The 72,089-nt window shown below is 45.8% G+C and overlaps 1 protein-coding gene across 1 annotated transcript; it reads left to right on the plus strand.

The window, feature by feature from the left end:
* Positions 1–19,369: 19,369 nt before the first annotated feature.
* ICOS (inducible T cell costimulator) lies at positions 19,370–47,931 on the plus strand. The gene is made up of 6 exons (XM_084818408.1): positions 19,370–19,533; positions 26,955–27,008; positions 27,950–28,288; positions 40,810–40,937; positions 42,361–42,452; positions 46,915–47,931. The coding sequence occupies exons 1-5, from the start codon at positions 19,446–19,448 to the stop codon at positions 42,433–42,435; spliced, it is 684 nt and encodes a 227-aa protein (XP_084674534.1). The 5' UTR covers positions 19,370–19,445; the 3' UTR covers positions 42,436–42,452; positions 46,915–47,931.
* The last annotated feature ends 24,158 nt before the right edge of the window (positions 47,932–72,089 follow it).

A 72,089-nucleotide genomic window follows, 5' to 3' on the forward strand; every position in this document is an offset into this window, starting at 1 on the left:
CATGAACACTACAGGCTACATTCTGCTCACTGAACCACATGACAGGCGCTTTCAAGGCTTTTTTTCCCTTCCTTTCCATTTATGTTTGAGCTTAATGGCAAGCATTATATTGGAATCAAGAGAAGCTGTAGAAACCCCCCACCCCTTGATTCTGATACCTTTATATAGTTCTATGGAATCTGCATTAATAGATGTATAGCTTCCAAATCCCGGGAAGTACTAGTTCCCCTCTACTCAGCACTGGTTAGGCCTCATCTGGAGGACTGTGTCCAGTTCTGGGCACCACACTTAAAGAAGGATGCAGACAAACTGGAGAGGGTTCAGAGGAGGGCAACAAAGATAATCAGGGGACTGGAAACAAAGCCCTATGAAGAGAGACTGAAAGAACTGGGCATGTTTAGCCTTGAGAAGAGAAGACTGAGGGGAGATAGGATAGTGCTCTTCAAGTACTTGAAAGGTTGTCACAGAGAGGAAGGCCAGGATCTCTTCTCGATCATCCCAAAGTGCAGGACACGGAATAATGGGCTCAAGTTACAGGAAGCCAGATTCCGGCTGAACATCAGGACAAACTTCCTGACTGTTAGAGCAATACGACAATGGAACCAATTACCTGGGGAGGTGGTGGGCTCTCCCACACTGGAGGCGTTCAAGACGAGGCTGGACAGCCATCTGTCAGGGATGCTCTGACTTGGATTCCTGCATTGAGCAGGGGGTTGTACTCGATGGCCTTGTAGGCCCCTTCCAACCCTACTATTCTATGATTCTATGATTCTGTAATTCAACAAGGAAGATCTAATCAGTGATGAATCTCCCCACTGCCCCGCCCCAGTTGATTATTTCACATGCACCCTTCAAACAAGGGCCTGCTGTGAAGCTTTGAGCACTAGGAAACTGTTTATTGAGAAATTGCCTACTGTGACACTGTGCTATTTTACATAGGTACAGCTGAGCCCATTTCTAGCCAGCATGGAGGTAACTGAGTCCCCCAAAGGGCAATGCAGATCAATGTGGCTTGGCCAAGTGACATGGCAAGGAAGCTTCCTCCCCAGCTCTCATCATGTTGGCCCAGCTCAGTTCAGACCAATGTTGCTTTCTAAGAGATATGCACATCAGTACTATTTTGCTTGATAACCCTCCGATTTAGAAAAAAACATTAAGCTGAGTAGCTCATTGTGTAAAAAGCATTAGTTCTGAAAAAAACACCCCACAGTAATGGTGTATTTATACCCCTCATCGTCACTGTAATGGAAATCAATTAACATGATGTTCCCATCGAGACAGATAGCTAGCTAGCTAGGCACAACGAAAATGCATTATTTATTAACTTATCACATTTGTATGATAAGTTAACCTCCTCCAATATTAGTTGCCCTTCTTCTAAGGAGCTCAAAATCTTCTTCCTTGGAGCAGAGACAAAGGGCACAATCCTATGCATGTTTAGACAGGAAAAAAGGCTTTGTAGGCCTTTTCTCTGTCTAAACATGCATAGGATTGCACCCTAAACTACTCACAGTTTTTCACGCATATTTTTGGCAATGCTAAAAAAACAAAACAAAGCAAGAACCCTCCCCTTTTCAGCAATTATTTTTGGCACTATTTGCAGAAAGGTTTGTTTTGGCATTTATCGTACCCTCACTCTCAATTGCCCTTATTTGGGCTCATGTCAATCCAATTGGCTAAATAGCATTGTGACATCTTTGGTTCACGGTATAATAACCACTAATTGGGTGGGATCTCCCATGTGACTAATCCCAATTCAGTGAGATTTCCCATGTGACTAATCCAGAAGTGAGGATTTAGCAGTAGGCAAGGGGAAAAATTGGTGAAGATATTGTGACAGCTAGGGAAAACAATGGTTCGAAACAGGATGGTGGGGGTGGTGAATATTGACAGAATAAACGCATATTGGGTAGGGGTAGCCATGGGTATGGCTAGTTTCTTTGCTGAAGTTTGGAAAATATTTGGCACATAAATTTGGAAAATGTGAGAGCACTCTCATTCTAGATCAGGGGAAGGCAACATGGTGCCATCCAGATGTTTTGGAGTACAACTTCCAGAATCTCTGACCACTGGCCATGCTGACGGGGCTTCTGGGAGTTGTAGTCCAAACCATCTGGAGGGCACCTACCCCTGATTTGGACTGACCAAGCTAGACCACCTTCCAAACAAAACAAATAATTTAATATCGAAACCACCATTTCAGAATTTTACATGGAATAAATTTAGCCAAACTGCCTGAGATGTATCGTATGCTTGCATCTTTGACGCAGAGGAACCATACTGCCAATGGTCACATCTCGGTATCTATTCTGTACACATAGCGTAGATAGGACCTCCCCCATGCCAACTTACTCATGTGTTAAGATAATTAAGGTCCTTTTCTCAGTGCTTTTGGTAACAGAAATACATTATTTCTAATAATATATTAGAATATGAAGGAGACAGCCTTTTCTATGGATGTGCCCTGATTTTAGAATATCCTGCAGAGGGAGATTTGCCTGGCACCAACAATGTATCATTTCAGGCGCCAAGATAAAATATGTTTATTTCCCTAGGCATTTTAATCGGGGGGGGGGGGTGATCAGTTGCTATTTTATCCCTTTTCAGTTTTGTGGATTGATGCCTGGTTGTGTTTTATTGTTAATGTGTTATTTTATATTTGTACCCACTGGTGCCTAGAATCTACATTTTGTGGATGAAGGCTGGCCTAGAAATATGTAAATAAATAAATACAAATAAATAAATAAAATACACCAGTGGTGTTAATGCTGGAATATTCCAGCCTATACTTTCTGGATCATGACCTCCTATCCTTCCCCCTCTCTTGTTTGCGTTTGCTTTGTATGATTCCACAGTCATGTTAGTGCATGATACAATAATACATGTATTGTGTGAGAATTTTAAAAGATCACTAAATATCTCGGGGAATAACAGCTAAACATACACCAGTCATTCTGGAGTAACCCAATGCCTGGGGACATGAGAAAAACCAAACGTACATTAGGTATAGAAACAAGGAAAGAGGCAACAATGTAAAGTTGTGTAACCTATGTTACCCTGTTGTGTAACCCATGTGAATTATAATAACTTCTATGTCCCTTTTATGGTTTCTTATTTATCTTGAGCATCTGAACAGAACTCGTCCGTTAGGTCCTATGCCCAAATAAGTTTTTTGTGGTTTTTTTTTTGCATTAGTCCATCCTACCTGTTATAATAAATTGTTTATTTTTATTTTTAAAAACTTTTAAACTGGTTTTGTTTATATAGTTTTTATTAGAGGCATTCACCCTTTGCTTAGCAGGCCCATCCAATTTCAAAAATGCAGATCAACAGCACCCCAATGTGGCAGATGCTAGGGACTGCATGGGGAAGGAAGAAAACAAAAGGTCTGCTACCCCATGAAAGTAATTCTGGTTGCACTTTTTGTACAGCTATGTGCCTCCTCTATATTTAATGGGTTTGCTTTGGAATTGTAATAATTTGTCTTAATTTATATCAAGAAAATGAATTAATCTGCAAATTGGAAGAGCATATTCACATTTCTTGTTTTGATGCACTGGAATACACACACACACACACACACACACACAAATGCTGCTTTACATTGACATCCTCTGGAAAAAATATCTGATGCTTTTTAAAGAACTGCATATCTGTTGATGTCCAGAGCAGTGTAATGCAACCAGTGAAAATATTTTCCCTTTGCCCTTGCTGGGCAATTCTGGAGATGCTTTCTGAGGAGATTCTATTTTAATCCGGATTTTCATGAATTCGGGTTTGCGCCTCCAGTAGCACATGTAGCCCGTAAAGCGGTGTATACATTTTTTAAAAACCCGCTTTCATGGGGCAAATGGCATCTGAGACTGTATTACTTGTGGGTTGGGTGGGTGGAGTCCCACGAGTAGAGCTGAACCATCATCAGCTGCATAGGTGCACGGCAGCGAACGAGCAGTGGCTTGCTCCCCACCCTACTCCCGTGCTCAGTAAAATGGAAGAGAATGAGTTATGTCTGAGCAGACATGTGTAGCCAACACCTCTCCTCATGTTCACCTTTTCTCGGCAAGAATAAGGGTCATCTGGGGGTGACCAGCTTTAAAATAGTTACAATCCTGCGCACCTTTGCTGTTCCATAAGAGCGGATATTTAAAACAGCAGGCTTCCTCTTCGCCCATCTCCCCACTCACTGTGAAGTGTAATGGAATACAATGACTTATTTTTGAGTAGAGATGTTTAGCCAACACTTCTCCTTGTGTCCACCCTTTCATGATGCAACTTTCCCTTCCACCCATCAGCACTGCTCCTCCCAGCCCACGCCAAAGCCAGCTGAGGTCACACGGAGTCCCAAACCTTGTGGAAGCTGCCGTGATGGGAAAATCTGGTGCAAAATGACTTTGCGTAAAAGCGGATTTTCAGGCAGAAAAATCTGCACTCGATGCAGAGTGAGGGTAACGTCATCTGTCACGATTGTCTATGAGGCACAGCAGAACCAAAGTAAATTCCCCATGTAGATGGGGCCTGAAAATTTTTGTCATGGGAAAAATGCCACTGGCAGATGGGATCAGTATGGGATGGTATGAGAGTCAATAAACTGAAGGTCAGTCCCAATAAGATGGAAGTACTGTTGGTGCTTTGTCTGCCTGTGGAGGTGGCGTTAACAATGTGTTGTGAATGGGATTGCACTCCCCCTGAAGGATCAGGTCCTCAGTTTGGGCAATGCTCATACATCCAGCTTTGTCACTAGAGGTCCAAGAGACATCAGTGGCACAGAGCACCTTTCACCAGCTGAGGCTAGTTGTGCCAGACATGGTTCCTTTGAGACAGCCTGACAATAGTTATACATTCTTGGCTAAAGTATTCGCCCTTGTGGTTTCAGTAAATTTCAGGGGCAGGGGACTCCCCCCCCCCTCAAAAAATATGAGATTAATCTTTGGGGAATGGGCAAATTTGAAGAATATTCAATTTACCTTAAATATGAGGTGGCTAAGGTTTTCCCATTTCTAAGTAACCAAAAAAAAAAAAGGTGCCAGGAACTGCTCCAGCTATGTTCCTAAGCAGACGGGCCCTGGAAATGGCGCTACACTGCTTGAAAAAGACCTCGTACTTATGGGAAGTAAAAAAAAAACTACTTGCCTCCTAAAAACAGCTGAATATCCCCCCACTCTTGTGGGGGATGGGTGATCCCGCAAATGTATGTGTGTGTGCATGCACATGAGGCTCAGCACTGACACATGCAATGGCAACAACTAGGTTAGACTACTGCAATGCGTTGTGCCTTTGGAGACTGCTTGAGAACTGCAATTAAATCCAGAATGTAGCTGCTAAGTTAATAACTGGGTCCATTCACTGGGAAAGCATCTTGCTAGTGTTTAAAGTGGGGTTGTGCAGGAACCCCCCAATCTGACTCGGAACCTGCTTTGTGGCTTTGGAGGTGGGCCCGATTCAGTTCGGGCTGATTTGGGGCGACCCCGACCCCAAAGTGGGATTCAGATGCTGAACCCCGCTTTGGGTCCCCCCAACACACCTGAGCACCCCCCCAGCTCCTTCCCTTATCACTGCCTCCTCCTCCTCCGTTGCTGCCACCTTCTCGCCACCGCCGCCACCACTGCCAGCTCCTGAAGCCTCGATGCGTGCTGACTCTTATTGCGGGGAGTCACCATTTTCAAAATGGCAGCCTCCTGGAAGTTCCTGGAAGTTGCCATATTAAAAATGGCGACTCCCCACAATAAGAGTCAGCGTGTGTCCAGACCTCAGGAGCAGGCAGTGGCGATGATGGTGGCGGCGGTGGAGAAGGCAGCAGCGATGATGGCGGTGGAGGCAGTGGCAACGGAGACTGTGGCAACGGAGGCAGAGGTGGGAAGCTCAGGTAAGGACCTGGAAGCGCTGGCATGGCTGGGCTGGGGGTGTCAAAGCTCCGAATCTCACCAAACGCTTTGGAGAGCCCCTGACCTGCTCTGGGGCGCTTCGTGTCCCCTCCACTTCGCCTCAGAAGGGGCTCAAAGTGACTCGAAGCATCCTGCTTTGACTCAGGGTTCAGGCCTCAGGCCAAAGCAGTGCACAGCCCTAGTTTGAAGAGCTGAACTGGTTTCCAGCATGTCTCTGCTTGTAATTCAATATGCTGGTGCTTGCCTTGAAGGCCCCGCATGGCTCAGGACATCTGCTTCCATGTGAATGGGCACTGACATCATTCTCAGAGCCCCTTCCCTGGGTGTTCCCTCCATCTGAGATGAGGCATGTGGAGGTGACTAGAGAGATGGCCTTCTCAGTTGTACCTCAGTTCTGGATTTCTATTGCCAGGGAGGCTCGCCTGGCACCAGTGTTAATGTCTTTTTGGTGCTAGGTCAGGGGTGCAAAAAGCCTCCCCCCGGACCCCCAGCATTTGCCACCTGTGGACAGAAAGGGCAGGAGAGGAAAAAAGCTGCTCTAGGAACAGGCTCTATGGTTCTTGCCATCGAAGCCTCATTCCTAGTATATCGCTTCAGCGTCTTAGGAGCAGTGCTTGAAGGTTTCTGCCAGCTTCCTAGGATGTTTTCCATGGGGCAGGGGAAGGGGGCTTCAACGCCTTGATGCTGTGACATGGAACAGATCCTGTTGCTGCAGGACCAAAAGCTGTTGCTGCTGGCGTGAGTGGTGTGTGTATGTGTGAAAACGAATGAGCGGTACAGGTGTATGTGTGTGCAAGCACATGTGCGGCCCCCAGCAGACAACCGATGTGGCCCTCGGGACCAAAACCTTTCTGCATCCCTGTGCTGGGTGAAGACCCATTTCATTTTCCCAGGCCTTTTAACATATGAGGAAAATTTAATAACATAAAGTGAGGTATTTTTATGCTGCTGAATTTTAATTCTGCTCATTTATTTATTTATCCCATTTCTGTACTGCCCAATAGCCAAAGCCCTCTGATGGTTATTGTTTTATTTGGTTTCTTTTTCACTTAACAGAGCAATCCCATCCTGGGGCAGGGAAGGTTCTGTGGCAAAGACACTGCCACATCCATGACCCTGCCAGCTTACTGCAGCCATGGCAGGAGTGTGTGTGTGTGTGTGGGGGGGGAGATTTTTTTTTCGTATTCCCTCCCATTGACTGCAGTGGGTGGGAAATAACTAGCAGGGGTACTTTTGAGCCAATTTTGTGGCCATGTCAGGCGAACAAGGGGGCTTTGGATCTTGCAGAGCTATGGTCACCTCCAATGTACCCCATTTTGCCTCCACCCTCCACTTCTGTCAGTGGACATCTATGTCAGCAGAGCTCTCCGCAGTTGTACCAGGGGGCTTCCAGTAGTCCATGTAACGTCCTGCCACCAGACCTCCCTCTCCGCCAGCAGAATGGCAAAGTACTTCCTATATCCCCTTAGCCAGCCTCCCAGTGAAGATAGATTTGCTCCATTAATTTCTTTTTTTTTATGTGACCTTTGGAAATAACTATTGAAGGGACACAAACCCACCAAAATAAATATGTTCTGATCCCCAAATGGTTAATGTTCCCAGAGAGATCTTAATTGTTGTGTTTATCTTTTATTTCCTTTAGCAATCTTAATTGAAAATCTTCCTAGGATACTTTACTAAGGTGCATTAACTGTACAATGTAGTACAGCCCTAATATAGGAATTGGTTGTATGATGATACATTTCACATCTTTCCATGCTATAACTACTGTGCTGGGCAATGATTAAACCTCCTGAGGATGACTCACACGAAGGTTCTACTGTAGACATTTCCAGAATACAATGTCGTTTGCTTCTTGATCTATCCAAAAATACTAAGCACCGTGTCTTGGTATCTGATGAGCCTTATTCACACGTTACTCATGTGAATAGGATATGCTTGGTGAAAGGGGCAGAGGTGGGGCTGTGCATTCAGCCTTGCCCCAAGAGTTACATGGTTCCTTCTGCCAAACTGTGTTCGCCACAACTTCTGAAAAGGGCAGCCTCCTGTATTCGTGGGGCCCCCTCTCGTGTTGTAGAACCACAATTTAGATTTAGATTAGGCAGGGTTCTAGATCACACAAGGAGCCTCTGCAAGTATCGGAGGCTGTCTGCTTCAGACATTATGTTGAGCACAGAGGGGCAGGAGGAGGAGCGTGACCTTGGGGGTGAGACTAAATGCACAGCCCTGCCTCCTCCCCTTTCACTACGCTTACCCTATTCACAAGAATAACACATGAATAGGGCCATAGTCTCTGCTCAATCAAGCACGTGCAACTAAAGTGAGTGTGCAGCCTCTAAAAGCTGCCAGAGAAGAACCTTCTCCTTCTCCTTCTCCTCCTCCTCCAGAACTACTTTGGGAAAAAAGCAAAACTGTTCATGCTCTAAGCCTCTAGAGGGCACCAGAAAGCAAGATAGTGGGTAGAGATTCTCCTGAGAGGAACTGAGTGCAAATGTAGAGATTAGGAGCCACCTGTTAACTTCCTTTATCTATTTGTATACATCGTATTGTGGTTAAGAGAGCGATGAAACGGGAGATATTCTCCACAGTGTCACCTTCGTCTTCTTGTCAGATCAAGCTCTGACTGTGACATGCTATGAGTGACATTATTGCACTCTGCAACTTCCTGCCAAGATGGGCACAGCTACTGGTGGTATGGTGCGACTGACACACTACCTAGCCCACACTTCTGTTGGTAAAACCTGTAAAGATTCTGCGATGCCTTGGCTGAGAAGACGAACCTTGGCAACTCAAACAGGAATAGGTGGAGACCGTTAGGGGCTCCCCCCACCCCTGCAAATGAATTCTTCTCTGGCTTGGATGTCGGTCTGGGCTGGGGAAGAATTGAATCCCCCTCTCCCATCATTCTGTGCCTCCTACTGCTTTCCCCTCCCACAGATTCATCTGTGTTTTTCCAGTCCTGCTTCCTCCACCCACCTTCTTACTTTGCAGCAGCTAAGTAAGCTGGTATCAGTGGCCCCTCTCCCCAGCCCCAGGCATTTGGTGCTGCTAGAGCAGCAGCTGGGATGCCGGGCATCCTGGTGTGGTCTACTGGAGGTACCTTTAACTACACCAGGGCAGTGTCAGAGGAAGAACCAGGCTGCTCCATTACAGACCCCTTAGAGGGACATTCAGCACTCTACACTTGGCAAGAAAATGCAGAGTATTGTGACGTCAGGACGTGGCTAAGTCGCACTAGATATTGTGGAGACGGAACTAAACATTTGGCTGCCATTTTAGGTGGCAGCTGCATGTTAGCAATGTATAGGACGAGAGTGTGGAACATGTGGAGTGTTGGACTGCACCTCCCATCAGCCCCAGCCAGCATAGCCAATGGTGAGGGCTGATAGGAGCTGCAGTCCAACAACATCTGGAGAGCCACGCGTTCCCCATCCCTTTAGGGTGTAGGGCTCTTTTCTCCAAAACCGTCTCCCAACAGTCCAAACTATGGCAAACCAGTAGCTTGTTCCTTACCACACAGAAGGCAATGAAACAGCCGTGCCCCCCCCCCAGTGTCCCGCTTTAAAATATTTGTAGCACTGCACAATGAACAGAATGATTGTGTCCTTACCATTTTTGAATTACAGCCACTAATTTATCCAAGGAGCTCAGGCTGGGAAACATGCCCGCACCCCACATTTTTATCTTTCCAACAAACCAGCACGGTAGGTGAGAAAGAGAGAGAGAGCTCATCCAGTGAGTTCCATGGCTCCAGCTCTCTATATTTATTTCATTTATATCCCACCTTTCCTCTAAGGAGCTGAAAGTGGCATTCATAGCCCCCCTTTCCTCACAACAACCCTGTGAGGTAGACTAGGCTGAGAGATTGTGGCTGGCCTAAGTTACCCAGTGAGCTGAATGGAGATTTGAATCCAGGTCTCTCCACTCCAAGTCCAGGCCCAACATTGCAGTAGCCAAAACGCCACACTGGCAACACATGAATCTCTTTTTACTATGGTTGTCAGCCAAGCGAAGCCTCAGGATATGTTTCACTTTGGGACCCCATCTCATCTAGGCCAGAAATGTGTTTTTAGGAACAGTGGCTGTAAAACAAGCAGAAAGCATTATTTTTAGATTTATGAGAAAGAGTTATTTTCAAAGTTGCCTGAGCGAAGGAGCATAGGGCCAAGCAATTCCCTCAGAGGAAAATACCTGATGTGATAGTTTCTTCGGAGAAGCATTTCATCTGGGGCTGTGCCAGGGTGAAATCCTGATTGCTTCCATTAGCCTTGAGATGGGCGAACATTACTGGGTGAGCTCCATGGGGTTGGAAGAGAAATTAGACCCATTTACCCCCCCCCCTGCCCCCAGGGCTGCAGGGAGGAAACAAGCTGCCGTAATGAAGAGCTCCCATTTCAGGTTTTAATAGCTGACTGATTGCAAATAGCACGTGTGTGTGTGTGTGTGTGTGTGTGTGTGTGAGAGAGAGAGAGAGAGAATAGGAAAGGGAAGGTGGGGGCAACTGAAAGCCATCTTGTAAACCAAAAACACAGCAGGAGTATTTCTTCCCAGTCTCAAACATATTGGAGAATCACCTCTATAAATTTGGCCCCAGAGAGAGTGACCCAGGCAGGGTATGTATTGGCATTGGGCCCTATGCAGCAGAGCATGCAGACAGCTGGACTCCAAGACATAGCTGGACTGAGTTGAATGTAAGCCCACTGAAAAAGTCAGTTTAGGGTGGCTATTTATGGACTGCTGAAAAAGAAGAAATGCATCTCTGAAAAAAGAGGATGTTGATTTCCACAAAATGTGCATAGGCTAACTTAGATCTACAGATGTAAATTTTATTTATTTATTTGTTGGATTTGTATACTGTCCAAGTGGCAAATGCCCTCAAGGCAGTTTACAACCACAAAATACAAATAAAGTCCATTTCATCATAGAGCTGGAGACAGTGACCAGGTGACCTGAGTGCTTGCCTGTTTAGTCTGCTACCCAGGTGCTAACTGAGAATGGGAAACTTCAAGCCCCTGCTGCTCTCCCTTCTGAGGGTCCTTTCTCTTCAGACTGGCATTGGACAGGACAGCCTTTCCAACAGAGGACCCCTTCAAATAGAGGAGTATCCTCCGGCAGCTCTTTAAATGGAGGACAACCCTCTATAAAAGAGGGCACATGGCCACCCTAGGTCACTCCAAGTAGAAAAGGGTGGAGGCAGGTAGAAGGGCAGGGAAATGGATGGGAAAGTTGGTAGAGTGGAAAGGTAGCAGGTAAGCTGATAGACAGAGGGCTTCTCCACATGGGGCTTTTATCCTGCGATTGAGATTGGTTACTCACGGAAGCCTGCAGGTCCTTTACGTGACATCGTCAGCATCCAGGGCATCTACCCCACGCTAAGTGACCTTCATTCCATTTTTTAAAAGATCAGAGATAATGAACTATCAAATAACAGTAGCGTTGTTCCCCCGTGAAAAGAGGAAATCCCACAATAAGAGAAGCTAGACCACAGTGCCATCTAGTGGCTATATAGTGAAACATATAGAACAATGCAGATAAGGGGGAAGGGGGGGAGGAAAGAGCATGTAAAGGGAGACTGTCATGATCCTGCATTTAAAATGGAAGCAGAAAGCCCTGGTAAAGTTGTGGGATTTTAGCCTGCTGTAGAAATGCTCAGAGGCATTTGGAGCAAGATTAGGGGGAGATGTACAAGCAAGGTCAGACCCTGGCTGCTGTCCAGGCAAAGACCAACAGCAGACATGGAAGCGTTTATAGCCAGGCCAGTCAGGAGAAACCCATGGGCTACTGTGGGGAGGGGAGAGCCATGGTTGGGATCTGGGAGCATAATACTGCTCCCAGATCCCCTTTTTTCTCCACACTGTGGCCTTACCAAGGAAACATCCTGTTAGAGTACCAGCCAATCCTGTCACGACGGAAGCAAAGATGACAAGCCATGAGAACATGTCTTGGCCTAAAAAAGCCCACAGGGCAAAGTGTAGTCTTGTAGGAACAAGCGGGAGGCAGCAAACAATGGTAGGGGAAGGCAGGGGTTGTGCTAGAAATGGCCAAGACAAGGCCAGCAGGACCTGGACATCTCACAGCCTGACAAGTTGTTCTGGTACTCTCCAGACAACTCCCTAGCAAGGTTTGCTTGGTGACTGCTTTGTTGACTTTTCGGTGCCTGGCAAAGACCTTTTTCTTCTCCCAGGCCTTTTAAAAGAATGTTTAAATGCTCGTTTTATTTTTGGTGCTCTGTCTTAAAATTGTTTTTCCACACGTTTTAGCTGCTTGGATATTTACCTTTTAATATTATTTTAAATTATTGTAACTTAAAAAAAACTTTTAATGTGTTTTATCATTTGTTTTATTGTATCTTCATTATGTATGTTGCCCTGAGAGCTTTGACTATATGGCATCTTATAAATTGAATAAGAGAGCAGAGCAATCCTATGGTCTCTGGGAGAGAGTCCCAGGGACCATAGGATGGCTTGTAAACCCCCTCCAAGGTTGGAGACAGTGCCCAACCTTGGAAGGGGGAGATGGAGATCTGACTCCAGAGCCATCCCGCTCACAGCCAACATGGAGAGAACCACGCCGGCTGCCTCTCCAAGGTCAGAAAAGTGACCTCAGAGCCTCAGGAAAGGGGGTGACCTGGTGGGTGGGGAGGGGTGGAGACTGGAGAGGCCAGGATACAATTTATCCTGAGTTTCCTCCAGCCTCGTTCCTTCCACCTCCAAAGCACCCTTGCTAGATGGGCTGAACAGCCTGTCTAGTGAAAATACAGGAGACTGGAGGATGGGGAGGTGAAACCCACCCCTGATGCTCATCCCGCTCTCTCAGCTTCAGCCCAGCAGGGCATAGGAAACTTGGAAGCCTCTGCGTTCACAGGCTTCTGAGCCGCGTGAGCTGCCCCTCCGCTGTGCGCCAAGGACTCTGGCAGTCAAGTCCTTGTGCTTTATGCTTGACTGCCAGAGTCCTCTGCACCGCACATCCCCCAAGTGCTCAAGCCTTCTCCTCCTCCCAAGGAGGACAGAGCTAGAGCGCTTGGGCACCTGCCCCTGCCAGTTGCCAAGGTCTTCCTTGATACCCGGTGGTGGCAGGATGAGTCTTCAGCACCACTCCCAGCTGGTCACTGAGCTCCGGGGCATTCGGCAGCTGGGTGCATCAGTGCCCCATAGCTTGGTGAGTTGGGTCCAGGAGGCTGGATGGGGGGCAGCCCATTGGATTCCCCTCTCCTCGGACTGCTGTGCCATCCCTACTGAAGACTGCCTCACACCACAGCCTCTCAGCAAGGAATGAAAGCGTAGCCATGCCCCACTTGGAGGATAACACACCTTCAGAACTCAGTTGTCCTCTCTGGTGGGGAAAGTTTGGTGAATGTGGGATCTTCGGGTGCAAATGGCAAGGTGGATCCTTGAAGGCTCATGCTGGCCAATTAGGTAGTCTGGGCTGCTCAACATGGGGTTCCCATTGGACAGAGGAGTGTCTCCTGCATGAGAGTGTCTCGTCTGCTCATCCTTAGGTGGGGCTTTGAGTCTCTTGGTGCCCCCGAGCTATTTAAGCCCACGCTCCTGAAGCCCATGTCTGAGTCACTACCTGGGACTAAGGAGGCATCCTCCTCCATGTCTTGGTTATTGGTTGGGGTGGTTCTGACAGGTCCTACAAAGGATCACAAAGCTCTTCAGAAGAAAGGCAGAAGAGACTCTTTACAAAGGCAGTGGTATTCTCCTCTAGAGGCGGAAGCAAAAAACTAATAGGTGAGTATGAAATAGAAGACCCAGCTTCTGAAACATACACATTTATAGGCATAATTACAGAGGCACACAAATGAAAAGGGAAACAATCAGCTCAGAATTTTATGAGGACAATTGCCAACAAAGGAAAAGCAGTTTCACGGGAATAGCTGCAACAGAAGAGGCATGGCAGAAATGAACAAAGAAAATAGCAGTCTCCTTTCAGAAATGAAGCCCTCAGTGTGTGTGTTATTGGATTGTTCAGGCCCATCTCAAGGGAAATGTGAGTGCATGAAGAATTCACTGATCAGAGTGCTAGATGGGAGACAAACAAACAAAGTAATGCGTGTGTGTAGGCTATTTCCAATCTGAATTACATCTGTAAGGTTTTAAAAATATCAAGACTGGGCCAAACTAGGTATTACACACTAGCTAACTGTTACTTTCCCCAAATTTTGTTTTTAATTCCAAGCAGCCTAGGAAGATGTAAAGAAGTTCAGGAAAGAGATGGGGCAACGACAAGGGAGAAGGGAGGCAACTAAAGCATGATGTACCTAAAAGTAACCAAAATTCCAGTAAATTCATAATAAGGATGTACGGATTTTGTAAAATCTGTTGTCTGTGTTTTGTGGATTATCAGGTGCCTTTTGTTCCATCATCCACTCATTAATGGAATCGGATTGCTTTCCAATTTCCTGAATTTGCACAAATTCTCATTTGCACAAATGCGCAAATCTCCCCCAAAATGTGCATTTTCATGCTTTAGCCTATGGGGGAAATGGACATTTTTGATTGGTGTTTTTTAATTGTATGTATTTTTCTACAAATAAATTTGCATAAAGTTTTGGGAGGTTAAAAAAAGTGGTCCGCAAGTTTGCGGAATCCATGCGGGAAAAGCCGGTCCGCTGCGAATTCTGTGGGTTGGATTCATAGAAATCCAAACTCATTTTATTCTGTTGCAGATTTCTCCAACTTCCTTAGTTCATAACTAATCTTTCTGAAAACCTAGCATTTTTTAAAAAAATCACAGTCTATTCTTTTTTTGAAAAGAACAGTTCTATTAACTAGGGGAAGGACTATACGGTTATTTGATAAGACTAACATATATGGAAATCGGCTGTATATAGGGTGCTTTGTAAAAAACAAAGCAATTAATATTTTTAATCAAAGAATGTTGTTGTTGTTCAGTCGTTCAGTCGTGTCCGACTCTTCGTGACCCCATGGACCATAGCACGCCAGGCCTTCCTGTCCTGCGCTCTCTCCCGGAGCGTGCTCAAGTTCATATTCATTGCATCCGTGATGCTATCTAGCCATCTCATCCTCTGCCGTCCCCTTCTCCTTTTGCCTTCAGTCTTTCCCAGCATCAGGGTCTTTTCCAGGGAGTTTTCTCTTCGCATTAGGTGGCCAAAATATTGGAGCTTCAGCTTCATTATCTGTCCTTCCAATGAGCACTCAGGGTTGATTTCCTTTAGGATGGACTGATTTGACCTCCTTGCAGTCCAGGGGACTCGTAAGAGTCTTCTCCAGCACCAAAGTTCGAAAGCATCAATTCTTCGGCGCTCAGCCTTCCTTATAGTCCAGCTCTCACAGCCATACATTACTACTGGGAAAACCATAGCTTTGATTAGACGGACCTTTGTCGGCAAGGTGATGTCTCTGCTTCTTACTATGCTGTCTAGGTTGGCCATAGCTTTTCTCCCAAGGAGCAAGCGTCTTTTAATTTCATGGCTACAGTCACCGTCTGCGGTGATCTTGGAGCCCAAGAAAGTAAAATCTGTCACTGCTTCCATTTCTTCCCCTTCTATATGCCAGGAAGTGATGGGGCCAGATGCCATGATCTTAGTTTTTTTAATGTTGAGTTTCAAACCAGCTTTTGCACTCTCCTCTTTCACCCTCAACAAGAGGCTCTTGAGATCCTCTTCGCTTTCTGCCATTAGGGTGGTATCGTCTGCATATCGGAGGTTGTTGATAATTCTCCCAGCAATCTTAATTCCGACCTCTGATTCATCCAACCCGGCATTTCTCATGATGTACTCTGCATATAAGTTAAATAAGCAGGGTGACAATATGCAGCCTTGTCGTACTCCTTTCCCAATTTTGAACCAATCGGTTGTTCCATGTCTGGTTCTTACTGTTGCTTCTTGACCTTCGTACAGGTTTCTCAGGAGACAGGTAAGGTGGTCTGGTACTCCCATCACTTTAAGAATTTGCCACAGTTTGTTGTGATCCACACAATCAAAGGCTTTAGCGTAGTCAATGAAGCAGAAATAGACGTTTTTCTGGAATTCTCTTGCTTTCTCCATGATGCAGCAAATGTTGGCGATTTGATCTCTAGTTCCTCTGCCTCTTCGAAACCCAGCTTGTACTTCCGGTAGTTCTCGGTTCGCATACTGCTGAAGCCTAGCTTGTAGGATTTTGAGCATCACCTTGCTGGCATGTGAAATGAGCGCAATTGTGCGGTAGTTTGAACACTCTTTGGCGTTGCCCTTCTTTGGAATTGGAATGTAAACTGACCTTTTCCAGTCTTGTGGCCACTGTTGAGTGTTCCAGATTTGTTGGCATATTGAATGCACCACTTTAACAGCATCATCTTTTAGGATTTTAAATAGCTCGGCTGGAATACTGTCATCTCCGCTAGCTTTGTTGTTACTAATGCTTCCTAAGGCCCACTTGACTTCACTCTCTAGGATGTCCAGCTCAAGTTCAGTGACCGCACTATCATGGCTATCAGGGACATTCAGATCTTTCCTGTATAGTTCTTCTGTGTATTCTTGCCACCTCTTCTTAATCTCATCTGCTTCTGTTAGGTCCCTGCCTTCTTTGTCCTTTATCATGCCCGTCTTTGCACAAAACGTTCCCTTGAGATCTCCAATTTTCTTGAAGAGATCTCTAGTCTTTCCCATTCTGTTGTTTTCCTCGATTTCTTTGCATTGTTCATTTAAGAAGGCCTTCTTGTCTCTCCTTGCTATTCTCTGGAACTCTGCATTCAGTTGGGTATATCTTCCCCTTTCTCCCTTGCTTTTCGCTTCCCTTCTTTCGTGAGCTACTTGTAAAGCCTCATCAGACAGCCACTTGGCTTTCTTGCATTTCTTTTTCTTTGGGATGGATTTCGTTGCTGCCTCCTGAACAATGTTACGGACCTCCGTCCATAGTTCCTCAGGCACTCTGTCTATCAGGTCTAATCCCTGAAATCTATTCCTCACCTCCACTGTATATTCATCAGGGATATGATTTAGGTCATACCTGAACGGTTTAGTGGTTTTCCCGACGTTCTTCAATTTAAGCCGAAATTTTGCAAGAAGCAGCTCATGATCTGAGCCACAGTCAGCTCCAGGTCTTGTTTTTACTGACTGTATGGAGCTTCTCCATCTTTGGCTGCAAAGGACATAATCAATCTGATTTCGATATTGACCATCTGGTGACGTCCATGTGTAGAGTCGCCTCTTGTGCTTTTGGAAAAGAGTGTTTGCTATGATCAGCATGTTCTCTTGGCAAAACTCTATTAGCTTTTGTCCTGCTTCATTTTGTACACCAAGGCCATGCCTGCCTGTTATCCCGGTGATTTCTTGACTTCCTACTTTAGCATTCCAATCCCCTATGATGAAGAGGACATCTTTTTTTGGTGTTAGTTCTAGAAGGTGTTGTAGGTCTTCATAGAACCGATCAACCTCAGCTTCTTCGGCATCAGTGGTTGGGGCATAGACTTGAATTACTGTGATGTTGAATGGTTTGCCTTGGATTCGTACTGAGATCATTCTATCATTTTTAAGATTGTACCCCAGTACTGCTTTTCCCACCCTTTTGTTGACTATGAGTGCTACTCCATTTCTTCTAAGGGATTCTTGCCCACAATAGTGGATATGATGGTCACCTGAATTAAATTCGCCCATGCCTGTCCATTTGAGTTCGCTGATTCCCAAGATGTCGATGTTCAATCTTGCCATCTCATGTTTGACCACCTCCAGCTTACCTTGATTCATTGATCTGACATTCCAGGTTCCTAAACAATACTGTTCTTTACAGCATCGGATTTTCTTTTCACCACCAGACACATCCACAGCTGAGTGTCCTTTTGGCTTTGGCCCAGCCGCTTCACAGGTCAGATGAGAAAACAAGGAAGTATTTCTAGCCATTTTGAAAGACAGCCTATTTTACAAAGGACCTATGTCCAGAATTGGACATGGTTTAATATTAATAATCGTCCCCTCTATTTCTGATGTTCAGGGGTGCACGCCAATCTTTATGTAGCAAAAATGGCATCACCTACAAACAAGAGGGAGGTCTCTGTGTGCTTGGGGAAACCTGGAGGTTTTCAGAAGTATAAAAATGTGTAAAAAAAAAAAAACAGTTAAGAGGGAAGCCCCCACAAATCCTAGTCCAATGAGGACCATGCATACTCAGTAGCCATGGAATGCCGAGAGGCAGATGGAAAAGAAAACAAAAAAACTGGAGAGAGGGGAATGGAACTGGCTGGCTGGATTGAAGTGGAATGATAAATTAAGGAGGTGGAAACACTGCTGGGAGACAGACAGAGCCAGCACTGTAGGGCAGCTGCCTCTGGCTCGTGGTCTCAGGAAGGCCAAGCACTGACTCCTGATCTGACCCTGTGGGAAGGCACGGGGACACCAGTGTGACAACCCCCCACCCCTCGAAGGCAACAGCAAAGAGAAGAGCTCCTGTTTTTTCTAACTCAAGTCTTGTTTAGTGTTTTGCGTGAAGCTCTTAAAAATTCCAAAGCAAATACAGAAAGGTGCTGTGGCTGGGAGAAAGTGGCTTATGACAGCCCTGCAGTGTAGTTTAACATGGGACATTGCTGGTCAGGGGACAGCTCTGACTGGCTTACAACAGTCCTGCAGTGTTGAACAGAGACATCATGCCCCTATTGCAGAGTGGGGGTTAGGCTGAAGCTGAGAGAGTAGCTGGAACATCTCTGTTCTGGCTCCTGCCCTGCGGACAGGAGGCTCTCCTCTTCAGACGTCCACCCTCCACTAGTACAGAGTGACAAACGCCACTAGGGACAGGGGTGGGACTGGAGCATCCCTTCTCTTCACACATCGATTTTAACCCCTTTTTTGAATGCCATCATAGGGCTAAAATGGGACACAGGTGAGGGAGACATAGCACAGAAGGAAGTTGAGGATGGGAAACAGGAAGACCAGAAAGGAGGACATTTCAACAGTCAAGATCTGAAATATTTTTTTAAAAGCATGTTAAACATAGTTTTCATGGCAGGCGATGGAATAATCTTCATTTTACCATGGAGACTCACTGTAAGGGCTGCTATCAGAATTTTATGAGTGTGCTACAAAAGCTGTACAAAGCCCTCCCATTTCTCTCTCTCTCTTCCCCCCCACATCAGACATGGGGGTTACCTGACACCCAGGGGCCTGTCACTAAGGTCCCCTGTATACCCTCCTGTCTGTAAGGCTTTCTCAACCTCCTTTTTTCCGCCTACAATGCAGGATCATGATAACTGCAGGATTATAGCAAGCATAAATAAAGATTTGCATAACGAATGCCGTCATCATCACAATTTATATCAGTCTGACTCTGCTCGGTTTGAGGTTAGTTTTCAAATCCAGGTTCACAGATGTAGCCTGGCAATAGAAATCTGTCATCTCAGTGCTATTATCAAGAAATGAGCTGGGGGAAAACCACAAATCTCACTTGGATAATGCCTTCTATGCTGACGTACCTATATTTCTACGGCTGGTGTTTAACATAAGGGGCAAGGCTTACTCTCAACAAAACCAAGATCAAAGGAAAGCTGTTTCCCTTGCTACTGAAAATTGAAAAAAGAAGAGTAGCATTAACTCTGCTTTAGTTTCAACCCACCCTCATCCCCATAGGATGAATGATCAGTGTTAGTGCGTGGTCAAGAAGTATGAAGTTAGACATTGTGACTTTCTGCTTTTTGTGCTTCCACTTTGAATCCCTGTATGGTAAGTGATATTCCAAACTCTGTTGGCAACAATTTGCTTTCATTTAATTGGTTTACAGACTCTAAAGCTGTGGGAGGAATGTTTAGTAAAAGAACAGTGGTAATTAAGGCTTGATGAAGAAAGGGCATCTAAACTTCCAGTGTGAATGATTTACATGGAAATAATTGCGATGGTCAAGATCTGAAAGAATCTTTTAAAAGCATGTTAAGCATAGTTTATAAAGTGCATAGTTAAACTGTGGAATTCACTACTACAAGTTGTAGAGATGGCCACCAACTTGGATGGCTTTAAAAGGGGGTTAGACACATTCCTGGAGGAGAAGTCTATCAATGGCTACTAGGCTTGAGGGCTCTGTGCTACCTCCAGTACCAGAGGTGGTATGCCAATGTACACCAGTTGCTGGGGAACATGGGTGGGAGGGTGCTGTTGCGCTCATGCCCTCTTTGTGATTTCCTGGTCGACAGCTGGTTGGCCACTGTGTGAACAGAATGCTGGACTAGATGGAACTTTGGTCTGATCCAGCATGGCTCTTCTTATGTTCTTATGCTCTTAGTTTTAAGATGAACTAAAAATCTTATGCTTTTAGTTTTAAGCTGAACTTTGTGTGGAGCAAAGTAGTTAATTCTGAGCATTGGCATGGAAGAAAACTTATTTCTTCCGAACATCTGTTGTGTTTCCTGTTTTTGAGGCAAAAACAGTATGTATTGCTTCCCTTTAACATAAAAACTGCTTCTGTGCCAGTGTACGGTACTGGTAACTTAGATTTGGTAGTGCTATAAAAACACTATTTTAACACTATTTAAAAAACACACATAACCATAGCTCAACTTTTTATTATAAAGCTAGACATTCTAGAAATTGACTCTTCAGATTTGGAGTTAAGCAAATTGATTTTACTAAATTATTACTGTTGAAAATGTATTGACAACGTTGCCAGTCAAATACACTTGGGTGGTGGTGGTGGTGGTTCCTGATTGTCATATATTTCCCCAACCCTTACGACCTCTGCAGTCAATCTTTATTTCTTTTGGTAAGCGAGCGTAGTTCTATATGATTTTTGTAATAACTCTTCCTTTGAAATGTTGTTTTCCAGTAGTTATTCCTGTATGTTATACATATATTTAAAATAAATATACGTTTTAACAAAACATAGCAATTCCTTCCCATTTGATGATGGGTTTTCATTGACCATTAGCCAACGTTTGAACATATCCACTCAGGGGTAAGTAAGACTTAATTCTTAGCTACTCTTATATGCATGAGTTTTCAACAGGAAGTAAAGTCTAAGTAGATCAATAGGAACGCTTCAATTGCCTGGGGGCAAGGACAGTACAAATTGCCACTTCTAAAAGTATTAATTAACAATTGCTGTAGTGATCAATCTGTATGGTGTTTAACCTGTTCTGGACTGCATTCTCCCTAAAGGATCAGGTCCACAATCTTAGGGTGCCTCTAGACCCAGCTGTGTTACTGGGGCTGGCACATGTGGGACTCAGTGCTTTCCACGGCACTGGCTAAGGCTGGTGCATGACCTGTGACCCCTCATAGAGATGTTTAACTTGGCCACAGTTATCCATGCCTTTGTAACCTCCAGATTAGATTGCTGTGGTGGTTTATGCGTGGAACTGCTTTTGATGACTTTGTGGAAACATCAATGAATTCAAAAGACATCTGCTAGGTTACTAATTGGGACTGTCCAAAGGGAACATCTCATGCCAATTCTTAAAGAACTACGTTGGCTCTTGGTCCATTTTGGGGCACAATTCAAAGTGCTAGTATTTACCTTTAAAGTCCTAAAAGACCTTGAGGCCTGGGTTATCTGAAGGATCTCCTTCTTCCGCTTGAGCCTGTCAGAATGTTATGGTCCTCAGCAGAGGATCTCTTTCAGGTTCCACTGTCTTCTGAGGTAGGCTGGCCAGTCTTACACACTGACAAAAAAGCAGACAAAAGAGGACATAGGGTTGCACAGAACATGCATATGCTTATGTATGTATGTGTGTGTGTGTGTGTGTATGTATGTGTGTATATATATATATATATATATATATCCCAATTTAGAAATAATTGCTATAATTTAAATAGAAATACAATACGTCTCACCAAAGTGGTGAAGACTGTGATCAGGTGACCTGTCTGCTGACCAGGAGCTAACTGTTGATGGGCAACTTCTCTTCCTTCTTATAGTTTGTCATGGTTCTTTATTTTTACATCTGACTTGAACTGGACAGCCCTTCAAATAGACACCTTCAAACAGAGACTGTCCTCTATAAAGTAGGACACCTGGCCACCCTGTGACTGAGGTGAGGCCCTGAACACCTTGGTGTTGACTGGAGAGAGGCTCTTCTCAGTCAAGGAACACACATGTGGAATGCCTTCTGGTGCCAATTTAATATCTTTTCAGGCCAGGCTTTCAACTATGTTATTTGAGTTGTTTGTTTGTTTTAAATATTTTTTACTGATCACTGTACTCTGTCCTTCTGTCTCTGTTTTAATTCTTGCTACTGAATTTTAATCTTTTTATTACTGTTGTGAGCCATGCTGGGAGTTGGTTTAGACTGAAGAGTAGGGCATACATATTTTAACCAACCAACCAACCAACCAACCAACCAACCAACCAACCAAATAAGGAATTGCCTGCCCAACTCAGCATCTTTGCTGATTATATTGTGTCATGTAGACCATGTAAAATATATTAAATTTATTATTATTATTAAGCTTCTAAAAAGTTTACAAGACAAGAAGAAAACAATACAAAAAGGGAATACATTGTCTCTTTACCTTCCTGTACAGTGCAATCCTATGCATGTTTACTGAGAAGTAAGTCCCACTGAGTTCAATGAGACTTACTCCAAGATAGGTGTGCATAGGATTGCTGCCTTAGTATTATTAAAATAAACTATAGCTCTCTTGCTGGTTGCTTATAAACATATAGATAAATATATGTTTTGGCCTTACATTTTGAGGTACTTTGAGATATCAAAGTATCTCATAACCATCAGTGCAAAGGCACTGATGCTTTATGTTATTGTGTGACTGGAACACACCCTGGTATTCTATTTTACTCTATGCTGCAGAGTAGCTGAGAAGAAGCAGGCACTGTCTCCCACTCATAACCCTCCTGTGTTTTCCCACCACTTCTTCCGCCTCTTTCCTTATCACAGAAAATCCATTAAGGAGGGAAAGTTGGAATGGCTGCACAAGGCCTTCTGAGTGGTAGTGCTCAGAAGGCTTCCCCAGCAGAGGGCTAGAAGCTCTCCATCCGGAAGCACCCTGGGAGAAAGGTTCCTGCTTGCTGTCATTCTGCCCTATGGGTACAAAATTTTCTCCAGGCCCTACAAAGCTCAGAGCTGATGGGTTTGTTGTGGGGAAACGAAGGGGTTTGGTTGACAGCAGGCAGCATCAGTTGTTGTGGGCTCCTAAGAACGTATGAGAGCTGCAACAGGAACCCTGGGCAAGAAATGGCTTCCCTCCCATTAGTTTCATAATCCTTAATCTATGCTCCCTGCTGGTCCCCTGTGCACTAAAAGAGCAGGTAGTGTGAGTTGGATGGATTTGGGATTACGCCTGTCCTGGGACTCGGCTTATCAAAAAGCTTCAGTTCATTTCTGTCTGACTGTACTAAATAACATGAAGCACAGTCTCTAGGCATTACATTATTTGTACATTCATACATGAAACTTCTAATTTTCAAATCGTAGAATCATTGTGTTGAAAGGTACCTCAGAGATCATCTAGTCCAGCCCCTTGCTCAATGCAAGCTGCTGCTACAGCACCCCTGACAGGTGGCCATTCAGCCTCTGGCTTAAATACATTGAGTGAAAGAGAATTCACCTCCCAAAGCCATCTGTTCCACTGCTGAACAGCTTTCACTGTGAGGAAGGTTCTCCTAACGTTTAGCTAAAATCTGCTTTGCTGCAGTTTCTACCTGTTGATTCTAGTCCTGCCTTGTGGAGCAACAGAGAACACATCTGCTCCATCTTCTGCATAACAACCTTTCAGCTATTTGGAGACCACTATAATGTCACCTCTTAATCTTCTCCAGGCTAAACATATCCAGCTCTTTCAATTGTTCCTCATAGGACTAGGTTTCCAGACTTCTCACCATCCTGGTTGCTCCTCTCTGGACACACTCGCCTGTCAATGTCCTTCTTAAAATGGGGCACCTAGAACCGGACACAGCACTCCAAATGCAGCTGGACTAATGCAGCATAGAGCGGAACAATTACTCCCTGTGATCTGGACACTGTTTCTGTTAACGCAGGCCAAGATTCCACTCACTTTCTTAGCTGCTGAATTGCACGGCTGGCTCATATCCAGCTTGTGGGCTACTAAGACACCTAGGTCCTGTGCCCATGAACAGCTGCCAAGTCAGGCCTACCCCCTCCTATACTTGTGTCTTTGATTTTTTTGTACCTAGATGCAAGACTTTGCATTTGTCTGTTGAATCTCAACTCGATAGATCCTGTCCAGTGTTCCAGCCTGCCTAGATCCTTTTGAATATTGATCCTGTCTTCTGTGGTGCTGGCTATCCCTCCCAGCTTTGTGTCATCTGCAGATTTGATAAGCAGCCCCTCTTCATCCTTATCCAAGTCATTTATGAAAAAGTTAAGCACCAGAGGGACTAGGGCAGAGCCCTGGGGCACTCCACTCGAGACCTCCCTCCAGGAGGATGCTGAGCCATTAATTAGCACTTGCTGAGTACAGTTGCTCAACCAGCTCTGGATCCACCTACCTGTAGTATTGTCCAACACATATTTTACCACCTTGCAAGGACATCATGGGAAACCTTGTCAAAAGCTTTGCTGAAATCAAGATCTGTGATGTCCACAGCATTGTTCCAGCAACCCTCTTGGCTGAGGCTTCTATGCCTGAGCTCACAGAGGCCCATCCAGGCTCAGTGGCACATCATTATAAGGCATTCTGGTAGAAACCGTTCTCATGAGTGGGCCTTGAGCGGGCTCTCCTTCACCTGGCCCAGCCTGTATCATCAGACACCAGCATTCTCGGTGGATCATAGCAACATAGGAAGCTGCCTAATACTGAGTCAAACCATTGGTCCATTTAGCTCAGTGTTGTTAGCACTGATGGCTCTCCAGGGTTGCAGGCAGGATCCTTTTCTAGCCCTACCTGAGGAAGCTGGGGATTGAACCTGGACCTTCTGCATGCCAAGCCGGGGCTCTGTCAGTGAGCCATAGCTCAGCTTTCCCTTCCCTCAGAAGCAGAGCTCTCGAGCTCTTGAGGGGGCAGATCTGAAGCCATCTCCTCTGAGACCCCAGGACCCCTTGGGTAGTCTCTGGGTCCTCTGAAGCATCCTGTTCCCCAGGGTCATCTGACTGGGGGCTCTAGGTTGTCGTCGTCTGCTGCTGCGGGAGTCATGACGCACATAGATATGCTCTTGAGATGCTACTGCAGAAGTTCTGCTACCCAGTCATCAGTATCAGGTAGAGAGTGAAATTTCGAAGCCTGTGATTGAAGTGATTTCGCCACTTTAATGACAACCCCAAGCTCCACTCACTGTCCTCTAGTTAGACCCTAATAGTGTATATATCGTGGAATAGTACATATATAATGCGCTCCTATACATCTCTACTAAAAGTAAGCACCACTGAGTACAAAAAGACATACTTTCGGGTAAGTGTGTATAGAATTGAAGCCACAATCTTCTGATTTTAACAATATTGACTAAAAATCCAGCAGAGAGTGAGGTCTTCAGGCCAGCACATTAGCATTGTAGAGCAGCACGGTAGAGTTGGTCTAGATCAAAGTTGTATCCAGAGTACTTTTCTGATGCAACTTGTGATGTATACATTTTTAAATACTCTCCCTGAGAAGCGAAATGAGAGATGAAATGAGAGAGCTCTGGAGATGCTGAGTGTGTTTTTAATAACATTCTATTTACAAATGCAGAAGCAGAGGATAGTGGAAGCAAACAGACTCCTATAATTTAGGAGGAGATCTACAAACCATGCATCAGATTCCTAGAGAGCAGCGTGTGCGCCTGTTAAGGCTGCATGCCAGTTTCATCTAGGGATGTTGGGGAAATCTGTTTGGGGGTGGAGTTTGATGGGTTTTCCTAGAGTTGCCCCCCTCGCCCCGGACTTCGTTCTGGTTCCCACTGTGGCACCCAACTCAGTCTTCAGTGAGTTGGGCCAGTTTGCAGATTTTTGGGCATTTTGCATATTTCCCCCTGCAGGTTCTGCAATGTGTGCAAATGTCTAAGCAATTTGTGCAAATTATGGCTGAATTTGTGCAGATTTTTGCTGTAATTGGGGCAAATTGCTCAAAATTTGTGGGAATTCCTCAGAGATTTGTGGGAATTGCTCAGAAATTTGCATGAATTGCTCAGAGGTTTGTGCAAATTCCAGAACCTGCAGGAAAAAATGTGCAAAAAAGTTTACGGAGTTCGAGGAAAAGCCCACAGGTCAGTCGCAAAAGCAAATAGAGTTGTACACGCCACGGAATTCCATCGAGTCAAAAAAGAACTTGATTTCCTAGTGGCAGATGTCCCTAGTTTCCGCTAACTCCAGCTAGAAAGAACAGCCCCTTCTAAAATTCAAATTGCAAATGAGCTCCAAACCCTTCCGCTGTGCTCTCTCAGTAAATTTGTGGGGTGTCAACTTCTGAAGGCTTGATTCCAGGCCATGTGGGTAAGGGCACAGGAACACAGGAAGCTGCCTTGTACTGAGTCAGACCATGGGTCCATCTAGCCCAGTATTGCCGACACTGACTGGCAGCAGCGGCTCTCCAGGATTTTCAGGCAGGATTCTTTCCTAGCCCTGCCTGGAGATGCTGGGGATTGAACCTGGGACCTTCTGCATGTCAAAAATGTGTGCTCTGCTACTGAGCTGCAACCCCTGCCCCCAACTGCCCCCAGACTGTTAAGGCATTTTTGGTAAAGTTCTTGGCCACTTAGTGACAATCTACCTATTGTGCAATTTGCATGAATGCTTTTCAAAGCTCAAATTGCAACTGTGGGGGTCCTCAATGAGGATTAGGACCATGGCACACAAGGAGAGGTTTTTAAATCCTTCTTCCCACCACAGTCCCAATGAAAATCTGCCCCCCCCCCCAGCAGCTATTATCTTTGGAAGGGAAGCTCCCATTGGTCCCAGTCCCCCCTCTGTCCGCTCTGGTCCTGATCCTGATCACCCCGCCCCCATGGCTTCAATTTAAACTTTAAAAATGAAACATTTTAATTGCATTCATGCAATTTAAATGATGAGCAGTTTGGCTTTCATTTGCAGTGAGGAATTTGGCCAAACTCACAGCAGTACTTTGCAATGACCACACTTAACTGTGCTAATTTATATGTGCTATTATTACATGCCACTCATTAACACACAGTGCAAATGCTTACAGAATTTGAATGTTTTTCCCCCATAAATGACAAAATGCCATTTTATTTTATTTCATCATTTTAGGCACTGAATACTGTTCGCTGAATTCATCCTGCATAGATCCGTGTAAACATGAAGGTACACTTGCTTTATGCATTTTAGTGGCATTATTTTAGGATGTCAGGCCATTTTGTACTAGTGCATATCTAGAGAAATGATACTACAACTAATGATGCCTGCAATTTTGCAGAACATTAGGCTACTTAAATCACAGGGAAATCAGTGGAATTTAAGCAGCATGTATATGGGTTTGTAGCGAATGACTACAATCTAGTGCAAGCTTAAGTCCCATTGAAGCCAATGGAGTTTGAGCATGACTGACGAATTCCAGGCTTTGGGGATTTTAGGACATAGTAACTGGAAATGATCTGCCTAAATTAACATTAAAGTGATAGATATAATACTGAGGGTTCAATTATTTAGGATTCTTGTAGATGATCTAGTCAGAATAAATGATTTTGCCTGGCATTTTGTCACATTTATAATTAACTAGCAAGTTCACAGCCCAGAGACCTTATCACCCAGCAATAAATGGTTGGGCTGGGCCCTTTCACTATCATGTCCCCTCTGGCTATCATTGGCTTAAATGCTCTGATGTCACAGAGGGACAAATCAGCTTTAGGCAAGACAGCTGAGGGCTAATGAAGACCTAAAACTGGAATTCTTAGGAAAGTGAACAACTTTCACTGAAATTAAACTGTATAAATATTGCCATAGGCTATGGGCATTCAACTGGGCATTTTTGGCCATGCAAGTCAGTTGAGTAGCTTTGGAAGATGTTATTGTTGGCCATAAAAGGATACAAATGTTCCATGCTACTTATGGTATGTCATGACATACATGTTATGAGACTAGAGGGATTAGGCATCTAGAAATAACATAGCCCCCTCCTTTGTTTCTCTTTGTTGTTCACCTTTTCCTCCAATGTTTTCCTCTTTTTTAAAAAAAGAAACAGCTGCTTATGTTCCCAGTTGCAATTTTCTTTCTTGCGCTTGTTGACCATTTCCTTCTCTCTCCAGATACCATTACCATCTCTCATTCTCAGTCCACTGATGAATTTCCAAGAGAAAACTTCATTTTTAATTGCTCCTTGCCTAGCACAGTGAAAGGTTTCCATATGAAACTGTTTAAGGGGCAGAACAAAAAAGAACTCGTCTGTGCTCTCTACATAGACGATGATGAAAAACATCCCAGCCACAAGAGTGGGTTCTGTGATCCAGTGCGTTCTGGTGATAAAGTATCATTTGTACTCAGGAATTTAAAAAGCAATCACAGTGATACGTACATCTGCTGCCTAGAAATCCTTTCCCCAGTTTTTAGTTGCTGCAAAGCAAGTGAAAAACATCTATATATCCAAGGTAAGTTGATACTCTTGTGTTTTTTTCTAATTGATACAGAAACAAAATAATTTATGATTTAAAGCACCAGAGAGAAAAAAACCCAGAATTCCACTTTCATCACATTGTTAAGGCTTGTACCAAATGAGCAAATCCCCACGGGAAGCAGTGTTTTAAGGCCCGCCCAGCACCTTGAAGCCACATCTCCACAGTGAGGAGACTAAGGGAGTGGGAACTTTGGGAATGGGTGGGGCTTCAGAGAGTGGGCAGAGACTCAGTGGAGGCCATTGTGGGCCAGATGAGGTGGCCTGGGCAGGCCAAATTTGGCCAGAGGGCTAGAGGTTCTGCATCCCTATTGTATGGTATGATGGAGAAACAATCACTCAGCCAGTTCACTGGGGAGCCACTGCTTCAAGGTGCTGGGGGGCCCTGTCGGGAAAGGCGAAGGGCAAGTGAAGCCAGCTCACCGAGGCAGCGCTTTCCCAGGGCTTTGCTGAGCCCTTGCCTTCCCCACTGCAGGACTGTGGCCCGCAACGTGCTTGCTTGGAACCAACTTGGCCCAAAGTCTGAAGACATTTCCCCACTCCCTTCCATATGAGCAGTTGTGTAATCTTTAAAAAAAATTAATGCCTCCACTTCCACTCTTCCCTGACCCAGTTACAGTGTCTCTTTAGACTCCCACCGCCATGTGGGGTTCAAGGAGAAAGGAGGTAGAAGATGCAGCTGGGAAGGTGATAGAAGAACGCAACAGACTTCTTCCCTCACTACTTCTCAGGGCTGCTTCCTAAATGCACGATCATTTGATGACTTGCATGTGTGAATGGAGTATCATAGATATAACACCAGAGACTGACCTGTTTCACACGTAACGAGAAGCTACCGTGGGGGAATTTCCCTCTGGGGTTTCTGGTTGCAGTGGTGGTTACCATTTTGAATATTCACGCTGTGGCAGGGTGTGGTGTAGCTTGTCGTGTCATATGAACCCAGCGAGGATGGGTTGTTGGGGTGCTTGACAAGCATCCAGAACCCATGGGCTGTTTTGGGTAGGGCTGTGCACTACCCCCCCCCCCAATTTGCTTCAGAGGCAGATTCGGATGTTCTGAATCAGCCCTAATTTGCTTCAGACCAATTCGAACCTGATCCAATTTGCTTCGGATTTGGATCCAAATCAAGATTTGGATCTCCGAATTATTTGGATTTTACATTTTCCCATTGACTTGCATTGGAAAACAGAAATGACCATAACTTTTTCAGTTTTGTGATAAATATATGAAACATGGAGTTTTGGCAGACCCAATGGAGGTGACTGAAACTGCCAATCTTTAGACAGTTTGGCCCAGTAGTTTTGTGCTAGGCACAGGTAAAATTTGCTATTTCAAGGATAGCTCCGTACAAAGAGCTATAATTCTTCAGTGCTTCCACAGAAGTGCATGAAATGTGGGCACCTGATAGCCCCAATGGAAGTGCTTGAACCTGCCAGAATTCTAGGGATGTACAAAAGTCACTTACCTTTACAATGAGGTGATTCATGGGGGGGGAGGCGCTCTGCACCTCCCCCCAAAATCCTAACTCGGCCAGCTCCACTCCGCAGCAACTCCGCGGAGCCACCAGCCGGGTGCATTCGCAGGCACCGTGTGGAGCCTGTGGACGCAAATGGCAGCGGCTACGGTGGCCGCCATTTGCGTTCCTGTTTTTTGGCCTATTTACGTAGCCTATCACGGCCAAAAAAAACAGCTCGGGGGGGGGGGAAATGGCGTAGCGGCCGCCATTTGAGTTCCTGTTTTTTTTGCTGAGATAGGCTACGTAAATATTTACATAGCCTATCATGGCACCCCTGTCTTTCGCCATGATAGGCTACATAAGTATTTACGTAGCCTATCACAGCAAAAATAGTAGGGATGTACTAAAGTCACTTACCTTTTCGCGGATGTGATTCGCGGTGGGGGGGGGAGGTGCTCCGTCCCTCCCCCTGGAATCCTCGACAGGGGGGAGGCGATCCGGTCCTCCCCCCTGGAATCCTGCCCAGCCGGCTCCGCTCCACAGCGGCTCCATGGAGTAGCCGGCCAGGGCCATCCGCACCTGGAGTTCCGGCCGCGGACAAGCTGATGCGGATGCAAAAGGCGGCTGCTGTAGCGGCCACCATTTGCGTCCAGCCAGGCTGCTGTGATAGGCTACATAAGTATTTACGTAGCCTATCACAGCAGGCAAAAAAAAAAAAAAACAGCGTACGCAAATGGTGGCAGCTACGGAGGCCGCCATTTGCGTTCCCTATTTTTCGCCATTGTATCCTACGTAAATATTTACGTAGGCTATTACGGCGGGGAAAAAAAGGGGAACGTAAATAGCGTAGTGGGCTATCATGGCTATAATGAAGAAGCGAATGGCGGCCGCAGACACGGCCGCCATTTGCAAGTCAACGCGGATGGCAGCAGGTAAGTGCTCCGTCTCGCGCTGCTTTCGTGGGTTGGGGGCTCTGTTTCATGCGCCTCTTGTGGGTTGGTGGGGCGGGGACTTGGTTCGGGGGGGGCGCTGAATGCACTGGCATTCGGCCTCACTGAGATCCGTGGCGGAATTCTCTGACATCCCTACAAATTTCAGACAATTTGGTCCAGTAGTTTTTATGCTAGCTATGCATAAAATTTCCTTTTCTCAGAAACTAAAACAAAAGGTAAAAACTGTTAAGCCACACAGGGGATTAGAGATCCTAATCAGAAGGTGACAATTAGAAGGTCGCTATCCCTAATGTCTGGTGTAGGGTTTTTTTGAAGTGCAAAAGTACTTTCCTTTTGTCTGTCCTGAATCTGCCACTGACCTGAGGCTCTCATTAAGGGAAGAAAGAAAAGTTAAACTTCTGTTTGGCTGCAAATTGCAATACACATTACCTGGAAAAGTCGCACTGACTGAACTCAGTGGGGCTTATTTATTAATTGCACTGCTGCACTTTCTCTACTCCATATAATTTTATAAATCTCTCCCCTTATTTGCCTTCCTTCTAAATTAAATGGCCCAAACACTGAAGCCTTTTATAGAAGAGTTGTTCCAGTTCCCTGATCATTTTGGCAGCCCTTTTCCCCAGGAAGGGTAAGAAGACGTAAACATTATAAAAAATACATATAGCCTAGCCTGATCATATTCTTCTTATGGTCATTTGATATACACCAGGGAAAACAAGCGACAGGCAAAGTGCCTTGGAAAATCAGCAAAAGTGATGATGCTTCATATTATGTGTATTGTATACTGCTTTGCCCCACAGTATATATTGGACTGTGTGTACTGCTTTGGCCACACACTGTTTGCTTGTGCACAGTAATATGTATGGTGCACTCACTCACTCACTCACTCACTCAACACAGCACAGCACAGCACAGCACCAACACACTCACATACACATGACCAAAAGAAAAGCAGACACAGAAAGAAAAAGCTACCTACAAGCTAAGGGGTGAGGGGAAGGGAAATAACACTAAAGCCTTACAGAAGAGAAAAGGGGTTGTTGTTGTTGTTGTTGTATTCTTTGGGTTTTTTTATAAGAATATAGAGAGGAAAAAAATGAGAAGTGAAGGAATAGTAATTGAGAAGGGCAGGGAGCCAAAGTACGAGCAGTACAAAGCAAGGAAACAAACTGCTGGGTTAAAAGTTTAGCCCTATTAGCACCTACATAGTCACTTTCCAAGGCTCAGTTCCTCCCTCTCAACTCCTCCTCTCTCCCTCCCTTCTCTAGAAAGTTGTTACATTTGCTCAGACAGGCTGTCTGGGCTTCAGAATTGTCAGAAGCAATCTAACCCACTTTGGATCTCTCCATCTTGCTTTGGACCACTCCGGATCTGCTTTGGATTCAGGGTCCAAATCTCCCTGATTTGCTTCAGGATTCAGAATTTGGACCAAAGCGGTGCACATCCCTAGTTTTGGGGTTGTGGGTGGTTTGTCAACCACCCTGAATAGAAGAGAAACATCTCAGAATGCTGAAACAAAGATTTATTTGTTTTGGGCTGTTTTTACAAATAAAATCTTTGTTTCAGCATCCTGAGACATTTCTGTTCTATTTGTGAGTATAATGTGAATGCTGTCCCACTTTTGCCCTTTTTTTCAGCCACCCCGATAACCTATCCTCGCCAGGTTCATACATAATGACAAGCTATGGTGCGTCCCCGCTTGAATATTCAAAATGGTGCCTGCTGCAACAAGAAGCCCCCCAGGGAAATTCCCCCATGATGGCTTCTTGTTATGTGCGAACTGGACCATAGTGTTCTCATTTCATATTGCACCACCTCAAATGCAATGCTTTACAGTGGAGTCAGTCCACACATCCAGCTATCAGTCATCATGGGTATGACAATCAAGTACAGGGGAATAAAGTAGGGGTGGATGAAAGTCCCTTACCTGTCGTTGAAGGACGTTCGCGGTGGGGGGGAAGCGCTTCGCTGCTCCCCCCGCAAAGTTCAGGCCGGGGGGGGGAGGCTTCCCGCCTCGCCCCGGCTGAAATTCAGGCTGGGGGGGAGGCTTCCCGCCTCGCCCTGGCCGAAATTCAGGCCGGGGAGGAGGCTTCCCGCCTTGCCCAGCCGCGAACGCGAAAGTTTTTTTTTAAAAAAACCAACGCCCCCTGATAGGCTACGTGACGATTCACGTAGCCTATCACGGCTAGATCTGCAAAGTCAGCTGTGATAGGCTACGTCAATCGTCACGTAGCCTATCACGGGTGACTTAAAAAAAAAAAAAAAGCGCGTACGCTAATGGCGGCCCCCATAGGGAGCCGCCATTCGCGTTCCTTATTTAGTCGCTGTAGTCTACGTAAATGTTTACGTGCTTTTTTTACGTACGTGCTTTTTTTTTTTTTTAAGTCACCCATGATAGGCTACGTGACGATTGATGTAGCCTATCACGGCTGACTTTGCAAATCTAGCCGTAATAGGCTACGTGAATCGTCACGTAGCCTATCAGGGGGCATTGTTTTTTTTTCTTTGATTGCAATGGCGGCGGCGGCAGCCGGTCGAAAGACCGGCTGCCGCTCCCACCCCGCTCAAACACCCGCCGAACCACCGGCCGGACCCGCCACCTGGAGGGACATTCGGTGAAGGTAAGTCCCGTCCCGGGGGTGTGTGTGTGGGGGGTTCGGAGGATTTCTCCCCGAAACTTGTTCGGGGGGCCGAACACGTTGGCGCTCGGCCCCCCGAAGTTTCGGGGAGAAATTCTCCGCCATCCCTAGAATAAAGTAATGTTGCACAAAATGCTAGTTTCGCCCCCTGGAGGCTAGTCCAATTTGCCCCAAAGAGGAGAGTCAACTGCAGGCTGGGTCCAACTCGATTTTATTGTTTGCAAACAGTTCGACAAAGGAGCTCATGCTCAAAAGCAGAGTTGACCCTGGGCAACCCCCGCGCTACAGTTTTATCACTTAGCCTGCATTCCTCAGCCAGCGTGTTACTTTTGATTGGTTGCCAGCGGTTTGCTTAGCAACCTTATCTTAGGGTTACTGTCTGCTCATTCCAGGCATGCGCAGCTCTTACAGTACTCCGTGCTGCTTAAGACACATACAATGGCTTTTAAGTTACATTTTTACTACAATTCCCCCCTCAAACGGCTTTTCTCAAATTTATACTCTCTTTGGTCCAGCGGTGGACTACGCACTTAAAGGCGCAAACTACTATCGCTGTGGCATTGACGGTTTTCTCTAAACAGCAAGTGAGGCCTAGGACGCCTTTGTTCTATCTACTAGAATGTTGACAACAAAAACACTTTTTTTTTTAAACTTTTGGAACTCAGTTTTGTTCCGTTCATCAGGAACCCTTGAAACGAGAGTGCCCTCTTTCTGTAGAGCTACTTGAGTCCTTTCAGGGGTTCATTATTCCAACGGTGACCTTCAGGTGGGTCAGCTTCCGGTGTGACCCTCTCTGGTGCAGGTGATGCCTTTATTCAGTGTGATGAATCCACTTTTTCCCTTTAGCGACTTTTATAGCAATGGGAGTGGTAAGTAGGATCTGAAACAGACCCTTCCGCTCCTTGGTAGGTGGTTCATCTTTCTAGGACTGGAGTAGCACCCAATCGCTGGGATTGAGATTATGGACTGGAGCATCTAAAGGCCAGGATTGGTGCGGTGTCGCAAACCTGTGAAAACAAAACAGACTGCAAAGCAGTAACATAACCTTGAATCTTAAAACTCTTACTTCTAAATTCACATTTAAGCTATCAGCCATAGGTAATATCGAAGGTGGGCGCTTATAGAACGTTTAAAGGGTGTCAATTTAATACTTCCCTTGGGGGTGCACCGTACTCGAGTCAAGGTGATTGGCAAGGCCTGTGGCCTTTCAACTTAATCTCTAAACAAATTTTAGTGAGCATCGTCTTTAAGGCGCAGTTCATCTTCTCAACTTGACTTGTAGATTGAGGTTTCTAAGGGGGGTGTAGCTTCTAGTTAGTTTGTTATGCCTGGGCCACTACTTGCGTCACTTGTCCAACAAAATGGGGCCCCTGATTTGATTCACTCTTTTCAGGTAACAAGAGCCTAGGGATTACTTTTTAACAGGATCTTGGCTACTGCCTGTGCGGTGCAGTCAATTGGTTTTATCATTACTAGCAGGTACCGATAGCCATGAGTCTGGGGCAACTCTGAAAAGTCAATTTGAAATCTCTGAAAAGGATAGTAAGCGCATGGGCGACTTCTCATTTGAGCTGGGGGCTCAAACATTTTTGAATCATTTTTGAGGCACAAAGGGCAGTCAGCCACTGTTCTCAGGTCTTGGTCTAACCTGAAGGAGCTGCTATCTGCCTCGGGCGCACCCAAAATCAGGGTGTTAAAGGGTGATGATCCCTTTATTAGCTAATCATAATTTTTGAACTTCTCAATGAGCGGCTTCAAGCCTGCACAGGTGGCTTTTTTCAGAGGATACTGCCTCATGCACACAGGGCTCTCCCTTTTTAAAGAAGATTTTAATTGGTGTTATGCATTTGGTTGGGCAGGGGTTCTGTCTGCCCACACACATGGATTAACATTCTCTAAAATCTCAGTCCCTTTGGCCTCTGACACAATCTCGATTGCTTGAAGGGCCATCTGCTAATTTGAGCCCTGCATTGCTGGCAGCTGTACTACAATCTGATTATCATGGAAGAAGATTTTAGCTTGCAGTTTTGTTAACAAGTCCCGCTCCAAGAGGGCAACCAGGTATGCAGATGAAACTACAAAGGCATGTTTCGGTATGTTATTTCCAGTCTTCGTGAGGAGGGGCTTACACACAGGTAATTTAGTTTTTTTTTTCTTTAATTCCTTTTACAGTTACATGCTTTCCACTTTCTCTCGCCGGGGGGGCTTCACAGGGATCATAGAAAATGTAGCTCCAGTATCTACTAGGGCTTTACAGTCCTTGCCACCAACCCTTACTTTTACCTTGGGATTGTCCCGAGCGTTTGTTCGTAGGGTGGTGGCCCTTCAGCTAGACTCCCCCCCACTGGAGGACCCTGTCAGCATTTGGCAGCCTTCAGGGTGAGTCTCTTTTCTTTTTTCTTTCAACTCTGGACAATCTTTCTTCCAATATCTCTTCTCTCGGCAATACGCACGTTTATTGAGCCCGGTCGGCCCTTTCCTTTTCTGCCCCCCTCCTCTGGTCGCTTCTGTGCTCTCAAGCTGCGGTTTATATCTCCGCCCATGGTGGCTGCCAGCATTGCCTTTTCCTTTTTCCAGGAATGGCACTCTTTTCATGTGCTCTCATGTGCACCATAGCTCTAAAAACTTCATGATCTGGGGTCTGATAAGGCTAAAGCAGGCGGTGATATTAAGGCTTGCTTCAATTTAAGAAAAGCCGTTTTTATTTTAATTGTCCACTTCTAGTGGGTAATATTTTTGTTAAAGCTTCATACGGGGGCTTCGCCCCTTTTTATGGCTACTATAGCCTCCCTCTTGTAACAGGCACACTTATCTTTTGGCTTGCCTGTTCTGCAGATCATGTTTCAAATTCTTTGTGCCATGCACCAGTTTTAACTCTTTGTCGTCTCTGCAAGTTAGGCTGTTTGCCATTGCTTCGACAGAGTCTCACTTGCTTAGATCTTCTTACTAATCTTAACGACACACATTTGGGATAAGCTTTTTGTCTGCTACTTTCTTCTGCCTTCTTTTATACCTTTTTCATATCATTAAAATCTAACACCATGACTGGAAAACATTTGTTTTGTATAGTAGGGCATGGAGGAGCAGATCTAACCATTATACTGCTCCTCTGACTGCATGGTCAGGGCCCATCAAAATTAAGGGAAGGGCATTCTCATACATGCAAAGAGTTCCAAGCCACCATTTTTGTATCTGCAACTCCACACTTCATGAGTTTTGGCAGAGTGTCAGGTTTGCCTCTGAGCAAATGGAACGTCAGAACAGTTCAGATTTTGAGAAAGAGCTGGAACACATGGGGCAGGAACTTTCTTAGGCTTTAGAAACACAGCTGGGCTTAGAAGTATCACGGTAGAGTGGGGGACTCTTTCCCTCTCACCTCTTAAGTTAAGAGAATTTGCTGCCCCCCTTTTTAAAGGGAAACTAACTTTCGTAGTTTCTCTTTGAACTTTTTGAAAGCTGTTTCCTTCGTAGTCTGTGAATCTCTAGCAATTTGCATATGTGTGCTTCATTAGGGTAAATGAAATTAAAGCCATGGAAATCATAGAATCATAGAATAGTAGGGTTGGAAGGGGCTTACAAGGCCATCGAGTCCAACCCCCTGCTCAGTGCAGGAATCCAAATTAGAGCATCCCTGACAGATGGCTGTCTAGCCTCGTCTTGAATGCCTCCAGTGTGGGATTGCCCACCACTTCCCTAGGTAATGGGTTCCATTGTCATATTGCTCTAACAGTTAGGACGTTTCTCCTGATGTTCAGCCGGAATCCAGCTTCCTGTCACTTGAGCCTATTATTCTGTGTCCTGCACTCTGGGATGATCAAGAAGAGATCCTGGCCTTCCTCTCTGGGACAACCTTTCAAGTACTTGAGGAGTGCTATCAGATCTCCCCTCAGTCTTCTCTTCTCAAGGCTAAATATACCCAGTTCTTTTGGTCAAATGCAGCTTTTTATCTGAGTGTTGAAATCACAAATCAAACTGTACACTGAGCTGATCACAAACAAACACACAATCTACAACAACGGGAGTACGCGAATGGCGGCCCCCATAGGGAGCCGCCATTCGCGTTCCTTATTTAGTCGCAAATAGCGTTGCCCTTATTTTCGCCGTAGTCTACGTAAACATTTACGTAGACTACAGCGACCAAATAAGGAAGGGGAATGGCGGCTCCCTATGGGGGCCGCCATTATCCATGCACTCTTTTTTTTTTTTTTAAAGTCACCTGTGATAGGCTACGTGATGATTGACGTAGCCTATCACGGCTGACTTTGCAAATCTAGCCATGATAGGCTATGTGAATCGTCACGTAGCGTATCAGGGGGCGTTTTTTTTTTCTTTCTTTCATTGCAATGGCGGCAGTGGCGGCAGCCGGTCGAAAGACCGGCTGCCGCTCCCGCCTCACTCGAACACCCGCCGAACCGCCGGCCGGGCCAGCCACCGGGAGGGACATTCGGTGAAGGTAAGTCCCGTCCCGGGGTGCGTGCGGGGTGCGGGGGGGGGTGCGGAGGATTTCTCCCCAAAACTTGTTCGGGGGGCCGAACACGGCGCTCGGCCCCCCGAAGTTTCGGGGAGAAATTCTCCGCCATCCCTAACAGACCCTGATATTTTAAGAACTTGCTCTGTCTTTGTTTCTTGATTTTGCCACAGTCTTTAAGACGTCAAACAAATCTCTTTCTTCAGAAGTTGCAACTTTTTCAACTGCTTTTGCTTCTTTTAACAAACTTGGATACGGTGGCAGACAAACTGTTTCTGGAGGGCCCCCTCTCTCCCCCAACAACCTCTCCTCCCAACCTAACAGACTGAATAAGACCGGGGGGAGCTCAGGGCACCTTGGGCAGGGTCTACCAGTCTTCAAGCTCCTTCCATGGGGCTTGAATCAGGGAGAACAGGGGCTTTGGGCTTCACCTCGGAGCATACCATCATGGCTTTACAATATTGAACTTTATATTCAACCTTTTCTCGCCTTCAGTGGATTTTGGTTGGCACTCATCCAAATGCTGATAACCTCACTTTCCCTGAGGCAAATTTATCTCTCACTACTTGATTCAGACACCACCCGGGGTCTCTTGCCCCTGCGGTCCTTTGCCAGTAACATATTTACACATTTACACTTCTGTAACTAAGGGGGATTCTTTCCGCACCAATTCAACTAACAATCAATATAGGCAAATTGATCCCATTGCCCGTTATTTACAACAATAACGTGCACTTTTCTAATTGTGGCCTCATTAAAGGAGCCGATATCTGGCCAGTTGACTCCAAACGATGGCCTTTCCAATTGACAGAGTGTAACCAGCTTGCCTTTCGACATCTTAGTGCCATAATTATCTTTGACTTTACTAAAGTTCTTTAGCATGCATCCCAAGGGAGTGGCAGAGCTTTCTAAATGGGAGCTACCCGATCCCATTGTGCCTACCTCTATTTGAAACCATACATGGAGCCTGACAAACCTCCGACACTTACACGGAGTCTGACAAACCTCAGACGCTTACACAGTCTGACAAACCTCAGACGCTTACACAGTCTAACAAACCTCAGACGCTTACACAGAGTCTGACAAACCTCAGATGCTCCGAAGGCAACTCAAACAGAAAGACAGAAGGGAAATCAGGTACTTACTCTGCCCAGCACCCTAGTACCGTCTCTTCAGACCCGTTCAGCCTGGTTGACTCAATCAATGGAGCCCACGCCTTTAACCTCCTGGGTGTCCCGACCCTCGTTCTCTGGTGCCGTGGCAGACCTCAAAGGCGGTCCGGCGCGCCCCACAGGCACCTTCGCCGGTTCTGTCGTTTGACCCCAGGGTGGTCCAAGGGACTCCTGACTAGCTCGCCAATTGTTGCACAAAATGCTAGTTTCGCCCCCTGGAGGCTAGTCCAATTTGCCCCAAAGAGGAGAGTCAACTGCAGGCTGGGTCCAACTCGATTTTATTGTTTGCAAACAGTTCGACAAAGGAGCTCATGCTCAAAAGCAGAGTTGACCCTGGGCAACCCCCGCGCTACAGTTTTATCACTTAGCCTGCATTCCTCAGCCAGCGTGTTACTTTTGATTGGTTGCCAGCGGTTTGCTTAGCAACCTTATCTTAGGGTTACTGTCTGCTCATTCCAGGCATGCGCAGCTCTTACAGTACTACGTGCTGCTTAAGACATATACAATGGCTTTTAGGTTACATTTTTACTACAGTAATGTATATTAATGTATGGCCCAGGCCTTCAGTATCCACTACAACCAACAGAATGTCTGGCCAGACTTTCCCTCCTGTTGATGGACCCTGCTAATATGTGTTCATAAAGCTATTGCTGAAGGCCACTTGAAATGTTCTAGACTGGGGTTGTTGTTGTTTTTTACTGATGGGTTTTAAATGTAATTTTAACAGTGTTTTTTGATTGCATTTTAATGTGATTATTTTATAATTGTAAGACACTTTAGCAACCAGTTGGCTAAAAAGTAGAATGTACATGGGAGAAATAAAATAGATATTTTGGGGAATGCCAGCTGCCTCTGACTTTTTGAGCCAGACATTTCCCTATTCTAAAAACATCTTATTTGTTAAATGGAAGTTAAGTGTCAAATTAAAAAGGCTGTTGTTGTTTTTAAAACAAGAGTGGAAGCCAGAGGAGTGCAGGCGAGAGAACCAAGGGCACATTAGGAGAGCAGGCCCAAATTTGAAAGGCCTCTTGTACCTTTAAGAGATGCAAAGAAGGGGGAAATTCTGTCAAAGGCAGCTTCTTTTGTCATTGAAACACTGTGGTGAGAAAAGCCACATCGGGTAAAATTCTTACTTCTGTTCTGTGCAATCCTTGCAAATGGAGAAGCCCTCTCTAGGACTGGATTCAGAAGCTATATGGAGGTTGTCAGTGCCGGCTCCAGGTTTTTGAGGGCCGTCTGGCAATGCACCTTCAATGGGCCACTTCCCTCAGTGAGTCTACATTCCCACCGCCATTGTAAACCAGCTGCTGTTGTCACTTAGCCTCTTTCTCATCATTGCTACCACTTGCTTGCTTGACAGTCAGAGAATCGGTGAGCATGTAGACGGCGGCATCTCCTGCTCCTCCTTCTCACCACCACCATTGTTTGGGCCAGAGTGAGAGGCAGGTGACCAAGCAGGATGCAATGATAAAGAGGAGTAGCAAGTCCAGGGGGCTTTTGTCAGCAGGCTTCTGCTGGGGTGTGGGCCCTTGGCAGGGCCCCAACCACACTTATCCTTGATGCTGGCCCTGTTCATGAAGTCAGGATGGTGGGTAGCTCTGCCAGTTTCTCTTTGTCTCCCTTCTTCCCTCCATCTGTGGCTACAGCCTTACTCTCAGGAGGTATAGGTGCTACTGGTGCTGAGGAAAACTGGCAAGGTAAAGAGAAACCCTAGCCAGTTGTTGGGCTATACTACACAGACAGGTCACAATGGTGGTCTGAGGCCTCAAGCACTAATTCTAAGTCTTGTTTTGTTTTGTCCATTATTCAGAAGAATCCTACTTCTTATCAGAGAAATCCTGCTTCTTATCAGAACGTACATCATGGATACTCGTTGGGCTCACTGTTTTTTCTATTGCTTGTGGCCTCTGTTTAATAGCTTGTTGCCTCAGAAATGTGGTAAGTAATTTCTACAGCTGCCTTCAAACACTTCTAGCCTGCTCCCATGAGGTGAAATGATATTCAGGCTTTCATTTTAGTGAGATGCAGAGTAAGTAACATACTCACAGACATACAGAGTCAGCATGTAGAAATGGAAATTGCTTTGATGAACAAATTTGAGCCATTTTATTTACTACCTGAATTCAGCCACCAGTGACAGCAGTTTACTTTTAATTTTTATAAGACAGATTTGTTTATTGATTTAAAGACCTGGAGCTTTAGGGGAGGGAGAGAGAGAACTTTGTGCATATCAGCAAAATATATGAGGAAGCAAGTTGCCTAATTGCTCCCTTCCAAAGCAGTCGCAAATAATTGGTGGGCCCAAGCCAGCTCTGAAATCATTTGACCGGTACTGAACAGCCATGGCAAGAAAGTGGGGAACATGGGTCAATCGCATTGTACACTGGATTTGCCAAAGTGCCTCTAAATCAATTTTGGATTGTTCTTGTTCAAAAGCAGGTGATGGGGAGAGCTCACCTCTTACTTTCTTCTAATATGGTAATGTGTGGATCTTAGCATAAATGTCTTTTGACAGTGGGGTTGGTAGACACACTAGGAAGCTTCAAGGCAAAAAGGAAAAAGAAAAGAAACTCATGTTGCCATGTGTACATTACAGTGTACATGCTTTCCCCCAAACCATTTTGAAAGTATGTGTCAGAAGGCTAACATGAACTGGCCCGTGGAAATCAACCACAATTTAAACAAACTGTGGAAAATCTAAGAGCTGATTTGCACATAACAAGAAGCCACCATGGGTGAATTTCCCTGTGGGGCTTATCACTGCAGCGCCTGGACCATTTTGAACATTCAAGCTGTGGCGAGGCGCACGCTGAGGCTTGTTGTTATGTGCAAACCCAGTGAAGGAGGGTTGTTGGGGTGGTTAACAAGCCACCCACAATGTTAAAGCACACCATGGGTTCTGGATGGCTTGTTAACTATCCAACAACCCTCCCTCACCGGGTTTGCATGTAACGACAAGCAAACCCCGCCACAGCTTGAATTTTCAAAATGCAAAATGGCAAGCCCCAGCGGGAAATTCACCCATGGTGGCTTGCCATTTTGTGCAAAACAGCTCTAACTGTCCTGCAAAGAAAGGAAAGTTGTTGTGTGTTTTTTAATGATGTTTTTAATGTTTTACTAAGTTTTTATTTGACTATGGTTTTCCTGTTTTGAACTCTTTGTAAACTACCCAGAAAGGTGGTATAGAAATATAATAAATAAATATAAATAAACATTAAAAGAGGTGTGTGTGTGTGTGTGTGTGTGTGTGTAAATTACCACCCTAAAATTACCACCCTAATTACCACCCTAATTAAAATGACCACCCTACGGTGTGTAAATTACCACCCTAAAATCCACAGCATTTTCTTTTTGTCCTTAGGTTTGCCAACAAGTCTCCAGCTCTCATGACTACAACAATGAATACATGTCCATGGCAGCAGTGAAATCTAACTAAAAACCCAGCAACCTGAGGTAATACACAATTTTGTTTAATCAAACAGAGATCTGAAACTAGCTTCTTTTGAATAATTTGCCTCTAAAGGCCTGGCTCACGTAAAATGCTAAACCAGGATTTATTTGACATGCACAGAAAACACTGTCTCAGGTTCACACGCTTCCCTCTCCCCTTTTTCCTCCCGCACAGCTGGCAGGAGGACTCCTGCTGAATTTAGTTTCCCTTTACATGAAAGCCAGCTTGTTGTTGCATTCAAACCAGAGATGGTGGTTTAAAACAAACTCTGGTTAGTTAAACAAAGTAGCAAAACAGTGTGTTTGCAGCTGGCTTCTTTTGAAACTGAGCAAAGTTTGTTTTAAACCACAATCTCTGGTTCAAATGTAATGACAAGCCAGCTTTCATGTAAAGTGGAACTAAACTCTGCACGAGTCCTCTTCCCAGCTGGACAGGAGAAGTGGTGTATGTGTGTGTGTGGGGGGGAGGCGGTGGTGAGCTCGAATCTTTGCTCCGGCTATTCCTAGTTTGCACACATAGTGCTAAATTCTGGCTTACCATTACATGCAAATCAGGCTAAACAAATGTTGCTGGACTTAATTATCCTGATATAATAAATATATTTGCTATAATTGTAAATAGGTGGCAAGTTTATGCAACATGGGATGGGGTGGGGCGGGCATTTTGTGTGGTAGTCACCAAGAAAGAAAAAAAATGGAAGTGGAAAACCTTACTCAACGCTACTTTATACTTTACAAGTTGCATATAGAGGGTGGTCACACCCATACTTAGATAAGCTTAACATAGGCGATATGAGGAGAGCATCTTCTCATTGTTTTGTTCTTTTTGTTACATTATTGCTAAATAAGAAATATGGAAAGTACTGTATATAAGAAGGCTCCCTACAAAGTACCATACTTTCCCTCTACTTTGGAATTGGGAACCCAGGCATATATAATTCAGGCCAACGTTGATACAACAGGCAAATATTTGCTATAGGAAAAGCATAGTACCAGCTACCTAGGGGTGTGTGTGTGTGTGTGTGTGTGTGTACGCCATGGGCTTTGAAAGTGCATCACATCCAAAAGCCATTTGGAGCCCTTTCCAAACCCTTTGTGCCATTGTCAGTTTCTGTAGATGGCGGAGGGCCATTTTATGCAGCCAGTTGAAGTGGCAATTATCAAATGAAACTCCTAATACTTTGTCAGGTTGTATTAATGCAAGCAGTGGGAGAGGTGGAAAGGCCCTCCTGGCCGTGGCAGACTTTTGCCACCTGTTGAGCAGTTTGATCATCCTGTGCCATCAGCAGTGTATTCAACCTTCCAGATAAGAAAAGGGTACAGTGTATTCTACGTCCAGCATTACCAAGAGGCAGACGTCCCAGATGGGTTTATATCTAATATCTTTATCTGATACTATATTCTTATGATGTCCCAATGTGTTTCTTATTGGAATCACTACATACAACAATCGCAGGATAAGAAGGCTCTTCCCTTAATAGCTGAGCTGTGATGGCCATTATACTGAGTGTAGTTTTCTATCATAGCTTGAGAAATCTCTCTGGATGTATTTAGCCTACAAACAATGGCATCAGCTTAAGGTGCATCTTTCAGTTATCAAGAATTAATTGTGGCTTGAAAGGCTAGGCAGTAATGCTTCTGAGTAAGTATGGAAAGTTGTTGAGGTCTTCCATAGTATGTACATCTGAGTAGAAGCACATGTCAAGAAGTAAAGCTAGAAAGACCACTGCTTAATCCACCCACCCCAAAATAGACTGTGTCACATTTTTAAATTATCTAATATACAGAACTTATCTGTACAGTGTATTGCAACATGCTGTTCAGAAAACCAGGTAAGGGTCTGGAAGGGCAAAGTATATGTTACATGGGACAACCATGTCTCATGGCCTAATTTTTAACTTTTCAAATGTTTTGAACTGAAATACAGCCGCAGGCATGGCCAACTTGTAATAGTGGGAGAAGACGTATTTGTCTCTTTCCCTTTGCATAGCTTTTCCACAGTCTTTCTCCCAATTCCAGCTGCTATTTGTCCCATGAATGGAAATGTAAGTTTGGGTAACTTTTATCTCACAGGGCAAAATTTAGCATCAAGTAGCAGGGGGGTATTTCGATCATGAAAACTCTGTTGGGGAGGGGGAGGGTTAAACACCGCCTCCCCTCCACCATGGCTCTGAACAAATTAGCAGGACCCCTGGGCTGCATTTGTTAACAGAAAAGGTAGCCAGGACTTAATCAGTCACAGATCTCCTGCATAACACATACTGTTTGTTCCTAAGGATTAGTTCTCATTGAGGTGGAAAACTTGTTTTTGGTCTGTACCACTTCAGGCAGCGGTACAGTGGTACAACCCATGCAGGGTTCACAGGACTGAATACTTCTCCACAGTCTGCACCGAAAACATTTGTTCACATTGAAAACTAAATGTCAGGAAGGGGGTTAGGCTAGAATGCTTCTTCCTGACATAGGACGGCCAGGTGGAAAAGAGGACAGGGCTCCTGCTCCTGTCAGAGTGGTGTGGAAGAGGGCATTTCAGCAGGTGTACATCCCCCTGCTGGGATTCCAGCTGAATCTACACACAGCAGTTTTACCATTACCGTACTGCAAAGATAACTCTTGGTGCACATGACACCAGTAGGCACCAGTAGTCATCACCGCAGTATGATAATGGTAAAACTGCTGTGTGTAGATTCAGCCTCCCTCTTCGGCACAGTTATGGAAGGGGCAAGAGCCCTGTCCCCTTTTGAATTTGGCCATTCTACCCTGTGTGGTTAAATAGTTGCATGAACCCACCCATTGCTTTTTAAAATCTGCCCCTCTCATTTGTCCTGGCCTCTCCCACACTTCCTGTGCAGAAGTGCAATCCTAGGTGGGGTTGGGGAAGAATATGCTGTCCCGGCCAGGGCGCAGTGGGTGTTCATGTACAGGGGGGCGGGGAGGTTTTGCTGAGCTTTTCATTCCAGTGGATCTATTTATTTTAAATTCCCTACAGCAGTGGCGTAGTGGCACATTCTGAACTGCAAATGCTCATCCTGACCGTCCCTAGAGCCACGACCCACAGAGCGTCCAAAAATGCAGGCACCTGTGTTGATACCGCCCCCTCTCTTATATATGTGTTTTGTGAAGCTAATGGGACTTAGTGTCCCATTCGAGACCTAGCCACCCCCCAAATACTTTGCATTACAAAAAGGATAAGCTAAAAACAATATTCTGGCTGGGAAAATCCATTCCGCTCCCCTCTCCCCCAGCTACTCAGAGAATTGCAGCTAAGCTCAGAGGAAGAAGCAGATGATGTCATCACCGCTGCTAATCAAAATATCCCAAATAGCTTCAACCTCTTGAGCCCTGGTTCCGCTACACCTCTGGATGAAAGCAATCAATGTGAATTAGCTCTGGATTGGGCTCTTCTGGGGTAATGGTCCCCACCTTGGAACACCCTGTTTTAAGGTCTTACGCTTGGTAACCAATGGTAGCTTTCAGCCTGTAGGACTTTCTGTGGCTGGAGCTGGCCCTGGGGCCTCTGGTGGTGGATGGCTCCCGCCCCCCACCTCCAGTATTGCTCCTCTTCACTAGTGGAGGCTGGCAGAGAGGCACCTCCTACGAATCCTAATCCCCCCCCCCCAGCAGACTGGATCTGGGAGCTAGCATTAAGAACCTAAGAAGAGCCCTTCTCGATCAAACCAAGGGTCCATCTAGTCCAGCATTCTGTTCACACAGTGGCCAACCAGCTGCCCATGGCAAACCCACAAGCAGGACATGACTGCAACAGCACCCTCCCACCCATGTTCCCCAGCAACTGGTATACATGGGCATACTGCCTCTGATACTGAAGGCAACATATAGCCATCAGGACTAATAGCCACTGACTGAACAACAGAGTATTGCTCTGGCTGCTGCTAATTCTGTTTCCTTATAGAACTATGGTCTCTCGAGTTGATCAAAGGGGGCATATTATACTGGGTAAAGGTAAAGGTGTCCCCAACCAGTCGTGTCCGGCTCTAGGGTGCGGTGCTCATCCCCGTTTCTAAGCCGAAGAGCCAGCGCTGTCCGAAGACGCTTCCGTGGTCATGTGGCCGGCATGACTGAACACCGAGGTGCACGGAACGCTGTTACCTTTCCCGCCGAGGCGGTGCCTATTTATCTACTTGCAATGTCTTGCTTTCGAACTGCTAGGTTGGCAGGAGCTGGGACTGAAGACGGGAGCTCACTCCGTCACGCAGCACTCGGGTCTCGAACTGCTGACCTGCCGACCTTCCGGTCTGCAGTTCAGCGTCTTAACCACTAAGCCACCGCGGCCCTTTATTATACTGGGGCTATGCACCATTTGTCTGCCATCATTGCCAGTGTGGAAAGTAATTCTTAATGTAAGAGAGCAGCATCGCTGTTGAGTCAGTATAGTTTCAAAGGGATTGGATTCCCACTTAACGAGGCTTTATTCTTGTAACTGGCTCAGGCTTTTGTTTTTTAGGTGCGAACTTCTGAATAAGCCAGAGGGAGCACAGCATGGAAGAGACTTCCATCGCCTTTCGGTTTTGAGTTGGGTTCATATGCTGGCAATGGGCATTGCTCGCTCATCTGCTCTGAAAGGAAACAAACCACGCGACAACGTTTTCCTATTGTGCCTTGTTGTAACTAATCTTCATATACTACACAAACAGAACATGCCAAAACAACATTTATCGAGCAAAATAGCTGTGAGTTTGCTTTCCCAAAGGAATTTTTGTAGCTCTGTAGAAAGCATGACTTTAAGCTTTTACAGCACGTCTTCACTTTAAAAAAAAACCGACAGGAACACAGCAACTGAGATTATATACTTTAGTAAGCTCCAGTAAGATAACCATCAATATCATCATCACGTTGCCGCGGCTGCTGCTGTTATTGTTATTATTACTATTACTGTTGTTGTTGTTGTTGTTGTAAGAAAAATCAGTGAATATGACCTCCATTTTGCATCCTTTTTACTTCATCAGTACCAGACATATCAGCCTGCTTAATACCAGACTTAACATCGGACACATTAGTCCTACAGTATGTGACTGCATGAGAACCAGTATGGTGTAGTGGTTGGAGTGGGAAACTTGCTTTCCTTAACCACATTTATTTTGCTTTCCTTAAGCACAGATGGAATAGCTAACACAGGAGATGCTGTGCAAAGTTGTTATCTTCTTGTTGATCTGGACAAATCTGTGACTTAAAAGGCAAATCTCTTTGCATTGACAGTGCAAAAGATTAGACATAAATTTGATGTGCAAAACCTAATTAAGTGTTATGGGGACCATATACTGTGATGGCTTGTTATAGGCCAGCTCATAATTTGATTCTTAGTTTGTTCACTTTACATTGTAAATTATGTACTAACTTTATCTTAAAATCTGTATATTGTATATTGTTTGCTGTATTGCAGTTGCAGATCTGAAATACATTTTCCGTGCTATGCAAGAACTCAAAGACTACAGGCTAATAAATGTTACTGAATACTGTCTATGAGAAGGATAGATTCAAATTTCCACTCAGCTGGGAATGCCCCCTCAGGCTAAATGATGTCATGATGACATCATTGCCATTACTGTACACACCCATTTCCTGTTATTGCTGGTCAGAGGTGTTGCACGGTTTTTTGATGGAGAGGAACAGCCCTAGGACAGCGCAGTGTCATCTTAATGTGAGCCAGAAGGCAGCCGTGGGATATGCGTACACGCTATGGATAACAATGTCTTTATCATGCAGCCCTCAACACTAGGGATGTCAGAGAATTCCGCCATGGATCTCGGTGAGGCTGAAAGCCAGTGCGTTCGGCCCCCCGAAATCCGTGGCGGAACGAAGCCCCCCCACCCTGCAAAATGGGCCCGGAACGGAGCACCTACCTGCTGCCGTCCGCGCTGCATTGCGAATGGCGGCCATGTCTGCGGCTGCCATTCGCTTCCTCCATAGAGCCTTGATAGGCTACGTAAATATAGCTATTTGCGTCCCTGCGGAAGCCGTGATAGGCTACGTAAGTATTTACGTAGCCTATCATGGCAAAACTAAGGGAACGCAAATGGCAGCGGCTACGGCGGCCGCCATTTACATTCCCTTTTTTTTTTTTGCTGTGATAGGCTATGTAAATATTTACGTAACCTATCACAGCAAAAAAAAAGGGAATGCAAATGGCAGCTGCCGTAGCCGCCACCATTTGCGTTCACTGTTGTTTTTTTTCCGTGATAGGCTACGTAAATATTTAGATAGCCTATCATGGCAAAATACAGGGACACAAATGGCGGAGGCTATGGCAGCCACCATTTGCGTCCCTGCAGGCTGCCCAGCAGCCAGCTGTCTGGCTGCGGGCGGCCCTGGCTGGTGGCTCTGTGGAATCTCTGCGGAGCGGAGCCGGCCGGAGAGAATTTCGGGGGTAGGGACGGAGCGCCTCCCCCTACTGCGAATGTCACCCTTCGAAAAGGTAAGTGACTTTCATACATCCCTACTCAACACCCTAAAAAACCTATGCCCTTTTTCCAGCTCCAGAGGCCTTGGGCAAGGAACTTTTCAACCTAACCAGCATCAAAAGTTATTTGTGAGACTAAAGGCCAAAGTAGATGCGATGTAAATGGCTACATTCCTTTATGGGTGTGTCTTCCCTGTTTGCATATAGAGCAGAGAACAGAGCTCTGACTTTTATGTCAAAAGGGATACAAGGGTTAGAGCGGGTGGGAACTCTCTCCTTCCATGCTCTGTCTCTCCACACACATTTTTTCCTAACATTGGAACCAGGCAGGTTGGAGCCAGGCAGGAGACAAGTGTTTTGAGTGGCTTAGTGTGGGAAAGTAGGGCAGTGACGGTTCAGCTCCCTCACTACACCCATTTCGATGTAAAAACTAAGACCACAACCATGGTTACATCCAGCTGGCAATAAAACACTGAGCTTCTTGGAGGAAAAGTGGAATACAATTAAATTCAATACGCCATGTGCATTATGTACTTCAGATTGACATGCCACAAAACTATGGATGGAACTTCATGTTTATAGGGAAAACACAAGGTTCTCAAACCACATGTGATCCTCATAAGGCAAATGCAGGGAAGAATTTGAAGGCGGAAGGGCGGTTAACCTTTTCCCTGCTTGTCAATTTTCTCCTACAAACGCCTTTTCCAGCTAGTTTTACAGTGCAACCCTATGCATACTTACCTGGAAGTAAGTCCCATTGAATTAAATAGGACTATAATAAGCCTTAAAACCTTGAATTAAATTAGAACTATAGGCACCTGGGATTTCTCCATTTTCTTTTCTCCTGCGCACATCTGCTTTTTCCTGCACACGTGCCTCCCCTCCTTTTTTATCCTTACTTTTGAGTAGACATACATAGAGATATTAAATTTCCAGAAATTATGAAGCCATGGAGGAAAAAAAAAAGTTTTTTCCCCTGGATTTTCGGGGGGGGGGGGAATGGAAATTTTGGGGAAAATGGAAAAATAAGCAATACTTTTTTTTTTTTTAGCTCTCTTTACAGATCTAAAGTCACTGGGTGCAATCCTATGGAGATCAACATAAGCCTCCAGACTCGGAGCCTGGTGACTATCCTATGCAGGGTGGTTGGAGCGCAGAGGGGAGCTCCGTCCACCCTTCATTTTTGGCTAGATGTGGGACTTCAGAGAGGGGGGAGCAGGCTGTGTGGCATATAGGAAACCTCATAAACAGTCTTCTCCCCTCCCTGCCCCCAGGACCACCCCCTTTTTGCCCTATCCAAGCTCTGTTTCAGAGTGTGGAGACAGGGAAGAACCATGCCAGCTACAAGGGGGTGGGAGCAGGGGTGGGGAGTGCAGTTTCTGGAAACAGTGCCTAGTGGCCACAGAACTGCTCCCTTTGTTGCTTTAGGACAGCCTTCTCCAGCCTGGTGCCCTCCAGATATTTTGGACTACACTTCCATCAGCCTTAAGCAGCACAGCCAATGGTCAGGAATGCTGGGCACTGTGGTCCAAAACTTCTGGAGGGCACCAGGTTGGGGAAGGTTGCTTAAGGAAAATAAAGCAGCCTTTCTGTTCCTAAAATTATTTTATGTATGACTTAGTTTGCTCATAAAATTATTGTTATATTTGAAAACTTTTAAAAAAGTATTTTATTTGAAAACATTAAAAAATGAACTCAATGAGTACATTTGCAATTATTGTCTGAATAAACTATACTTAAACAATTAATATACCAAACATGATTAATTTTTTGAGCAAACCAACTTATACATAACCTATTATAGGTTCCTAGTTTATGCCTGACCAGAGGGAACTTCAGCAAATAGTCCCTGATTCATCTGAATAATCCTAGAAGCCAGAAGAAACAGGAAGAATTGGAGGAAGACAAATCCAGAAACACAGGACTCTGCAGAACAAAATCCAAACTGTCAAGAATGTACGTTTCCTTCCATATTATGATATGGTGACTCTGGCTGGATCTACACTTACCGCCTTTTTTCGCTTCCAATGAGGTTTCACTGCCCGCCTTTCACACTACGCCATACCCGCCTTGAATTGGAACCGGAATTTCCCACTTCCGTGCTCCCGCTTTCAATACCCTGATGTCTAGGGATGTACGAAAGTCACTTACCTTTTCACAGATTCTGTTTGTGGGGGGGGGGAGGCACTCCGTCCCTCCCCCCAGAATCCTCGACGGGGGAGGAGGCTATCTGGTCCTCCCCCCCGGAATCCTCGACAGCCAGCTCTGCTCCGCGGTGGCTCTGCGGAGCAGCTGGCCAAGGCCGTCCGCAGCTGGATTTCCGGCCGTGGACTGGCTGGTGTGAATGCAAATGATGGCCGCCATAGCGGCCGCCATTTGTGTCCAGCCAGGCAGCTGTGATAGGCTACGTAAGTCTTTACGTAGCCTATCATGGCTGGGCAAAACAAAAAACCCAGCGTACGCAAATGGCGGCGGCTACGGCAACCGCCATTTGTGTTCCCTATTTTTCGCCGATTTATCTTACGTAAATATTTACATAAGATAAAACAGCGAAAAAAAGGGGAACGCAAATAGCCTAGTGGACGCTATTTGTGTTCCTTTATTTTTTGCTGTTCTAGCCTACGTAAATATTTTTTTAAAAACAAACCCAGCATTTGCAGTCTGGTTCCCCCCTCCCCATTCGTGATAGGCTACGTAAAGACTTATGTAGCCTATCACGTCTGGGTTTTAAAAAAACAAAAAAACGCGTACGCAAATGGCGGCGGCTATGGCCGCCACCATTTGCGTTCCTTATTTTTGGCCGTCTTAGTCTACATAAATATTTACATAGACTAAGATGGTGAAGATAAAGGGGAACGTAAATAGCGCCTGCTATGCTATTTGCGTTCCCCCTTATTTTCGCCGTCTTAGTCTATGTAAATATTTACGTTGACTAAGACAGCCAAAAATAAGGAACGCAAATGGCGGCGGCCATAGCCGCCGCCATTTGTGTATACGTTTTTTTTTTTAACCCAGATGTGATAGGCTACGTAAGTCTTTATGTAGCCTATCTCGGCTGAAAACAGGGATGCAAACGGCGGCGGCTACAGCAGCCGCCATTTGCGTCCCTGCTAGCCAGCGGCCGGATGTCCAACTGCTGGCAGAGCCGGCTGGCAGCTCCACAGAATCCCCATGGAGCGGAGCCGGCCGGCCAGGATTCCGGGGGGAGGGAAGGAGCGCCTCCCCCCCCCAGTGAAACCCGGTGGAGCCAGGTAAGCGGGGCTTCATACAGCCCTAATGAAAACACAGGATTCAAATAGCGAATGCAATGCAACTGGGAATGATAGTATTGAAATTCATCTTATCTTTGAGGCTTTCCAGATAGTAGACAGCAGTGGCAAGTAATTAGTAACTAATGGCTCATTGGTACACTTTACTAATAAGAAAGGAATTGAGACAAGAAATGCCCACTTTGGCACTTGGGGCACGAGGAAGTCAGTGCCCATATTAGAATTATAGTGACATCACCCTTACAGAATGGTAAAATTAATACTAACAACAATTAGGTGAACCATAAAAACACTTTGGTAAAAATACTAGCCTATCGCGTGAAAAACCACAGACACAAACGGCGTAGCAGACGCCATTTGCGGCCGTAAAGCCCTTAGTTTAACCTAAATGTAGCCATTTACGGCTGCATTTAGCTTAATCTAAGAGCTTTATGGCCGCAAATGGCATAGTGGACTCCATTTGCATATGGAGTCAACCTCAGCCAGCGATACGGCACGCCAATGGTGGCCATATCACTGATGCCCCGGAGCCGGCCAGCGGCTCTGCGGAATTGCTGCAGAGCAGAGCCGGCCAGCGAGGATTCCGGGGAGAGGGACAGATCGCCCCCCCAAGTGCGGATTCCCCAGTGGAGCAGCAGGTAGGAAATCCGCCCATCCCTAGGCTGGGGAGGCCTCAGGATACACAGTAATCCAGCTTCCCCAGTCCCCTCCCCTCTCCCCCACACCCCCATTTACCCCCTCTCTGAGGTCATCTTTGCAACCTCAGAGAAGCAGCCAGTGCAATTCTCTCTGCATTGGCAGTGAGGGCGAGGGGGCGGGGAACGTGGACTCCTCGATCCGCAGTTAGAGCGCTGTCCCCAACCCAGATCCAGGAATCTGAATTATCCTATGGCCCTCCAGACTCTGACTAGGAGCCAATCTACACATGTGATTTACTGCAGAGGGAAAGCACGTCAGGCAGGGGCGTTGCTAGGTTCTTTAAAGATCAGGGGCACAGGCCCATAACACAAATTTGTGCACGTATATGTGTGTGTGTGCATGTGTGTGCATGTGTGTGGTATGCTTGCATGTGTGTATAGATTACTTACATACATACATAAGAAATGTGCACTGACCCCCAACCCCACTTCACCTCAGACCCCGATTCAACATTTTGGAAAACATTCCACTTCTCCTCAGGCCAATTTGTAGTCGGACCACTTCAGCTCAGCACCAAACCTGAGTCAAGGTTTGGAAAAATGAGTCTTTATGCTTCCTGCTGACTACCATGGGAAATTAGAAAAAAAAAACCTGTAACTTATTTCTCTTGGTCAGAACTGGATGATAATTTCAGGCATAGTAGGCTCCTAGGAGGGGATTACACCTGCCCAATGTCAGAAAAAAAATAGGTACAGGGTTTATATTTTGATTTTCTTTTAAAGGGAATTGCCAATAACATTTTTATTACTTGGAAGAATTGGATAGAAATTTCAAGATTCATTACCCCATCAGAGGGGATCATGTTTGCCAAATTTCAGAATGATATCATCAAGGGTTTTTGTGCAAGGGTGGCCTTGACATTTTGAGGTCTCCAAAAGAAGACATACTTATCTCCCTGTGTTCCTTGTGGACCATTGTTCTGAAAATTACAGAAAGCTAGAGTTGTCCCTAAGTAAGAAACCAGCAAAGTTTCAGAAGGATAGGTGCAGCAGTTCATGTGGAAGGGGAGTTCTCCAATTTGGGGGAGGAGTGATTTACTTTCCCTTCCCTTCACACCTTCCCCAATAGTTTTTGGGTAGTTTTGTATGAAAATGCACAGGTCATTAGAGGTGTCTCCTAGGCAAGAAACCTGCAGAGTTTCTGAAGGATATACATGCATGCAAATTTAGAATTACTAGAATTTATTTACATTTCACCAATGTTAACAGCAGGGGAACATGGGTGGGAAGGTGGTATTGCACTCATATCCTGCTTGTGGGTTTCCTGTGGGATATCTGTGGGTTGGCCACTGTATGAACAGAATGCTGTATCAGATGGATCTTGGTCTGATGCAGCATGGCTCTTCTTATGTTCTTAAATAGAGAGTGCCTCTGAGCATATGAAGAATGCTTTTCTTTCACCATTAAGCACTTACATTCTCCCCCTACCAATTCTATTCCCCTCCATGCAACCATCCCTCCTCATCCTACCATGCTCCAGCAACTCTTCATAAAAACAGATGTCTTGTTTTGTGCAACATTCCTCTACCTCCTCCTTGTTATGCACAAGCTCTCATTGTATCTTCCTGATGTCAGGGTTGCCCCAGAGCGCTGTGAGTGGCAAAGTAGCTCAGAGTCTGAAGAGGAACCGCAATACGTGGGGGAGGAAATTTCCCAGGCCTGGACAGAGATGGATAGGCCTATTCCTCAAGCTTCAAAGACACAGCTGGATGGAGAGGGCCCCTCTTTGCCCATTCCTGTGAGAGATAGCGAACAGGGAGAAGGGGGGCTTGGAGAGCCTGAATTCTTAGACGCTAGATGCAGAGACAAGAGAGAAATGGCAGGGGCGGAGCTTAGGTGATCTGCCCAATTGGCCTGATGCTGTGCTTAGAGTCCTCACGAGATAAGAGGCAGATCCCCACCCCACCCCTTAAGTTAGGACAGCATGCCCGCCTGTTCCTCAAACGGTGGGCAACGTTCGTAGTTTTCCTTTGAACTCCCTGAAGATATTTCCTTTGTAGACTGTGGGTCACTGACAATTAGTATCTGCATGACCCATTGAATTAAGTGGATTAAAAAGCCTTGGGATTGAAGTCTATTGTCTGTGTTTTGATTTGGCTTTTGAAGTTTTACAGCAGGGGCAAAGGGAAATGTGACAGCTCCCCACAACTTCATTTGTGCCAAGACTTCACCAGGACTCAGCCAATAAGTCTGTTTTCAAAATTAGGGCTAAGTTATGGAGAAACTCTGATCATATACTAAGTGCCTTTCCCTCACCACTGAAGCTAGAGTTCATGCAACCGCCCCCCCCCCATGACAAAACAGGCACAGGATTGAGCTGAAAGGGTAGTCAATTCATTAGACGGAATTGGGTAGGCACTGTATTAAGCCTGCAGTACCATGCTCACAACTCAGGACTTATTTCTGAGTCAACATGCAGAACATCAGAGTGCAAACCTCCCTGCAAAAGTAACTTGTGCTGGAATCCCATGCGCGCTTTCCTGAGGGTAAGCCTCATTAAACATAATGGGGCTTCTGAGTAGGCATACATAGGCTTGTGTAAATGAGTAGTATTTATCTCCCTCCACTTAAGAAACAAACTAAAAACTTCTATTTTTATTAAAGCTTTCTGTTCATAGGAACATAGGAAGCTGCCTTATACTGAGTCAGACCTTGGGTCCATCTAGCCCAGTATTGTTGACGCTGACTGGCGGCAGCAGCTCTCCAGGGTTTCAGGCAGGATTCTTTCCTGCCCTACCTGGAGATGCTGGGGATTGAACCTGGACCTTCTGCATGCCAAGCATGCACTCCACCACTGAGCTACAGCCCTTCCTATTGCTGGATAACGGCAACTGACAAACAACACAGCCCCAGATTTGTTTCTCTGCAACCATGCGAACCCACTTTTCTCAAAGGCTTGAGCGAGAAGGAGAAAAACCAACCCTCTTTTCTGTTTGTATAAAGTCAAATACAGTTCAGAACTTCTCTTGCCACCAAAGAGAATTCTCTTTAAGAATTCCCCAAGATATGCTCTGGGTAGAATAAAGAAGAGAAAGAAAGAACAGGATAGGGGGAGGAAGAAGAAAAGAAGAATGGTGATTGGAAATGCGCAGGGGTGGGGGGTAGAGAGCATTCCCTAAGCCAAATGGCTCCTTTCAGAGAGGTAGTACTTCAGAGGAATTTAGGAGGCTGTGGAGGATTTGTAAGGATTGCACATACTTCAGTTAACTCTTTGAGGTGAGGTGGCTGAGAGCTTTTTCTAGCTTTTTTAAAACTGTAGAACCTATCTAAAAGCCTCAGCAGTTCCTCAGTCATGATGCCACATAGTCCTAACCCTCCTTTTGGAATAAATTGAGTCCTACAGCTATTTAGGAGAAATTAAAGTGGTGGGGAAGAAAGAAGTTTGTGGAGGCTGATTAGATCCTTTGCTGTACTGAAGCTACTAAACTTCTGCAGAAGGCAAAGGTTCCCATTTGAGGCAGTGAAATCAGATACTGTGTGAAATACCAGTATTTCTCATGGAGCTCTTTCTTCCCTTCCTTCTCCCTCTTCAAAATTTCATTGCAAGCCAGCTTCCAAGAGTGGGCATGTAAGAGCAGAAAAGTAGAAGGACAGAGGATTTTTGCAACTCAGAAAAACCCCTACACCAGAGATCAGGGATAGTGACCTCCTAATGGTCACCTTAAACTAGGGGTGTACGAAAGCCCTCTTACCTGGCTCCACCGGGTTCTGTAGGTGGGGGGAGGTGATCCGTTCCTCCCTCCGGAATCCTTGATGGGGGGGGGAGGCAATCCGTTCCTCCCCCCCCAGAATCCTGCCCAGCTGACTCCGCTCCGCAGCCAGGCTGCAGAGCCGCGGGCTGGGTCAACCTGCAGCGGGGCCTCCAGCAACTGCTGGGCTGCTGCGGACGCAAACAGCATCCTGTGTAGGGGATGCCATTTGCATCCCTACGCCAGCCCATGATAGGCTACGTAAATATTTACGTAGCCTATCACAGCAAAAAAAAAAGGGAATGCAAATGACAGCGGCTACGGCGGCTGCCATTTGCGTTCCCTTTTTTAGCTGTGATAGGCTACGTAAATACTTACATAGCCTATCACAGCCTCTGCAGGGACGCAAATGGCGTCCCTGCGTTAGCCGTGATAAGCTACATAAGTATTTATGTAGCCATCACGGCCATTCGAAAGATGCGAATGGCAGCTGCAGACACGGCTGCCATTCGAGGAGCACCGGAATGGCCAACAAAGGTAGGCTCCATTCCAGGCCCATTTTGCGGGGTCGGGGGGCAGAGGGCTTAATTCCGCCACAGATTTCAGGGGATCCATGGCGGAATTCTCAGCCATGCCTACCTTAAACACCTTCTGATTAGGATCTCTAATAGGGATGTACAAAATTGGCCTTACCTGGCTCCGCTGGGTTCCGCTGGGGGGAGGGAGGCGCTCCGTCCCTCCCCCTGGAATCCTGGCTGGCCGGCTCCGCGCTGCGGGGATTGTGCGGAGCCACCGGCCGGCTCCGCGAGCAGCCGGATATCCAGCCGCTGGCTAGCAGGGACGCAAATGGCGGTGGCCATAGCCGCCGCCGTTTGCATCCCTGTAGTCAGCTGTGATAGGCTACGTAAATCTTTACGTAGCCTATGTTTCGCCATCTTAGTCTACGTAAATATTTACGTAGACTAAGACAGGCCAAAATAAGGAACGCAAATGGCGGCGGCCGTAGCTGCCGCCATTTGTGTACGTGCGTTTTTTTTAAAAGTCAGACGTGATAGGCTACGTAAAGATTTACGTAGCCTATCACGTCTTTTTTTTTTTTTAACACTGGAAATGGCAGCGGCGGCTGCCGCAGCCGCTGCCACCGAACCGCCGCCAGAGCTGCCACCGGAGCCGCCACCGCCTGGAAGATCCGCCCCAGGTAAGTCTCGTCCCAGGGGGGATCCGTGGGGGGGGGCGGGGGGGGCAGGCTGTTCCGACACGGAGTTCGGGGGGCCGAATGCACTGGCATTTGGCCTCACCGAGATCCGTGGTGGAATTCTCTGCCATCCCTACCACCAGGTCTCTAAATTTCATGTATTTATCATACAAATCAAAAAGGTTATGTCCATTTCTGTTTTCCAATGCAGTCAATGGGAAAACGTAAAAAAATTACAATTAGGACAGCTCAGAAGATCTGGGGCACAGCGCAAAAAGATCTGGGGCCTGTGCCCAGGTGGTCCTCCTCTAACAATGCTCCTGATGTCAGGGTTGTTCGGGGCACATGATGTCGTGGCCATCCCACAGCCACCCTGCTACTCCCCCCTCTAAAATGTGCATTCCCTGAAAGTCGTTTTAGCACGTATTTTTTCTGAAATGCGGCTCCTGCGTGCTTCAGCGGCAGTGTGTCCCATTCACCCATTTCCTTATTTTCCGCCATTGGCAGCAGCTCGCTGCCTCCGCCTCCCCTCAGCTGCCCGTTTCTCTGCTGCGGCAGCGCAGCGGCGGCTGCTTTGGAGGAGCACAGCCAGGAGGGCTTGGGAGAGAGGGCTCGGGAGGACAACCTGCTAGGTCTACTCATATTTAAGGAGCAGAGGCGAGAAAGCAAGCCAGAGGGGTGGTGAAGGGGTGCTGTAAGCAGCTGCCATTCTGCCACCGCCTGCCCTCCTCACCACCTCCTCGAGCAGCCCATCCTCCCCACTGCCACTGAGAAAATCGGAGCCCCTCCCCGCTCCCCCTAGGGCTGCTTTCCCATTGGGGGCTTGACCCATTCTTAGAATGCAGCCTGTTTTCTCCCTCCTTGAAGGCGCAGTCTAGCAATTTGGATGTGTCAGGAACGTGGCTTGACTATTCACAGAATGCAGCCTGTTTTCTCAATTCATAAAAGTGCAATTTTAATCTATGATCTTTCACAATATCCAATGGTGGATGAGAGGGGAGAGGTGTGGGGTTAAACTGGGGGGGGCGGCGGTGGCTTAATTCAGTGCTTCCAAACTTCCCTGAGCAGGGGAGCATGGACAGGGGTGGGGATCAAGCCTCTTATTTACTCAGTAGCATCTACGTGCTTGATGACATTCAGGGCAAGCGGCAGGACTCCGCCCACATGACCCCAAAGTATGGAGGATTGACATGCTGTGTGACCTGTGAAAACGCATTTTAAGGTGCTGCATGCTGCACTTTTCTGACTATGTGCGTCCCTGATGGACCAAAGCCAATTTCATGAAAATCCACATTAAACATGAAAGTGCTTCATATTCGATTGGCATATAGATCCGGCCTAGGGGCCATAGGATTGCTCTCAAAACCAGGAATGTAATGATATAAGGTAACAGGAGGGATCTTCACAGATTGTAAATGCAAGAGATATGTTTTGCGAACCCATGCAGGATGGAGTCAAAGACATAATTATTGTGACACAAACACACCTGTAACATGTCATGGAATTCTAAAATGTTTTTATGTGTATGTTGTTATAATCATCTATCTCAATAAAAGGTGATATTATTTAGACATAAGAAATTTAAGAATAGAAATGTATCCTTAGGAATCTATGCATGTACAAGCTTTGTATTTAGTATCGATATGCTGATATTTTTATAGTAGAGAAACAAAAGACAAATCTTGCCTGAGTGAGTGATGTCTGGAAACTCTGTATGTGCTATATCTAGAGGGAAGAATGTAATCTTACTCTAAGACGGCATCTGGTTGTGTGAGGAATTTAAATTTGTGTAGTTAAACAGGTAAACCAGGGTTGCCTGCATAATGATAACATGTTTTAAAAGAACTGCTGAACCAGGGCATATGCCACAACCTGTCTGTATTTTTTAATCTGTTTTAATTGGTTTCAGCTTATGTGGTGTTGTGATTTATTGGCATTTGCTGTTAGTTGGGCACAGCAGTGTGCCTTGAAAGGGTGGGAGATAAACCTTATAATAAATATAAACAAGTAAAAAATAGCCAGCCATTTTCTTTTACAGCATCGCATTCTAGCCAACAACAGACAGCTCATTCCAAGACCACTGTGGTATGAACATCTTCTCCCTTTCACTGTCACTGAGGGTTAAAGTGGCTCAATGCAGAAGTGGTTCAAGAGCACTTCTATGCCTTCCTTTAGTTTTTTTTATCCTTGAAAACAGTCTGGTAGCAGTTTCACAAAGGACTCATCAGCTTTTTGCCATTTTCATTGCGCTGAAAAATGTACAAGCAATTAGCCAGTATATACAGGCTATTATTTAAGCCTGGCATCCCCAGTGCGATGCCCGTGGGCAACAGTGTGTCCACAGGCACCTTCCTTGGTGGCTGCCAGGCTCCCTGCCCCTCCTGTCTTGTTTCTTTTTTTAAGATTTGTTTTAATTTTAATAACTAAAAAAAAAAAATGAAATAAAACGGGAGGCTAACATGTTCAAAACAAGGTGCCAGCCTCCACAACCAACTTTCTTTCTATGAATGCCTATGTTCTCTATTTAGAACCTGAGGGATTCTTAGAAAACAAAAAACAAAAGCCCAGTGCTTGTTTTGAACTAGGTCCAGCCCCACAGAAAACAGGAAAACGTAAGATGTGTGTGTGTGGAGGGGGGTAGGGAGTGTCCTGGGGGGCCAGAGGGGGTGAGGTGGGGAGCAAGGGTTTTTTTTGCATATGCTGTATGTGTGTGAGTGAGTGTGTGTGTTTGCATGCATGAGGGAGGTAGCCTGTATGTGTGTGTGTTTTAAAACGCGTGTTAGCTTCGTTTGGCTGTGATGTGTGTATTGTCTGGTTTTGTGTGTGTATGTTGTGGTGTATTTTGTTTAGGTTTGTTGTGTGTGTGTGGGGGGGTTGTTGTGGTGAGGGTTTTGCCTTGTGTGTGTGTGTTGTGCCTTGGTTTTTTGCTTTTGTTTGTGTGGGTGTGTTTTTGGTGTGGTTGGATGTTTTGTCTATGTTTTTCCCTGAGCATCACCAGTTTGCCTTCTGCGAAATGGGTTTTTGTGCGGGGGGGGGGGAGGATATGTGATTTGGTATTTGGGGCTCAGCTCCCACCTCTGCCTTGCACTCAGCTTCTTGGCCAAGGACAGTTTGCCTTCTGTGAAATGGATGTTCAAGCAGGAAATTGTGGGTTCCAAAGCGTGTTTTTTTTAGTTCAGACCCCCACCTCTTCCTTGTACTTAGGTGCTTGGGCAAGTTACTTTTTTTTTTAGCCTCAACAGGTTGCCTTCTTGGAAATGTTTTGTGACTGGTCACATCCACCATGGTGGCCATTTTGTCAAAATTCCAAGTGTGCCCCCTGACCCCAAAACGTGGAAGACCCCTTTAAGTCGAAGCACTATGAATTCTGAGGTGCATTCCCAGGGCTGGCCATACCATTAGTAAGACTGAGGCAGCCAACTCAGGTGGTGGATGCTGGGAGACACGAGTGGGGGTGAGGTGTTGGAGAACAAAGCTGGATGTGCCCCGTGGCTGGCTCTCTGCTCCCCCTAAGCTATCTTGTTGTCCTCACATGCAGTGGATGACGTTGGACCATTGTCACTGCTGAAGTAAGATTCAACTACCAGCCTGGTCAGCTCCCCTCTCTCCTGCACTGGATGCCACATCCAACTTCCAAAACTATTCCCAGTCTCCTAACTCTCTCTTTAACAATTATATATGGAATAGCATATTAAATTGCCATTTTCCCAGTGGGATGAAATTTAAGAGATCTGCATTTCTGTTTTATGATTATGAGTTTAATTCACTAGGGAGGAAATAAAAGATTAGTAAGTTTTCACAGTAAAATGAATCTGACAGATCAGCACTTCAGAGAGAGAGAGAGAGAGAGAGAGAATTAAGGTGTGGACGAATGATGAAACTTCATCTAAATTAGTATCTCCATGCTATTTAGCAAAGTAGTAAGTTCTCATGTGGCTGGAGATCAACTTTTAATAAGAGATAAATCAGGTCTAACAATCCAGGAGAAAGACTGAACTGCAGCACACATTAAATACTATCACTTTTTAAAGCGCGCGTGCACACACACACACACACACACACATCGACATCTTTGAAATATTGAAGAAGATTCATCATGGAAATCCAGCTTCACTTTTATTGAGTTTTTAAATTAAATTAAATTAAATTTTTTAAATGCGAAGTACTCAGCACTTTCAGTCTCAGATACGCAATCAGGCTGCCTCTTTGGAAACTAATCCCCATGACTTCACTTCAAGATCATTCAGCAGAAATGGCTTTCTCCCCTTTCCTTCTCAGTATTTACTGCTGGTGTCATTTACCTGCATATTTCCACATCAGATATGTGAACATGTGATATACAACTGATCTTGTCTGATCTCGGAAGCTAAGCAGGGTCAGCCCTGGTTAGTACTTGGATGGGATGAGAGACCACCTGGGAATCAGGCTTTCTGCACTGAGCGGGGCGTGGGGGTGGACTTGATGGTCTTGTAGACCCGTTCAACCCTATGATTCTATGAATTTCCAATACTTATTTCCAATAATTCTGACCAACATCACATTAGAAATTATTTCATTCACAACCTTGATCACATTCAAATGGCTAGACGGGAGAGAGATTATTCAAGCCATGGTTAAGACTTAGGGTGAATATCCATGGAGGCTGGTGGCTCCAATTCTGGTGGGACTGTGCATCCATTCTGGGTTTCAGCCAGAACCAGACAGAACTCTAAAGGTGCTATCCAAGGTGACAAACCCTATGGTTCTGACTGAAACCCAGAATGGAGGCACAGCCCCATCAAAACGGAAGCCACCAGCCTCCACTGCTGACTCTATGTGATCAGGGCTGGGTTGTTGTTTTTTCTTCTTGAAAAACGATTCCATGAGGTGACACTTTCCAGTAACAGCTCATTGCATAAAACTTGCTTCAGCACCAATGCACATTACCCACTCTGCTTGTGGTTATCACTGTGTGTTTAATGCTTTTTTGCCCCTGGCAAATGGGTTGCCTGATTCATAGGCGACAAGGGAAATATGCCACCTTTTATGTCACAACTCAACCCATGCTGAGGTATTTCCTGTTGATGTGCAACACTAGAAGTTCTGCTTATGGTGAAGCATTCAAGTGATGACACCCTGGCCCCCCAAGAGTAGATAAAGCTTCAGGCCAGTGCTTAAAACATGGAAAACAATTTCTATATGCAAGCATTGTGGCTTGGAGACAAAAGGCTCCATCCAGTGGTGTATCCTGCCAGTAGAGCAGGCACCATTGGTGGAATAGATTCCCCCCAAATCTCCTCTGACTGGGGATACTCAAGAGCAGATTTGGCAGGGCATGCCAGGTGTGCAGGGGGGAGGAGAGGAAAGGGAAGTCCCATTGCACAAATGGAAGTCCACCTGCATGGTGCTGGATGTGGCCCTAAGCTATGAGTCAGGAAATCCTTGATTTGAATCTCATCTGTGCCATGAACTCACTATGTGGCCTTAAGCAAGTCACTCTCTGGGCATTTCTACATGAAGCTTTTATCCTGCAGGTTTACCGGGGCTTCTGCTTCTGGATTCTTTGTGGGATTAAGATTGGCTCCTTTACACGTGTTTTTCCCCAGGGGTTTTCTTTCTCTGCCTTTCTATATGTACCATTACACAACCACTAGATGGCGCTGTGGCATAGCAGAATTGCACAATTACACAGGGCTTTATAATACCATTCAGAAAAAAATGCCACACTTTCCTCTTTAGGAAAAAAAATGGCTATAATGGTTGCAAAGCATGGGAGTGGCCCTGGAGGATGACAATGTTGTGTAAAGGACCCACAAACTACCATGAGTGAGCAATCACGAGCGCACAATAAAAGCCTCATGTACAAACACTCTCTCTCAGCTTCAGTCTTCCCCTCCATCTGCAATATGGGGGAACAATAATACAGACTTGTCTTACAGGATTGCTGTGAGGATTACAACTACATAAATCATGCACGTGAAGCACTTTGAACACTTGAAAGTGCTATACTTAGCATTTGATGTAATGCGTAATGATGATGACGACGATGACAAGCAATGCCTTTCAGCATATAATTTTTCTCGATTGCAAAATGTGTCTTGTTCCAATGGGATGAACCACAGAAGATCGTTTGGAGCTTCCAGGCATATAACATATCATTCATAATACATTTCCAGTTTTTGAGCACCTCTTTGAGGCTTTATCTCTCCTTCTTGCCTCCTTATAAAGATATTCCCTAATCAAAAGAACTGCGTAACATCCTGCTAACCTCTTGCCAAGCCCAGTTTTTGTAGATGTTTACGAATGTTTTGAAATGTCTGTATTTGTGTATTTATTTAGATATATCATTTTCCCTATCCAAAACATTCAGGGCAGGATGGTAGCAAAAGCAAAAAAAATAAAAAATCAGTAAAGCAGAATAAGGCTTCATCTAACTGGATGAAATTTCCACACCTTTCCCCAAATTAACCCTGAGCCTCAAAGGCCAGCTCAAGCCGGTAAGTCTTCCAATGCTTCTACAAAGTGTTTAGTCCTGGGCATTGTTGTTGTTTTTAGTAACCACTCCATCTTGATTGTAACAGTTCATGTATCACAGTTCTCTGCATATATGGCCAAAATCAAGAAAAGTGGTGCCTTCATTGCTGAGCAACAAACAACACATCACATCCTCTTAGTATCCTAGCCCATTCAAGATGGAAATTTGCTAAGGACACATACCATCTGCAAATGTGGCTGTGATCATTCTAGGGATGGGGAAGAATTTTGTTTGGTCCCCATTTTTAAGGAAACCAGCTTAATGCACACACTTCCCAGACTAACATATGGATCGAAACACAGTCATCCTCCAGACTGCGCATCTATCTGCATTTCGTGATTCAGCTCTTGACTCAAATATTTCATACAAATTGTCTATATTAGTGATAACTGTGTACAAAGATGCATACATCAGTGAGCATTGTCTACAACATGCACATATTAGGAGAAATTGCATATGAAGTTGCAAATTTTCATGTGTTTTTTTTTAAGCAAATCTCCATTTGCAGACTGATAGATATAGAAGTGGATAGAATGGACTTAAGTTACGACTGAATACATGTGAAATTGACATGGACTGGAGATAGACTGATTAGTACATCCGTAGGTCATTCTTTCGCTATACCACCACTGCATAAGTGTAGCTACAATTAACTTTTTTTATCGTTATCTGTTCCTTCTTGTTAGACTTTTTACAGACATTGGAATCTGTAACATGAGGTGGACAATTACGGCGATTCAAATATTAAGAGAAGGCTCAACTATAGTCTGAGATGATGCCTTCATTCCTATTTTTTTTCTGTAGATATATCTGATCTTTTGTATGCAACTGTGATATAGACACAACCCTCCTGAGATCACCAGTTTTGCTCTAGTAAGTATCTATTCAGCAAGTATGCACAGGGCTGGCCCAAGACATTTTGCTGCCTGAAGGCAGCAGGCTAGCTTAGGGGCCTCAGGCAGGCTGCGTGGGCCACAACAATCTCCAACAACTTGCTGTTGCCTCTCAGCAAAAGCCACCAGAGGCAACCGCCTCACTCTGCCTAATGGAAAGGGCCGGCCTTGACTATGCAGACACTCGAACCCCAGGTGAGCAGTTCGGCAAGTCAAGGCTGAAAAAAAGAAAGCATAATCTGCTACTGGCTGTGCCATTGTTCGGGCTGCCAAGCGACCGGAGAAATATATTTGCCCGAAAGGAATGCCTTGAATAGCTTAGGACAGGGATGGTGACAGATTTGAGGGGGGCCTGGGCAAAGTGCCCTTTGGTGTGACCCCAGCACTACCCTGGTGCCCCCCAAGCTCATCGGAGTGGAGGGCGATGGGTGGCGGAGCTGAAGCAGCGCAGCTCCAGCTTCCCAGTGCTCACTCAGCCCGGCACTATGAAAAGAAGCGCAGCTGCAGCCACCACCATCTTCATTACCCTCCATGCCCAGAGTGAAAACTAACTGTGGGGCCCAGAGTTACTGGGGATAATGAAGATGGTGACTGCAGCCACCCAGCCCATCAAAAACCAACAACCGTTTTTGTTTATAAAGGGAGGCTGGCGCCAGCTGCACTGAGCTCTCTGGAGTCAGTGGGCCCTGGCATTTGCCCCACCACGCTGGGCACTGATGCCAGGCCTGGCTGAGGAAGTAGACGCCATTACCAGCGTTGTCTCTCTGGCCAGACACAGGCAGCTCTTAGGATTAAAATTGTAGCATCAGCAAACCTAATCTTCGCCAATGCAATTAGGTCAGGTTAGAAGAATTTTTATGAAGATGGAAAGACTGGTAATATATTGGAAGTATTAAATTCAATATTAACAAGATAAAATTAATGGTTTCGAAATGAGTGATTAACTACACTGTTTCCTGTAACTGAAACCATAGAAACAAAACCTCTTTATATTTTGTAATAAAAAATTCCTCATTAAAGCGGAATCTTAGACAAGCAAGTTGTGCTTGCAGACTATAAAAAAATGAAATGAATGCAGCACAGGGATGTGACCCATGTCTCATTTCAACTACATTAATGACAGAAACAGTGTTTGTTCTTGTGTTTGGTCCAGTATGTACATGCATGCACAGCGCACGCATGACAGAGATCCTTGCAAATTCCCATATAAACTGACCTCATCCACAGCTCCCAGATTAATGTGAAGATTGGGACATTGCTTTCCATCAGATCTCAAACTTTTCCAAATGATGCAACACAGTTTTCGTCTTTGAAAAAGTATAAAAATGCACTTTAAAATGTATTCTGGGATAAAATACATCTAGAAATGTGTACTTTGACATAAAATATGGTTAAAAGGCATATTTCAAGAGGAAAATGTATGTAAATACATATTTACATGCCAATTTTCATAGAGATTTTTCTTTTAATTTGCAAATTAATGTGAAACAGCCTGAATGGCCTCAGGAGTAAACACACACAAAAGTGACCTGGACTGAAAATAAACTGATCTGTCCATCCCCAATGTTTGTTTGTTTGTTTATTTATTTATTTCATTTCTATACTGCCCAATAGCCAAAGCTGTCTGGGCGGTTCACAAAAATTAAAACCGCAAAGTACAGCAAAATATTCCAAGCCCAATCCATATTGCAGGAGAACTTCTGAATTCCAGTGTCAGGAAAGAAATGAACAATAAATGGCATGTCATACATGGTATGAGTAAAATGCTCCTAGGGCCTGTCTACACTACAGAAGTCCTAAACACCTTTTACTTGCGGCAGGGCAATCAAGTGTAAATGGGGTATTGCGGCCAGACTGCTGGCCCTGCCCTGTGGTTATTTGCCCTAGCTAGCCCTACCCTCATCTCCTGCATAGCAAGTGCTAACGTCTAAAGATTAAAGTGAGCATCCGCTCACACACAGGTTTTCCTCTTCAAACATCTCTGCTGATTCACCTCAGCCCACTCACCTCAGCCAAAGGCCAAGTCCATCACCAACCTTCTGTTGCCTCACCAGATTGTGGCCATTACGGGAGCTCACCTGTTAATTCTGTGAATACCAGAATACTGTGGCAGAGACTTCTGTAGGGATGGTAATGATGAGCAGGGGTACGCAGCAAGCATAAGATTAGACTCAGGGCCTTTTTTGGTGTATCAGAAAATGGCCCAATTCTGCATGGATGAGTTCGGAGACCATCCACTTCAACTTGGGTACTGAATCCGAGTCAAGATTCGGAAATCTGAGGCTTTGTGTTTTCCACTCACTATCACAGGAAATAAATAAAAATAGCTATATCTTTTTTCCCCCTTTATCAGAAGTGGATGAATAGTAGGAGGGAATTGTGCCTGCCAAATTTCAGAAAAATAGGTGCTATGCACCTTTATATTTTGATCTCTCTCTCTCTCTCTCAAAGGGAAGTGCTGATTGATTTTTTTATTTCATGGCAGAATTGGATGAAATTTGTGATAGGTAGGAGTGATAGTTGCTCCTTCTGAGGGGATCAAGCCTGCCAAGTTTCAGGTGAATAGGTGCAGGGATTTTTTTTTTTATGCAAGAGCAGCCTTTACTTTTTGACGACACAAAAAGGACACATTTATCCCCCTATGTTCCTTGTGGATCATTCTTCTGAAAATGACAGACAGCACAGAGGCCCTAAGAAAGAAAAATGCAAAGTTTCAGAAGGATACATGCAGCAGTTCATATGTAAGGGGACTCCTCAAATTTCTAGAGGGCTGTTTGTGATTTGTTTCTCCCCCACCCACCAACCCCGGTGGTTTTATGGGCAATTTGTATGGACATGGCACACTCATAGAGGTGTCTCTAGACAAGAAACCTGCAAAGTTTCATAAGGATAGATGCAGGGGCTAGGGAGTTACAATACTTGAAATCCAGTCTAAGGGATATTTTCATAGTAAAGCCTGGTAGCATTGGAAGAATGGCCATCTCATGATCCTATCCTTGCCCACTGACAAAGCATAGTGATTGGTAGGGATGGTGTGGGTGCCTGACTAGGTCCAGAAGTCTGTCAGACTCTCCCCTGCTCACCCCCCCCCCCATCCAGCTCAGCAAGTTGTTGCCCCTGCCTGCTGAGCTGCATGAGCATCTGGGACTTACTGGACCCATCTGCTCACCTCTAGCAGCCACCCATCCTCCTTTCAAGCTGCTGTCTTTTATGCAAGATGGGGCTCTATATTTTTGTATGTTTACTGTTGTGCACATGGCAGCCATAAAAGGGCCTCTAATGTTGTGGAAATAGCCGTTGATGGCCACTGTTGTGCATAACAGTAAATATATGAAAATATAGAGCTGCATCTTCTGTAAAAGATGGCTGCCTGCACGGAGGATCGGGCAGCTGTGGTGCACTCTCAGACACCTCTCTGAGCTCTCTAGGGGCTCATGCAGCATGGCTCATGCAGGTAAGTGGCAACTGCTCGAGCACCCGCTGAGCATGGACTCCAGTGAGTCTGTCCATCCCTTGTGATTGGTGAACCCTCGGTAAAACTTGCCCTAGGATTAGAAGGTGGACCTGTCCATCACTCAGCCCCATTCCCTTGCGCTGCCCCCATCAGCATTTAGAGAAACAAATGCAAAATTTTCTAGATTTGGAGACACACTGTCTGCCTTTCTGAAGCTGAATTGTGAACGAAGCCTCAGGCAGGGTCCAGCTTCAGGTCTGGTCACTTCAGAGGGAAGCCCACTTTGCCTCGGGAAGCACCAGAAACCATGTGAAGTGGCCCAATTTGGCTCAGGTTTCAGGCGTTGGCTGAATCTGATGTACAGTACATCCCTAGTAATTACTGCAGGACAGGGCTACAGGACACGGGAAGTAGCACTCTTGCAGCTCTGGCAACATATCCTTCCTTACTAGATTTAAGGCAGGGGTGGGGAACCTCAGCCCTGGGGACCAAGTCTGGGCCTCCCAGGATCCCAGTCTGGCCCTCCAGGGTTACCCAGATGGCCCTGCCCCCTTTCCCCCAACCACCTACTGACTGATGCTTTCCCATCTTTTGTGCAGTTTTCACCCCCATTCTCAAGGGCTGCAATGCCTCTCCCGAGGCTCAGTTACCGGCAGAAAGATCTCCAAGCTACAATAGGCTGGTATTTTTGGCCCCACCCTCTTTGTCTATGGCTCCACCTCCTTTGCCCTTGGCCCCACCCACCCCTGGAATGTGGCCCTCAAGACCTTCTCTGAAATTATATTCAGCCCTTGGGCTGAAAGAGGTTCAACACCCATGATTTGAGGAAAGGAGATGTACTCCTGAGCAGTCATAGATTAAAGCAGCTGTCCTGAGCACATTTACTTTCTCTCTCTCTCCCTCCCTCCCTCTGTGTGTGAGTGAGAGAGAGAGAGAGAGAGAGAGAGAGAGAATAAGCCTCATTGAACACCATGGGAATGATTTCTAAGTAAACATGCCTAGGATCATGCTGTAGGGCAACCTTCCCCTGACTTGGTGCCTTCCGGATGTTATGGACTTCCAGTCCCATCAGCCCCAACCAGCAAGGCCAGTGTTCCCGAATCCTGGGAGATGTTGTCAAAACTCAAAACATCTGGAGGGTGCCAAGTTGGGGAAGGCTGCTGTAGGAGATACTAACCATGCTACAGCTGTTGTAAAAACGCAGCAGCTAGGGACGTGAACTGGGAGGTACTTCATGCAAACCTTACCTCAGCCATGCATTGTTCACACAACACGCTAACCCACATTCAGTGGTTGAGTGTGGGCTGTTGTTGAACAGTGGGTTGTTTGTTGAACTGTGGATTGGCGTGTTGTCTGAACCCAGGACATTTTCCGCAGGGTGGCTTGTTATCCATGCAGTGTGGCTTGTTAACCAGCCTGAACAACCCAGCAACAAAACATGGGTCCTCAAGCTGGCTTGTTCGAGAAAAATATGCCACACTGCATGGTTAACAAGCCACCCTGTGGAAAATGTCCTGGGTTCAGACAACATGCTAACCCACGGTTCAACAAACAACAGTTCAACAACGACCCACACTCAACCACTGAGTGTGGATTAGCATGTTGTGCAAACCCAGATGTGCAAGCCACTGTCTCGTCACATCATCCTCCCCATGAATTTTATCCCCATGAATTTCATCCCCAGTCACTGCAGGACTGACTCCCTGGCTGAGGTGCTTGAGGTGGCCTCTGATGTGCGTGTGCAGTCCCCTAACTTACTGGTGTTGGGGGACTTCAACGTACATTCGGAGGCCATCCTCACAGGAGCACCTTGGGACTTCATGGAGACCATGGCCTCCTGGGAGCTGCACCATATTCTAACTGGGCCCACCCATGTAGCCGGTCATGCACTAGACCTTGTGTTTGTTTCTGGAGAAGCGGGGAGTGATCTGGAAGTCGGGGGTATATCCACCACCCCCTTGTCATGGTCAGATCACTATCTGGTGATGTTGGACTTCTCGGTTCCACAACCCCTCCACAGGGGTGGAGGACCCATTAAAATGGTCCGCCCCAGGCGTCTTATGGATCCAAATGGATTCCTGAACGCGCTTGGGGATTCTCTGGGGCATGCCAACGGCCACTCGGTCGAGACCCTGGTGGGTGGCTGGAATGCCGCAATCACTGGGGCATTAGATTGGGTGGCTCCGAAACGCCCTCTCCCCCTGAACAGGGCTCGGACTGCACCATGGTTCAATCCGCGGTTACGAGCTCTGAAACAGGAGGTGAGACAGCTAGAGCGCCGGTGGCGGAAGTCTCGCTCCAAAGACGATCAGACACGGGCTAGAGCTGTATCTTCAGCCTATCACGTGGCGGTGAAGGCAGCAAAAAAGGAATATTATGCTGCCTCCATCGCGTCTGCAGAGTGCTGTCCCAGGAGGCTGTTCCAAGTGGTCCGGAGCCTGGTCGGTCATGTGGCTCCGGAACCACTGGAGCATTCTAAGGCCTCCTGTGAGGCCTTGGCAAGGCACTTTGCGGATAAAATTGATTGGATCAGGAGTGTTATTCCATGCGCTGTGGATACAGTTAGCTAGGGATGAGGGAGAAATCCTCTACAGACCCCAGTGAGGCCGGATTCAAAAGAATCTGGCCCGCTGGAGTCTGTGGAGGATCAGAAGACTTACCTCCGCCTCCTGGAGGAATCCTCACCGGCTGGATCCTCCCTGCCGGCCGGCTCTGGAGCACCAGCGATAAGGCCTCCATTGCCATATCGCTGGCTGGGCGGATTGACTGCACTCCGGGACGCCATTTGCGGCCGTGCTTTTCATTAACGTGATAGGCTACACAAATATTTGCGTAGCCTATCACGTAAAAGCAGGGACGTCCCTTTATGGCTACCCTTGAAAGACCAGGTCCGCAGCCTGGGGGTCATTTTAGACTCCCAGCTGTCCATGGAGTCTCAGGTGTCAGCCGTGAGCCGGACAGCATTGTATCAACTCCATCTGATACGGCGGCTGCGCCCCTACCTTCCTGACCATCTGCTTCCATTGGTAATACATGCCCTGCTCTCCTCTTGTCTAGACTACTGTAATGTGCTCTACGTGGGGTTACCCTTGAAGATGGTTCAGAAGCTGCAGCTGGTGCAGAACGCGGTGGCTTGCCTGATTAAAGGCAACCACCAGTGTGATCACATCACTCCGGTGCTGAAGGAGTTGGACTGGCTACCAGTTGTTTTCTGTGCCAAATTCAAGATGTTGGTTTTGACCTTTAAAACCCTATACGTTTCTGGCCCAGCCTATCTCATGGAGTGCTTCCAGCAACACCAGACAGGCCGCTCAACAAGATCAGCCCCAGATGGCCTTCTCTCTGTCCTATCAGCCAGGACAGCTAGGCTGGTGAGGATGAGGGAGAGGGCCTTCTCTGTGGTGCTGTGGAACTCCCTCCCTAGGGAACTCCGCCATGCCCCCTCTTTAATGAGCTTCCGCCACGCACTGAAAGCTTGGTTATTCAGGCAGGCATTTGGGGTGGGTTAGG

The sequence above is a fragment of the Heloderma suspectum genome, chromosome 1, assembly GCF_057233095.1.
Source record: "Heloderma suspectum isolate Gila_16-S chromosome 1, 16-S_ref, whole genome shotgun sequence".
In the NCBI taxonomy this organism is placed as follows: Eukaryota; Metazoa; Chordata; class Lepidosauria; order Squamata; family Helodermatidae; genus Heloderma; species Heloderma suspectum.

Excerpts from the sequence above, each read along its gene's own strand:
- ICOS (XM_084818408.1), top strand. The coding sequence starts at position 19,446 with ATGATCAGTGTTAGTGCGTGGTCAAGAAGTATGAAGTTAGACATTGTG. Across the intron at positions 19,534-26,954 it reads CCACTTTGAATCCCTGTATG|GCACTGAATACTGTTCGCTG; the intron begins GTAAGTGATATT and ends TCATCATTTTAG. Across the intron at positions 27,009-27,949 it reads AGATCCGTGTAAACATGAAG|ATACCATTACCATCTCTCAT; the intron begins GTACACTTGCTT and ends TTCTCTCTCCAG.